The sequence below is a fragment of the Canis lupus genome, chromosome 12, assembly GCF_003254725.2.
Source record: "Canis lupus dingo isolate Sandy chromosome 12, ASM325472v2, whole genome shotgun sequence".
NCBI lineage: Eukaryota > Metazoa > Chordata > Mammalia > Carnivora > Canidae > Canis > Canis lupus.
The window spans coordinates 39,275,787-39,347,875 of NC_064254.1; the positions used below are offsets into that span (position 1 = coordinate 39,275,787).

The window sequence follows — 72,089 nt, forward strand, 5'->3', positions numbered from 1 at the left end:
AAGAGATGTGGAACAAATGTGGAAATTCTGTTTAAATTAGAAAGATAAACCTTGAAAGTAGGATAGTGACAGGAAAGGGAGGCAGAGAGTAAAGTGTAACTTTTTGGGAACTAATTTTTGAGAAGTCTCTTGGTGTCTGCTTATTAACTCTTAATACATTAAAATTATATGTTTTAGTAAGACTTTTTTATTAAAGATTTTATTTATTTATTTATTCATAAGAGACACACAGAGAGAGGCAGAGACATAGGCAGAGGGAGAAGCAGGCTCCATGCAGGGAGCCCAATGTGGGACTCCATCCCGGAACTCCGGGATCACGCCCTGAGCCAAAGGCGGATGCTCAACAGTGGAGCCACCCAGGCATCCCTAGTAAAAGATTTTTCTTTCTTCAAAATAACTGCAGGAGAGGTTCAGATATGATCTAATATTTTAATTTTAATATTCATAAACGTAAAAAATTATGAATGCAAGGGAGCTAAATTTTAGTAGAACTGAATTAATTTTGTATGCTTTATTAATGAAATGACAAAGTGGCATAAAGAAATCTGCATCTAATGGGAAGTATATAATTAAATGTTTAACATCAACTTTCAGGAATAATAGTTATTTTCTTTTTTTTTAAAGAGTTATTTTCTTACTCTTTTTCTCTAACAAGAAAGTAAAGTGATGAATCACTAAATTCTATACCTGAAACTAATATTACACTTTATATGAACTAACTGGAATTTAAATAAAAACGTGAAAAGAAAAAAAAAATGAAAGAACTGAAGATCTAAACAGCATTTTAATGCTGTTTAACAGCATTAAATCTGTTAGATTTAACAGAAAGAGACAATATTATAATAGAAGAAAAATATATAATATGGAGGAAATGAAAAAAAGGCTTGTTGAAAACATCAAATCTTGGGACGCCGGGGTGGCTCAGCAGTTGAGCATCTGCCTTCAGCCCAGGGCGTGATCCTGGGATCGAGTCTTACATCAGACTCCCTGCATGGAGCCTGCTTCTCCCTCTGCCTGTGTCTCTGCCTCTCTCTCTCTGTGTCTCCCATGAATAAATAAATAAAAATCTTAAAAAAAAAAGGAAAAAGAAAACATCAAATCTAGGAAAACAAAAGACAGTGTATACAATGGTTGTGTACCAGTGTCTCATTGTAGTTTTAATTTGCACCTCTTTAATGACTAACAATACTGAGTACTTTTTTATGCTTTTGTCATCCATTTACCTCTTGTGGTGAAGTATCTGTTCAAATCTTTTAATGATGTTTTAGAAATAATTGGATGATTTGTCTTCCTATGCTTGTTTTCTGAGAGTTCTTTATACATTCTAGATAGAAGTCCATGAACAGACATATGACTTGAAAATATTTTCTCCCAGCTAGTAGCTTCTTTTCAGTCTCTTAACAATACCTTCAACAGAGCAAGTTTGTCATTTTATGAAAACATTTCACAACATTTTAAAAAGTTTTACAAATCACACTGTTAGAGATGTATCCAAGAAATCTTTGTTGAATCTAAGGTTAAGATTTTGCCTTGTTTTTCTCTAGAAGTGTTATAGTTTGTTATACATTGGATTTGTGTTCCACTTTGAGTTGATTTTATATGTGGAATGAGGTATAAATTGAGGTTATTGTTTGCACTGGATATTTGATTGCTCTAGTACTCTTTGTTGATAAGACTATTCCTACACCATTAAATTTCAGCTCAATAGCAAAAAAAAAAAAAAAAAATCAATTTAAAATTAGGCAGAGGAATCAAATAGACCTTTTTCCAAAGAAGATATCTAAGTGGCTTTTTTCTCTTAATAAGAGCATTTAATAGGATAAATTTCTCCATAAGCACAGCTTTATCTGTGTCCCAGATATAGTGACACATTGTATTTTCATTTCAATTCAAAATATATTAATTATCTTCTGAGCTTCTCACTTTGATCCATATATTATTTACAATAGTATTATTTAACTTCCAGTAATTTAGGAAGATTTTCTTATTATTCATATCCAGTTTAATCTATTTTGTTAGACAAAGAACACATTTCCTATGATTTTAATTCTCTGAAAGTTCATGTTATGAGTCTATTTTGGTAAATGTCTCATGTGTGTTAGTAAAACGTAGTTATTATGCTGATGCTGGATGATATGTTGTTTAAATGTCTTTTAGATCAAGATTTTCCATTTCTTCCATCAATTACTGAAAAAAGAATGTTAAAGTCTTCAGTTGTAATTGTGGACTTAACTCTTTGTTAATATTTTATCTAAACACAGTAACTAAGAGACAGAGATTGTTAGCTTGGTTAAAAAAGCAAAACCAAACTACTGTCTGCCAGAAATCCACTCAAAATATAATGAAAAATATGAGCTAAAAGGAAAAAGATGGAAAAGTTATACCACAGAAACACTAATCAAAAGGAGAGACAAGTGGATATAATGAGTAAATTTCAGAACAAGAAAATTACCAGAGATTAACTGAAACAGTGTATAATGATAAAAGATACAACTCATCATGAAGACAAAACAGTCCTAAGTGTGTATATATCTAAAAAGAGCTTCAAGATACACAAAGCATTGTTTTGTTTATTGTTTGCTTTTATTTTTGAAGTCTTTTAAAAATTGAAGTTTATATATATATATATATATATATATATATATATATATATATATTTTATGCTGCCACAATCAAGGCATACTATTGGTACCTTACCCTAAAAAGTCTTCTTCTACCCTTTGCAGTTTATCCTACACCTTGCAGCCCATCGCTTTCTCTCTCCTCCCCCTGGTCTGAGGCCATCACTGATTGCTTTTGCTTATGCAATTTTCATAATTTCTACGATTTCATATGAAAGAGATCATTAGAGATAAATGAGATAAGAGAGATAAATGACCTCTTTTATTGGATTTCTTTTACTAATAATGGTTTTTTATATTAGTGAATGTTGTGGTGTCCATTAATATTTTATTCCTATCTCTAAGTAGTATTGCATATCTTGATTGTGCTGGTTTACTGTTCAACAATTGATGGATCTTTGAGTTGCCGCCAGGTTTTAATTAATATGAATGATCCTGGTATAAGTACTTGCAAACCAATCTTTGTGGTGATAAATGTAATTTCTCTTGGAGAAATACCTAGATTGAAATTGCTTGGTTTTATGAAAGTACAGGTTTAACTTAAAATATAGCCATTTTGTTTCCCAAATTTTGAATTTTTAAAAAATGCTTTACCATTTTGCCTTCTCACTTGCAATGCAGGACAGTTCCAGTTGTTATACATCATTGTCAATAACTGGTATTAATAGGCCCCTGAACTTAAATCCAGTGGGTGTGTAATGCTATCTTATTTTTATTTTAATTTGCATTTCTTTGATGTCTGGTCATCAGATACTTATTGGCCATTCTTATGTGTTTATATATTCTTTATGTAATGTGTTCAAATCTTCTGCGCACTTTGGGGGAGTATATTTGCTTGTTTATTATTGAATTGTAAGAGTTCTTTCTATACAAAGGATACAAAGTCTTTGCTAGACATATGCTTTATAGATATTTTTACCAGTCTGTGGCTTGTTCTTTTGTTTAATTCTATTTTTGTCAGAACAAAAGTTTTAATCCCTAATGAAGTTAACTATCATTTTGTTCATATTTTATGCTTTTAGTGTACTATCTAAAACAAAACAAAACAAAACTCTCTAAAAAAAAATAAATCTCTACCTAACCCAATTAAATAGTTATTTTCTCCTCTTTTCTTCCAGAAGTTTAATAGTTCATATCTAACATATTTGTCTATGGTGTAAGATAAGGACAGAAGTCCATTATGTTTTCCTTATAGATCTTCAGTTATTTTATCACCAATTTTGAAAAGCCACATTGAGTTACCTTGACAACTTTGTTGAAAATCAGTTGGCTATATGAGTTTTTTATTTATTTCTGGACAGTTTACTCTGTCCTATTGTCTTATAAATCCTTTTGCCAATAGCATACGGTCTTGATCACTACAGCTTTATAGTAATCTTGAAAACAGGTAGTTTAAACTACAATTTTATTTTTCAAAAGAAGTTTTGGCTTTTTTAGGTCCATTAACTTTGTGTATTTTTTAAAAGTTTTTGAGTATTTTGCTATACACAACCTCTAGGTATACAATACAAACAAACTGGGGGGAAAGTGCATTTGTATAAATGGAGAAAGGGACCACCATATATTTGAAGAAGGGACATTTGACCTCAAGAAGGATAGAAGAAATATGAAAAAAAAAAAAAAAACTGCTGAGAGAATGTCTAGTTCAATTTTGAGAATGACCACCACTGTCAAAATAGAAGAAGAAAGCTCAAGCTGGTCTACATGTGTGCCAGGATAAGAAAACTGGGATAGGTAGACATAAAAACTACTATGCTTTCTAACCTGCCTATTCCCATATGAATATGTGCTCAAGAGAAAATCCTTAAAGATTAATATATTTCTGGGTCCACACGTAAATAGCTTGGAATTTGCTGTTCGACTTTAACTCGGTAAAAAACTGAACAAACTAAAAATATCAACTTTTCTTGGATCTGTATAAGAGAGAGGAGAATACACAGCAAACTGCTTCCACCATTAATGGGAGAGACAGACAGGAGAATATGAGGAGTCACAGCTTATCAGAGCAGAGAATCATGAGAAGAAATTGCTGCAGGAATCTGTGCCTTAGGAAAACCTGAGTTATGACTGATGAATTGCTGGAGGTTCAGTGTGAGAGTTAAAAAGTCCAGAGGAATATAGTCATAAAGGAGTCCCATAATTGTGTGAGATTTTCTTCCAGGAGCTCAACCAAGTTTTCACAGTGACTATCAGAAAATTCCCCTAATGCTGGCAGGAGAGGGGAAAGTAACAACTCTGAATTAAACCAGAGCACTCTGGTCTTAATAAGACATGCTCTCAGGAGAGTTAAAGAGAGCCCAACCTACCAGGTTATTGTTAGAGCGGAATCTGGACAATTCCATGTGAGGGAGGGGAAACACCTAATTCCAGTCAGCAATAGCCCTCCCAATTTCAGAACACATTAACCATCATGTCTTAACTAATGAGAAAGGAATAGAGTTCAGAAACACATGAAGTTCACCATGTAGAGGCATAGAGGCTCAAAAAGGACTGAGACCAAATCATAGAACATGTCTCATCCTCCCAACATCACCACCACATTACTAAAGGCTTATTTACATTAGTTTCCTTTGCCCAGTAGATCATGTCTGGCTATCAAGAAGAAACTACAAGGCACGATAAAAAATAAAAATCACGGGCAGTTTGGGTGACTCGGCCGTTTAGTGCCGCCTTCAGCCCAGGGCGTGACCCTGGAGACCTGGGATTGAGTCCCATGTCGGGCTCCCTGCATGGAGACTGCTTCTCCCTCTGCCTGTGTCTCTGCCTCATTCTCTCTCCGTCTCTCATGAATAAATAAATAAATAAATAAATAAATAAATAACCTTTAAAAAAATAAAATAAATAAATATAAAAATAAATAAAAATCACAATTTGAAGACACAGATGAAGCATCAGAACCAGAGTCAGCTACAGCAGGGATGTTGGATTATCAGACCAGAATTTAAAAGGACTGTGATTAATATGCTTTACTGGACTAAAAAACTTTCATTTTTTATTCATAATTAGTCTAATAAAGAACAATTTGTTTAAAATAACAATAGCAACAATGTATTTAATTATATATGCTTAGTATACACACACGTTAGGGATATTTTAACAATATTTTTTTCTCCCAATCCATGAGCATGGATTAATGGAGTATCTTTCCACTTGTTTGTGCCATCTTCACTTTCTCTCATCAATGTTTTATAGCTTTCAGAGTATGTCTTTCATTTCATTGGTTAAGGTTGTTTCTAGGTATTTTATTATTTCTGGTGCAGTTTTAAATGGGACCGTTTTCTTAATTTATCTTTCTGCTACTTCACTATTAGTGTATAGAAACACAGTGGATTTCTGTATATTCATTTTGTATCCTGAAACTGTACAGAATTCATTTATCAGTTCTCACAGGTTTTTTTGTGGACTCTTTAGGGTTTTCTGTATATACTATTATGGCATCTGCAAATAGTGAAAGTTTCACTTCTTCCTTATCAATTTGGATGTCTTTTATTCCTTTCTCTTGTCTGATTGTGGTGGTTAGGACTTCCCATTATATGCTGAATATAGTGGTGAGAATGGACATCCTTGTTTTGTTCCTGATCTTAGAGGTAGAGCTCTTGGTTTTTCACCATTGATTAAGATGTTAGCTGTGGGTTTTTCATAGATACCCTTTATTGTGAAGAGGTATGTTCCTTCTAAACCTACTTTGTTGAGGGTTTTTCTGATAAATGGATGTTATATTTTGCCAAATGGTTTTTTTTTTCTGCATCTATTGAGATAATCATATGGTTTTTATCTTTTCTTTTGTTAATGTATCACACTGATAAATTAGAGAATATTGAACCACCTCTGCACTCCAGAAATAAACCCTACTTGATTGTGGTAATTTTTTAAATATATTGCTGGATCCTATTTGCTAATATTTTGTTGAGGATTTTTGCATCTATGTTCATCAGAAATACTGACCTATACAGTTCTCTTTTTCTGTCATGTCTTCATCTGGTTTTGGTATCAGAATAATGCTGGCCTCATAGAATGAAATTTTTAAGTTTTCCTTCCTTTTCTATTTTTTGGAGCAGTTTGAGAATAGGTATTAACTCTTCTTTAAATGTTTGGTATAAATTACCTGTAAAGTTGTCTGGTTTTGGACTTTTGTTTGTTGAGAGTTTTTTGATTATTGATTCAATTTCATTGCTGGTATTTCAAACTGTTCAAATTTTCTATTTCTTCCTGATTCAGTTTTGGGAAGTTATGTTTCCAAGAATTTATCCATTTCTTCTAGGTTGACCAATTTGTTGGCATATAATTTTTTTCATAATATTCTCTTATTTTACAATGTTCATACTACCAAAAGCAATCAACAGAATTAATGTAATCTCTATTAAAATACCAACAGCATTTTTTGGGGGCCATATTTAGAGAAAACAATCCTAAATTTCGTACAGAACCCCCCCACACACACACACACAAATCAAATAGCCACAGCAATCTTGAAAAAAAAAACCAACCCCAAGAAATCCCAGATTTCAAAGTATACTATAAAACTGTAGTAATCAAAACAGTATGGTGCTAACACGTAAATAGACACATAGATCTATGGAGCCAGAATAGAGAGCCCAGAAATAAACCCATGATTATATGGTCAATTAATTGTTGACAATGCAGGGAAGAATATGAAATGGGAAAAAGATAGTTTCTTCAACAAATGATGTTGGGAAAACTGGACAGCTACATGCAAAAGAATGAGACTGGACCACTTTCTTATACCACACACCAAAATAAACTCGAAGTGGATTAAGGACCCAAATGTAAGACCTGAAACCATAAAAGTCCTAGAAGAGAGCAGAGGCAATAATTTCTCTGGCATTGACCATAGCAAGATTTTTCTAGATATGTCTCCTGAGACAAGGGAAATAAAAGCAAAAATAAACCATTGAGACTATATCAAAATAAAGTTTCTGCACAGCAAAAGAAACTGTCAACAAAACTAAGAGACAACCTACTGAATGGGACAAGTTATTCACAAATGACATATCCAATAAAGGGTCATTATCCAAAATATATAAAGAACTGATACAACTCAACATCAAAAACCCCCAAATAAGCCAATTAAAAATGGGCAGAAGATATGAACAGCTATTTCTCCAAGACATACAGATGACCAAAAAAACACATGAAAAGCTCTACATCACTCATCATTGTGGAAATGTAAATCAAAACCACAATGAGATATCACCCAACACTTGTCAAAATGACTAAAATCAAAAACTCAAGAAATAACATGTGTTGGCAAGGAGGTGGAGAAAAAAGAATTGTGCGCTGTTGGTGGGAATGCAAACTGGTACAGCCACTGTGGAAAACAGTATGGACAAAGAATTAAAACAAAAAATTAAATATGGAACTACCCTCTGATCTAGCAATCACCCTACTGGATATTTACCCAAAGAATATGAAAACACTAATTCAAAAGGTATGGGCAAAGTTATATTTATAGCAGCATTATTTACAATAGCCAAATTATGGAATCAGTTCAAGTGTCCATTAACAGATGAATGGATAAAGAAGATGTATATAAATATAATGGAATATTACTCAGCCATAAAAAGAATGAAATCTTGCCATTTGCAACAAAATGTATGGATCTAGAGACTATAGTGCTAAGTGAAATAAGTCAGTCAGCAAAAAAAAAAAACAAAACAAATACTATATGATTTCCATATGTGGAACTTAATTTAAAAAAACAAAAGAGGGATCCCTGGGTGGCTCAGCGGTTTGGCGCCTGCCTTTGGCAGGACGCGATCCTGGAGTCCCAGGATCGAGTCCTGCGTTGGGCTCCCGGCATGGAGCCTGCTTCTCCCTCCTCCTGTGTCTCTGCTTCTCTCTCTCTATGTCTATCATCAATCAATCAATCAATCAATCAATCTAAAAAAAAAAAAAAAGAAAATCAGAGAAAAACAGAAAACCAGACTCTTAAATATAGAGAACAAACTGATGGTTACCACATGGAAGGTGGGTAGAAGGATGAGTGAATTAGGTGAAGGGGATTAAGAGTATCATGATGAGCACTGGGTAATGTATAGGATTTGAATCATTTTACTGTATACCTGAAACTAATATAACTCTGTATATTTATTTATACTGGAATTAAAGATATATGCTTATGTATATTGATATGCATATGGAATGAATGACAGCAATGATACAAGGGACAAGGAGAAGTGATAGGATTATTTTGTTATTATAAGGTAGCCACATTACCCAAAGGTGCTACAATTTTATGTGAAAGTAGACTTGGATTAGTTGTATATATATATATTGAAAACTCTAGGGAAAGCACTAAAACAAGGTAAAAAGAAGTATAACTCATAAGATAAAAGTGAAGGAAATTGGAATTATAAAATGTTTAATAAAAACCACAAGAAGCAGAAAAAGAGTGGAAGGCAAAATTTTGAACAAAGAAAAAAATAACAAACAAGAAACATATAAAAAATATGGTCAATTTAATCAAACTACATCAATAATCCCTTTGAACATTAATGGTCTCAATGTACCAATTAAAAGACAGATTGTCACAGTGGGTCAAAGAATAAGACTTAACTATACACACTCTACAAGAAGTCTACTGTAAATATAAAGATGAATACAGATTAAAAATAAGTGGATAGAAAAAACATACCATGCCAATATAGATAAAAAGAAAGCACAAGTGGCTATATTAATTTCAGACAAAACAAATCAAAGCAAGGTAAGTTATCATGGATAAATACAGGTATTATATCAAGACAAAGGGGTCAATTCTCCAGGAAGACATAACAATCCTTAATATGCATACTCCTAACAACAGAGAGTCAAACTGATAGAACTACAAGGAAAAAAATTCTGCTATCATAGTCGGAGGCTTCAACATCCCTCTACCAAAAATGAACAGATTTGGCAGTCAGAAAATTAGTAAAGATATAGTTAAACCAACAACATCATCAATCAATTGGACAAGATGACATTGAAAGACTAATTCCTCCAAAGATAAGATACATGTTCTTCTCAACTTCACATAGAATGTTTACCAAAACAGACCACTTCCTTAGACATTAAACACACCTTAAGAAATCAAAAAGAACAGAAATCAACGTTTGCTGTCAGACCACAATGAAATGAAACTAGTATTGAATAAGAGAAAAGTAAATGGAAAATCTCCCAAAAATAGAAATTAAACAATACACTTCTAAATAACACATGAGTTGAAGAAGAAATCTCAAGGGAAATGTTAGAATTGTCAAGTCAAATGAAAATGAAAAAAAAACAATTTATCACAATTTGTGAACATAGTGAAAGCAGTGCTTAGAGGGAAATTTATAGCATTGAATGCATATCACAAAAGAAGAAAGATATAAAATCAACAATCTAAGTTTCCACTATAGAAATCTAGGGAAAGAAGAGCAAATTAAATCTTATATAAGCCAAAAAATAAATAATAAATAGTAAGAATTAGAGCAGAAATCAATGAAATTGAAAAAAAAGGAAAAATACAATCAGGAAACCAAAAGGTTTTTTTTTTTTTAAAGATCAATAAAGTTGATAGGCCTCTAGCGATGCCTCTAGCAAGGAAAAAAGAGAGAAGATACCGGCTATTAATATCAGAAATGAAAAAGGGCATACCATTACATATCCCATAGATGTTAAAAGGACAATAAAAGAAATTATGAAGAGCTACATGTCCCCAATTTGATCACCTAGATGATGAAGTAGACCAATTCCTTCAAAGATACAATTAGTCAAATTTTACACAAGACAAAAATACATGATATGAATATGCATATATTTATTAAAGAAATTGAATCGATAATGAATAACCTTCCAAAACAGAAAGCACCAATCCCAGATTAATTCAATGGTGAATTCTACCAAATATTTATGGAGTTGCATTAATCCTCTACAATCTCTTTCAGAAAATAGAAGCAGTGTAAATACTTCCTAACTTCTTTTCTGAGGCTAGCATTACCCTAGTACCTAAACTGGACAAAAACATTGCAAGGATATAAAACTATAGACTAATATCTCACATAAACATAGATGCAAAATCCTAAAAAATATTAACACAATATTAGCAAATTAAATCCAATAATTTGTTAAAATATACACCACAACCAAGTGGGCTTTATCTCAGGTATGAAAGACTGGTTTATCATTATAAATCAATTAATGCAATCCATCACAACAACAGACTATAAAAGAAAAATCACATGATCATATCAATAGATGCAGAAAAAGTATTTGATAAAATCCAACAACCATTCATTATTAAAACAAAAACCTCTTGGGGCACCTGGGTGGTACAGTAGATTGAGCTACCAACTAGTGGTTTCAGCTCAGGTCATGATCTCAAGGTTGTGGGATTGAGCCCCACATTGGGCTCTGTACTCAGTGTAGAGTCTGCTGGAGACATTCTTGCCCTCTCCCTCTGCCCATCCCTCTCACACATACTCTCTCTCTCTCCTTCTATGAAATAAACAATTAAATCTTAAAAACAAAGCAAAAACAAACAAACCAAAAAAACCTCTTAGTAAACTAGAAATATGAGCTAACCTCCTCAACTTGATAAAGAATATCAATAAAAATTCTATAGCTAGCATCATACTTAATGTTGAGAAACTCAATGATTTATCACTAAGATCAGCTATAAATCAAAGATGTCTCCTTTCACTATTCCTTTGCAATTAGAAGTACTAGCTAATGAAATAAAATAAGAAAAGGAAATAAAAGTTGTACAGGTCGGGAGGGAAAAAATAAAACCATCTAGAGTCACAAATGACATGATTGCCTATTTGGAAAATTCCAAAGAACTGACAAAAAACCCAAAGTAAACCAATAGACAAAAATCCTCTTGTAACTAATAAATGATCATTACTTAAAAAGTCAATTGCTTTCCTATATACCAGCAATGAAATATTAGAATTTGAAATTAAAATCACAATACCATTAACATTAGCAGCCCCCAAATGAAACAGTTATGTATAAATCTAATAAAATATGTACAAAATCTATAGGAGAAAAACTACAAAATTCTGATGAACAGATCAAAGAACTAAATAAACAGAGAGATATTACTTGTTCATGAATAGCTACTCAATATGGTCATGATATCTGTTCTTTGTAATTTAATCTATATTCATTGCAGTCCCATCAAAATCCTAGGTTTTTCTCCAATATTATATTGTAGTTTCACAGTATTGCATTGTAATTTACGTTTGTGATCTATTTTGAGTTAATGTTTGTATTTGATTATAAAGTATGTGCCTCATGCACAAAAATCTGCCTATAACTTTGATTCCCCCCAAATTTAACTACTAGTAGCCTACTGTTGGCCAGAAACCTTACTGGTAACATAGTCGATTAACATATTTTTTACATTATATGCATTATACACTGTGTTCTTACAATAAAATAGAGAAGAGAAAAGAACATGTTATTAAGAAAATCATAAGGAAGAGAAAATACACTTAGAGTACTGTAGGTATATTTGTTGAAAAAATCAGAACATAGGTGGGTCAGGTGGGTCATAGGCAGCAGCCATGGGAGGCCTGGCCCACAGCCTGATGGCTTCAGGTCAACAGCAGTGAAAGCCGGGTGGGCCCATGGCTGGTGACAGCAGCCTCGAGGCACAGCACAACTGCTCCATCTGCCTGGAAGTACATCACCAGCTGTGAGTATTGGTAGCTGTGGCCACATGTGAGTATGCCTGCTTCCAGAAGGCCATGGGGCCAGGGTACAATCGCAGGGAGGGATCTGTGCTCCTCTGCTTTCTCAGTGCAGCCCTGGAGACCTATATGCAGAGAACTGGAGAGAGAGGGCAGTAGGAAACAGGACTCCCTCTCAGTGCCATCTCTACCCTCTGGACACATTCCTCTACTTCAGCCCAGCCTCCTGCTCACCAGCCCCAGGCTGAGCACTCCAATAGCACACAGAGTGACTGGTAGCCCTGCCAGGTCCTGGGTCATCAGGGGCTGCTGACAGCCTCAGAGTGTCCCTGGGGAGTCAGAGGGCAACAGGCATGACTTTGGCATCGGTCACCTTCCATTCAATCCAGTGGAAACTTGAATGGACAGTTGCAAATAAATGCCTTGTGGCTTTTGCTGTGAAAAAAGAAAAATCTGCATATAAGTGGACCCACACAGTTCAAACCCCTGTTGTTCAAGGGTCAATTATACAGTACTGTAATATATTTTCTCTTCCTTAGGACTTTTTTTTTTTTTTTTTTACATTTTCTTTTCCCCAGCTTACTTCATTGTAAGAATACAGTATATAAAACATAATAACACACATAATATGTGTTGTTTATGTTATCAGTAAGGCTTCTGGTCAACAGGAGGCTATTAGTAAGTTTTTAAAGGCTATTAGTTAAGTTTTGGGAGAGTTGAAAGTTACACACAGGTTTTCAACTGCATAAAGTTTGGTGCCCCAAATATACATTTGTTTATGTATACATTGTTTCAGTGCTAACTGTATATGTATATATGTGTGTACATATATATCTGATGTGGGAAACAAAAGCAGAGGAAATGTAGATAAAATTAAATGTATAACCTGCAACCCATTGAGGCAGGCAGAGTATAATGTTCCTCCAGGAAGCTCACAGCTGTCATAATGTTAATGCTTTGCTAGAGGGAAAAACAACCTGGTTTGACAATAGCCAGGACTTAGGTTTCCCGTGAGTCTTCGTTAGCATATGAAAATCATTTTGAAACTTCCCTCATCTTTACTCCCTCCAACCCCAAAGTATATAATCAGTTCCTCACAGTCCTAGGGCAGAAGCTCTTTCTGCCCACCCTGTGCTTTAATAAAATCACCTTTATGCACCAAATGTGTCTCAAGAATTCTTTCTTGACCATTGGTTCCAGACCCCACTAACTTCACCAGCTTTCCCAAACTGTATCACATCCACATCCACACCACACACTCACGTATATTTGTACATACCACATATCATATTATGTGCTATGCAGTATTTTAAGTGTTATGCCTATATTAACTCATTCAATCCTCATAACAATACTATAGCATACATCACCCTCATTTTATAGATGAAGAATAGGAAAATAGAAAGATTAAATTTATATAGCCAAGAAGCGGCAGAAACCTGATTCACAACCCAGCAATCTGGCTACCAAATACCTGTTCTCAATCACACCCCATTTATTTCCTCTGGGATTATTTACCTTGTGAACTTCTACTCTCTACGCTTATTCCTGAATATATGTTTAGCTGAATATATTATAGGTGATAGTTATTTTCTCTTAGCACTTAGAATATTCTATTACTTTCTGGAATACATCAATGCAAATAAAATAGTACTATACATGCGATCATCCTTTATTTTTAGCTAACCTCTTTTCTCCATGTTAGTCTTTAAGATTGCTTTTGCTTGTCATTTACATCTTACAGTTTCAATATAGAGTATCTAAGATGTGTAGTTTTTATATTCCTATACTGGGTTCTTAATTAGAGAATTCATATATATAGTCTAACTTTGAAAATAGTTCCTCTGCCATTGTTATCTATATATTCTAGTTGACTCTTGAACAACACAATTTTTTTTTTCCAGATTCTATGACAAAGTGAAATTGGTGCTTTTAGCAATCAGATGATAAGTACAGGATGCCTATATTATAAAATATATATCATAACATTATATATGTTATATCACATAAGAAAATATAACATTCAATGCAGAAAAAAGGGAGATGATTCATTCAGAAAGTCGTCCAGAAAAATATGGAACGCTTCACGAATTTGCGTGTCATCCTTGCACAGGGGCCATGCTAATCTTCTCTGTATCGTTCCAATTTTAGTATATGTGCTGCCGAAGTGAGCACGAACAACACAATTTTGAACTGTGCTGGTCCACTTACAAATGTATTTTTTTTTCAATAAATATACCTACACTGTAAATGTATTTTCTTTTCCTTATAATTTTCTTAATAACATCTTCTCTCTAGGTTACTTTGTCGTAAGGATATAGTAAATGATACATAGAACATAGAAAGTATGTATCCATTGACTGTTTATGCTATCAGTAAGATTTCAGGTCAGCAGTAGGCTCTTAGCAGTTAAATTTTTGAGAAGTCCAAAATTATATGTGAATTTTTGACTGCAGGAGTTGAGGGGTTTGGGAGCCCCAAACCCGCATTGTTCAAGAGTCGTGTGTGTGTGTGTGTGTGTGTGTGTGTGTTGTGTGTGAAGAGATTGAGAAATACATACAATTCATATATATGTACATGTATACTATATATGTACATTATTCAATATGTACATATGTGACATATGTACATACTGCATACATAATGTAGTCCATTGATATATATTATATTCACACATATATTTTATCTATCCTAAATGTTTCTTGAACATATTTCTCCTTTATAGGATTTTTAAAAGCTCCTTTTACATCTACCAGCTGTTGTTCCATTTATTCTTATATTAAAGATACGCATCACTTTAGTTTTTGTTTTCATTTTTGTTTTTGGGAAGGAGAGAAGCCTAAATGAAAAAAGTCATTTTCATTGACGTATGGTTTTAATCCTAGAGTGATAGAACATTGTTCACTGTCTTTCTTGTATTTGTTTTCCTGATGTGTTTTGGAATTGTTCTAAGCAGACTGACCTTGAAAGTGGGGTCTTGCATGGGCTCCCCATAACATGTATGAGGCTGAAATACAATAGTGAGTTTAAGTCACTGAGCATATAGTTCAGGGCACATAAGCTTTCAATAAGCCCTAGGACTTTTCATTATACCTACTATCTGTCTAGCTCTTTTTGTTTTCTTTCATCTGGCCCCCAGGAATCTCATTCTAGAACCTCTTGTTAAATTGGAGAGTTGCTATAGGCTCTGGCTGTGGGGCAGTTTGTTAATTCTGTAATTTGATAAAGCTTTATTGGCCTCCTTTTATGGGCAAAGAGGCCCATCTTAGCTCTGGTTTCAGAGTAAGTGCTTTTCATTCCCTGCCCAATGCAGGTCACTTTTAGCCTTTTACTCGACAGTTAAACTCTCCACTCCCTGATGCTACTTCCAGATCCACAGCTCAATGGACCCACAGTTGTTCCGTTTTTTGTTTTTAAGATTAATTTCTTTATTTGAGAGAGAGAGACATTGAATGAGAGAGCAAGCATGGAGAGGGGATGATGAAGGAGACAAGCAGACTTTTTGCTGAGCAGGGGAGCAGGGAGCCTGAGGCAGGGCTGGATCTAAGGACCCTGAGATCAGGACCTGAGCCAAAATAAAAAACTGGAGCTTAACTGAGTGAGCCACCCAGGTACCGCAGGCCCACAGTTTTTCCAGGATTTTCTACTTTGTCTTCCATTTTCACTTTTGGTATACTGAGACATTTACCCCATTCGCTTTCTCCATCTTTGTTATGTGATTAAAACTAGCAGGTCAGGGACACCTCAAGCATAAACTTTCAATACCATATTGATTAAAAATCTTATCAATTTACTTTGTAAGTTTTACTTACAACTTTTAAAATATTGTGTTCTATTCCATTTTACTGAAAATAGTTCCTGATAGCTTGGCACTGAGTCTAAGGCAAATACTTCCAATAAAAACATATACTTTGAATTAATTCACTTTATCTGAATCTGGCCAACACAGTACAATATTTCCTATTTATAAGAATGATAGCTCTATTTGCATTCTTTACTTTACTGAGCTTCTATTTAATAAATGGTTTCTTTGTACTAATTCCAGGGCTATATTGTTGCCATTTTTCAAGCAAGACCACAGAATATCTTCATTTTTCTATCTGAGAAAAATTTGATTTGAATCAATGAATGCCTCCATAATTATTTTCATGACAATGAAATTCTGAACATTAGTTTTATTAAAGTGCAGTACTTCAGAAGGAAACATGTACTAATTATCAAAACAAAGTATTTTATCTTTTTGTATATGTATGTTATTAAGTATGAATTTCTTTTTGGTGGAGGTAAGTGGGGATGGAAGACAACATTTTACTTATTATGTAGCACTCATAAATGTTACATGAACAGCTTTATATGAAAGGTTTTCTAATTAAGATGTTTAGGGGCCTGGAATATTTTTATGATAAAAAATCTGTTTATATTTCAAATGAAACTGCTCTGGTTTAGCTCTGGTTTCAGAGTAAGTGCTTTTCAATATTCAATATGAATATTGCCTCAGTCTCTAAAATCCAGTGTCCACACAGAAGTCCAGATCACTTGCAGGCCCTACAAGGAAGTGGAATGTATAAGTTTTTGTTTGGTATTGTCATCAACTAGGTTTCCATCAGGTATTAGAGATATTTACAGTAGTAAAGTATATGCACGTGTCTTGTGTACTATTCTGCATCTCATGGACCTTAATAAATACATATAACTGGAATGAATACTTGTGATTTTCAATAGTAATAGTTAATAGAGAAAGGGAAAATGTTCTATTTCATTCTTTATCATTGGTATGGACAGAAGGTATTTTGCTGCCAAGCCATAAGTATTTTTTTTTTTCCTGGTGACTCTAGCGAAGCAGCATCCAGTCCAATTAAAAAGCTGTTCTTTCCCTGTTAGTTTAAGAAGTCAGCACCCATGCTTCACTGTGGTGTTCAGCTCTCAGTTATTAACAGCTCTCTTGACATCTTATTAAATTGGAGAGGCTTTCAGACCCAAGATTAACTGGCATGTATGAATCTCTTTATATTATTTGAGATATATATTCTACCCACATAAACTACTGTTTCTATTATCTTAATTTTGTATAGCACAGTAAATTATGTGAATTATTAGTCCTAGGCCCGCAAAGAGGGTCATTTTTCACAAAGGAAGTGGCCACATAATAAAAAGGTCAAAACAAAATCACACAAAAAAAGTCTCTAATCATTAAAAATACTTTCTTTTTTAATTTGGAGGAAGATGAAGCACATCAGACATGAGCTATTTTTTTTTTTTTATTGATTTATGATAGTCATACAGAGAGAGAGAGAGGCAGAGACATAGGCAGAGGGAGAAGAAGCAGGCTCCATGCACCGGGAGCCCGACGTGGGACTCGATCCCGGGTCTCCAGGATCGCGCCCTGGGCCAAAGGCAGGCGCCAAACCGCTACGCCACCCAGGGATCCCCTGACATGAGGTATTTTCTATCATAATAAGCCTTTCTATGTTCTATATATATATATCATTTACTATATCCTTACAACAAAGTAAGCTAGAGAAAAGATGTTATTAAGAAAATTAGAAGGAAAAGAAAATACATTTACATTACTGTAGGTATATTTATTGAAAAAAATACATTTGTAAGTGGACTGGCACAGTTCAAAATTGTGTTGTTCAAGAGTCAACTAGAATACATGTTGGAATAAATCACAAATCTCAATTCTACATGATAGATACCCTCTTCCCAGCAGTACAAGTATGCTTGTATTACCCATAATTAGAAAGAGAATTCTTCTCTTTTAAAATTTTACTTTATCAAGGTATAATTTACATACAATATAATGCACATACTTTAATTATAGAGTTTGATGAGTTTTCATAAATTCATACATGCATACATATACACACACTGATGTGACAATAGTATATAGAATATTTTTATCACCTGTCAATATTCCTTCATGTCAACTAGAGTGAACCCCCAATCTTTATCTTTGGCTTCAGGCAATTGCTAATATACTTACTCTCTATCACTAAAGATTAGAATGTTTCCTAGACTTTTACACAAGTGGGTCTATATAGTATATATCCTTTGTTTTGTTTTTTTTTAAAGATTTTTTTATTTATTCATGAGAGACACACAGAGAGAGAGAGAGAGGCAGAGACACAGGCAGAGGGAGAAGCAGGCTCCATGCAGGGAGTCCGACGTGGGACTTGATCCCGGGTCCCCAGGATCACACCCGGGTCACCCAGGATCAGTGGTACAGCTAAACTGCTGCACCACTGGGGCTGCCCAGTATATATCCTTTGTATCTGGCTTATTTCAGTAAAGGTATTTTTTAAAATAAACTTTTCATTATAGGATAATTTCAGATTCACAGGAGAATTGCAAAGATGGTACCTCACACCCCGTTTCCCCTATTAAAATCTTACATTAATTAAAATGTAATTAATGTAATTAATATGGTACATTTGTCACAACTAATGAACTTATATTGGTACATTCATATTAATTAAAGCCATATTTTATGTAAATTTCCTTCTTCTTTAACCTAATGTCTTTTTTTCAGTTATAGGAGCATGTCCAGAATATTGTATTACATTTAGTTATAGCATTTAGTTGTCATGTCTCTTGGCTGTGTCACTTTTTCAGATTTTTCTTGTCTTTGATGACTTTGACATATTTGAAAAGTAATACTCAGATATTTTGAAGAATATTCCTTAACTGGGATTTGACTGATGTCCTCACGCTTACAACATAGTTAGGAGTTTGGAGTGGAAGACCACAGAAGTAAAGTGCCACTCACATCACATCCTATCAACATGATTTCCACTGTTGAAATTAACTTTAATCACCTAACTGAGGTAGTGTTTCTCCAATGTAAAGTAATTCTCTCCACCCTGCCTGCCACCTGTCACTTCCCTGCCGTATTTTTTGGGAGGAAGTCACTAACTTCAAGCCACACTTACAAATGGGAATCATGCCCATATCCTTCAGCATGGAGAGTGAACATAAATTATTTAGAATTCTGCATAGATTTATTATTTTCTATATAGTTCTTTAATAAGTCACTTATCAGTATGGACTCATGCACATTTAGTTTAAACTGAGTTATATAACTCTGCTATTAATTTTGTTCCAGTTTTGGCCACTTGGAGCTCTTTCAACTGGCTCTTTTTCCTTTTGATATACTCCTATCATTGTGGATTTTTGTTTTTATTTTTGTTCAGTTGGGTTTTTGCTTTTGAACACTACCATAATTTCTGTCACACAAGATTCTCCAGCCTTAGATATTCTCTGCTGTAACCCCAAATCTGCCATTTTACCTATACATGCATATTGAGAGCATGTACCCTTAATAGAATGGTATAAGAATGATACTTTACCTCTGTGGTTTTCTCCCAAAACCTATAACCACAATTGAAACATGAGAAAAATTGGAGGATGCTATTAAATATGAAGAGCTAGATATCCTCATTTACTGGGTTATATCATTACTTCAGGGCTTTCTCTGTGGATATACATGTTATCAACTCATATATATTTTATATCTATCTATCTGTATCTATATTGAACTCTATGTAAATTTGTATAATGTCTCCACTCTAATCCATTACTATATGGATAACTTTAGCCATTTCCCTTTGCTTATTAGTAAACTCCCACTCCAGTGATGAGAAACTTGATTTAACTGATCAATTCCAGTATACATATATACATAGAAGTTTCAGAATTGTTATTCTATACTCCTGGAGAAACAACTTTATTGATTAAATTGCTGTATATAGTTCCTTTAGTCTTTGGTTTTAAAGTCTCCACTGAATTCCAAAGTTACTTAGTTCATCACTTTTTCCCCTTTACCCCTTTCTTTTTTTTTTTTTTTAAGATTTTATTTATTTATTCATAAGAAATACAGAGAGGAGAGAGAGAGGCAGAGACACAGGCAGAAGGAGAAGCAGGCTCCATGCAGTGAGCCTGACATGGGACTCGATCCCTGGTCTCCAGGATCACACGCTGGGCTGAAGGCAGCACTGCAGTGCCGAGCCACCCAGGTTGCCCTTCTCTTTAACTTATAATAGCAAATTTGGCCTGGGACTCAACAGACTATTTCAATTAATACTGTTTTCATTCTGACATTATTCTGTTTTCAGTTAAATTCAGAGCAGCTGGTGTATTCAGAAACTGAAGGGAAAGCTGTATGTGAGTTTTTTGGCCAAAAAGGATTTTTGTTTCCTCTGTAGTGTTGTGAACATGCTCATTCTTCACCTGCAAAACAAAACAACGCTGTGCCTCTGTCATTTTATAGCCCAAATCATGAGAAATGTTTCTTTTGGTTCAAGGGCAGAGTTAAACTGTATGAGAAGAGAAAACAACCTTGATAAAATGTAGCTTCGTGAAGGAATAGTACTATAAAGAATTGAAGTCTTTGAGTTGGAGCTTAATCTGATCAATTATAGGTGTAACTTTGAGCATGGTGCATAGTAGCAGCTCAATAAATACTTGTTGAATAATTATTAAGTGCAACCAAAAAGTAATAGGGCAGGTCTTGTAGGTTGTCATGTTATTTTACAGTCATGGTTTTCATATTTTGTTATAGTTGGTATAACAAGGATCTTCTACAAAAACAAATGATGTTCTTCTTGTCTGATTTTTAATGCCATTGATTTTTGCAGTGTAAAAATCACGAATTTAGGAGAGAGACGGTCTCTGCTCTTCTTTAAGTCTATGTCCTTGGGCAAATAACCTAATTTCTATATGCCTCAGTATCTTCTTTTGTAAAATGGGAAAAAAATGAAACCTAGATAAAAAAACTCCTGGGATTTTAATGAGGATTAAATGAAATTATGTGAGCAGAGCAATACCTGAGATACATTAAGTGCTCAAAAGATAGGAGCGATTGTTATTTTTGAAATGAATTTGTTCTATGATGTTGAGAGCTATTATCTTAAGCAACATAAAGTGTAGTGGGTAAGAGTTTGAGGTTGAAGTCAGACAGTCCTGGTTCCAACTCCTTGCTCCATCTCTTACTAGTTTTGTGACCAAGTCAAATTACTAAGCTTCCTTAAAGCTCCATTTCTATACCTGTAAAATGATGATAAAAAGAATTTACTTCACCAAATTGTTCTAGAAACTCAATTAAAGAATCCCTATAGATGTATAGTAGAGGAGATAAGATTTACTAAGTGTTCAATAAATATTAGTTATTGAAGCTTTTATTGGCAAGACTCTGCTGATGGTAACACCCGGTCCTGCCTCTGACTCCTAAATAGACTGTCTAAAACTCTTGTTCAGCCAGTATCTCTTCTGTGAGCATCTGAGGGAGGGCTATCTTCAACCATCTACTATGTTATTCATAACTGGAATTCAGCAGAGTTAATCAATTCTTTCTTTCTTTCTTTCTTTCTTTCTTTCTTTCTTTCTTTCTTTCTTTCTTCCTTTCTTTTTCTTTCTTTCTTTCTTTCTTCTTTCTTTCTTCTTTCTTCTTTCTTTCTTCTTTCTTTCTTTCTTTCTTTCTTTCTTTCTTTCTTTCTTCTTTCTTTCTTCCTTTCTTTCTTTCTTTCTTTCTTGCTTTCTTGCTTTCTTGCTTTCTTGCTTTCTTGCTTTCTTGCTTTCTAGCTTTCTTTCAGGATTTTATTTATTTATTTGAGAGAGAGGGACAGAATGAGAGAGAGCATGCAAGAGTTGGGTGAGGAGCAGAGGGAGAGGGAGAAGCAGACTTCCCACTGAGCAGGGAGCCCCATGCAGGGCTTGACCCCAGGACCCCATGATCATGACCTGAGCCAAAGGCAGACACCACCCAGGTTACCACTCTTCACCTGTTTCTAATGTTCTCGGTCAGTTCCTCTGCTATTTATATCCCATAAACATTTATTCAGTCCTATTTTAACATATGGATCCCACTCCCTATTTTCTACTGACATTGAAACCCTTAGTCTCTTTGTATAATCAGAACCTATTGTTACTGACAGAATCCAAGTCATCCATAATGAAGCACTCACTAAAGACTAGGCAATATATGTACATGATCTCTGACCCTCACAAAGTCCTGAAAAGCAAATATCTCCAGTCTTACTTTACAGATATACAAACTGAAACTTGGAAGAAAGAGAAAAGATGAAGTATAAAATCAGGTCATGATCAATGTACCAGAATATCACTAAAAAAAAATCTAAATAATCAATCAGGACTCTTAAAAGTTGTACCATATATTCATGACTCAGCCAGATCTCCAGTCTATTTCTCCTATATCTGTCCTCAGACTTATCTATAAAATGTTAGCACATGCTGATTCCTGTCATGATACCAGGCCCAATAATAATTGTGTACCATGTTAAAAGAGCCTAAAACTTTGAAGTAAGCAAAGGATACAATTAAAGGAGTTTTATTTTCACTAGAAGATGATGCTTGTCTTCACAGAAGATTTATAATGGGGACATTCTCAAATAATGCAACTCATTGCAGCAAGTTTGAGGACAGTGTATGGTCGCATTACATTAAGTCACATCTCTGATTTCTTTAGTAAGAGTTTTATAGTTATCTGGATATAGATCCTGGACGTATCATCTTAGATTTTTACCTAATTATTTCATTTTTTGGTGCTAATGTAAATGGTATTGTTTTTAATTTCAAATTCTACTTGTTCACTGCTGGCAGATAGGAAAGCAATTGAGTTTATATAAACAAATTTAGTATTCTGTGACTTTTAATAATGGATTGTTAGTTCCAGGAAGGTTTTTGCATGTGTGTGTGTGTGTTGATTCTTTCTGATTGTCTACATAAATAATCATGTCATTTGTGAGAAAAGATAGTTTTATTTCTTCCTTTCCAATCTGTATGCCTTTTATTTCCTTGTTTTGTCTTATTGTACTAGCTTAGATTCCTAGCTAGATGTTTAAAAGGCATGGTGAAATGGAGCATTCTTGCCTTATTTGTGATTGGGAGGGGATAGTATCCAGTTCCTCATCATTAGGTATGATGTTAGCTATAGATATTTTGTCAATATTCTTTATGAACTTGAGGAAGATCCCTCCTATTCCTAGTGTGCTGAAAGATTTTATCTTAAATGTATGCCAGATTTTGCCAAGTGCATTTTCTGTCAGCTAATGTGATCATTGATTTTTCTTCTTTATTCTTTGATGTGGTGGACTTTATTGAGTTTTGAATGCTGAATCAGACTTGCCTAGCTGGAATAAATCTCAGTTGGTTGTAGTGTATAACTCTTTTTATTTTATTTTTTGTACTCAATTTTGCTAAATTTTGTTAAGAACTTTTATAACTATACTCATCAGAGATATTGGTCTGTAGTTTTCCTTTCTCGTTATTTATTTATTTACCTAGTTTTGATATTAGGGTAATGCTAGCCTCATATAATGAGTTAGCAAGTGCTCCCTGTCTGTATTTTCTGGGAAAGATTCTGGGAAAGATTTAAAAAACTGGTATTGTTTCTTTCATAAATGTTTGGCAGAATTAACCATTTAGACGATATGATCTTGCTGCATTCTACCTAAGAAGCCTTTTAATTATTGGTTTAATTTCTTTAATCAATATCGACATATTCAGATTATCTCTTCCTCCTCGTGAGTTTTTTCAGTTTTTAAAAAATTATTATTATTAAAGTATAATTGATATACAATATTATATTAGTTTCAAGTATACAATATATTGATTTGACAATCCTATATAATGCTCACTGCAATAAGTGTAGTCATTGTCACCATACAAAGTTATTAAGATATTATTGAACATATTTTCTTTTCTTTTTTAAAAAAGATTTCATTTATTTATTCATGAAAGACACACAGAGAGAGGCAGAGACATAGGCAGAGGGAGAAGCAGGCTCCCTGTGGGGAGCCTGATTTGGGACTTGATCCCAGGACCTTGGGATCATGACCTGAGCCAAAGGTAGAATGGTCAACCACTGAGCCACCCAGGTGCCCTCAAGTTTCTCTGCTGTACTTTTCATCTCCATATCTTATTCATTCATATTCAAAATATGTTTATACCTCTTAAACTCCTTTATCCATTTTGCCCATGGCCCCACTGATGTCCTCTTTGGCAACCACCAGTTTGTTCTATTTTAAGAGTCTAGGGGCTGGGGGATGCTTTTCGTGTTTGTTCATTTGTTTTGTTGTTAGATTCCACATATAAGTAATATAGTGTGATATTTGTTTTTCTCTATTTGAATTACTCCATTTAGCATAAATAGAACAGAACTAGAACAAACAATCCTAAGTTTTGTATGGAACCACCAAAGACCTCAAATAGCCAAAGTTATCTTGAGAAGAACGAAGCTGGAAGTATCACAGTCCCAGATTTCAAGATACACTACAAAGCTGTAGTAATCAATACAGCATGGTGCTGGCACAAAAACAGACAATTTGATCAAGAGAACAAGCACAGAGTCCAGAAATAAACCCACGCTTATGTGGTCATTGTCTCTTTATATATATACACATAACCACATTTATATGGTCTTATCTTGAAAGAGATAGATAGATAGATATAAGTGTGGATATCTATATATCTATATCTATATCTATATCTATATCTATATCTATATCTATCTATATCTATATCTATATCTATTTCTTATTCTTTCCTTAGTTGTATTAAGTACTGATGAGCCCAATAAGGCATTTTTGCCTCTGTGTTCCTATATCTAGAATTTCTTTTTTATTCTTTCTTTGAATTTCTTTCTCTCAGCCTTTTGCATGAACCCAGCTGTTCTTGCATGTTATCTACTTTTTCCATTAATATATTTCCATTCTTAACATATTAATCATAATTACTTTAAATTCCCTAACTGATAATTCCAAATTTGTGTCATATAGGAGTCTGTTTCTGATGTTTGCTTTGTCTATTCACACTATGTTTTTTTCATTTCATTTTAGGATATGAATTAGTCATAGTTCTCCAAAATAAACAGAATCAATAGGATGTTCTTTCTTTCTTTCTTCTTTCTCTTTCTTTTTTTCACCTGTCATCTCTCCTTTTATTTATTATAAGGAATTATAAGGATTTGACTCAGATGATTCTGGAGACTGACCATTTTCAAAACTGCAGTCAGCAAGCTGGAGACATGGAAAGGCTGATGATATAATTCTAGTTCCAGTCCAAAAGCCTGCGAACCAACAGCTGATGGTGTACAGTCCAAAAGCCAGTAATCTCAACACCTAGGAAGAGGTTGAGTCTAAAAGCAGGAAGAGACTGATATCCTAGCTCTGAGGCAGTCAAGCAGAAGGAATTCTCCCTTACTTGACTCAGCCTTTTTGTTCTAGTCAGGCCTTCAGTTGATAGATTGAATCCTGTTCACCATAGGGAAGGCAATCTGCCTTACACAGCTTATTGATTCAAATGTTAATTTCATCCAAAATGCCCTTACCAACATACCAGGAATAATGATTTGCTAAATATCTGACTACCCCCTGGCCCAGTCTAATTGATACATAAAACTAAGCATCACAGCACACTTTGTAATTTTTTTGCTAAAGCTGGAAATCATGTATTAAATAATAGGAATTGAAATAAACAGGATTGTAGTATCAGATTTTAATTTTACTAAGAGTTGCATTATGTTTAATGTTTATTGTAGCTACAACTGATGTGCAGAACAAAGACAAAAGAAAATGTTGAAAAAATTAAATTTCCTTACAACTTGCAGCCCATTGACAAATACTTAAGCTGATTATGACATTCCTCCAGGAACTCCCAACTGTCTTAATGATAACATTTTGCTAAAGGCAAAAAGCAACCTTAGCTTAACAATAGCCAGACTTTCAGGCTCCTGTAAATCTTCTTTAACATGAAAATCCTTTTGGAAACTTGTTTTATCTCTGCTTCCCCCAATTTAAATTATATAATCAATAAGCTCTTTCTATGCAAGCCTCCTGTCCGTGTGCTTAAATAAAACCACCATAAACATCTCATGAATTTTTTCTGGACCATTCGCTCTCAGACCCCAACATCAAATCCCATCATTCTGGTGCTCAGTGTGGGGACTGAGTATTCTCATCTGGACTCTGAGCCTTGATGTAAACTTCCTCTTCCTTTAGTTTTATTTCAGAGACTTTTCAAGAGTATCGTCTGATTGAAACACTTCCATGTGCTCAGGCTGCAATACTCCAGTCCATGACTACTCTATGGGAGAGAATAAAAAGCCTGCCTTTTGCCTGAAAGCTATTACCATGGCTAGAATGGTAGTAAGACCCAGAAACTTGATGCTCTCTCTTTTTTCCTACTCTTATACAAAGTTATCTTTCTTGGGCACAGGACAGCCACTAAGTCACTAGAACAGCTCTCAATCTTGATTCTTGTGTAGGATTTCCTCCTCATTGGTCTAATGTGATCTCTTTCACATCTCTGGTCTAGCCACTTCTGGCCATGAGACCCCCACTTGGAGCTGGCTGAAATCATACCAGTATGAATTAAAACTACTGGGAACCAGTTTCCTAGGGAAATTGACTGTAAGGATTACATGTGTTGGAATATGCCTTAGATTATGATGGATTTCTATCTTTACTGCTTTCCATCAAAGTCCCCTACTAACTACCTAAATTACAAAATTGGGTAATTTCCCCTTGCAAAACTTTTATTGTCTTTTCCATGGGTTAAAAACTGTGGATTCTTCAAGGCACAGCATAGCAAGGTACTTTGGTCCATTCACCAACACCTATTTGAAGTCTAGAACACAATGGGAAAGCAGTTTGGTAGGAAGCATGCTGGCTTCCCTCTTACAGGGTAGGGTGGTGATCATAGCAATTTCATTCAAGGGATGCCTCTGGCTGTTTTGACATTGGGAACCTCTGACATATCCTGCATAGGATGCCACCAGGGAGTCTGGGCGATTTTCTTGGTAATGGACCTTCTAGGCTTCTTCCTCAGTTCTCAGGGACTCTCCCTTAGGATGCCTGTTAACCCACTGGAAACAATTTGGGTTTTAAAGATTAAAAACAAAACAAAACAAAACAAAAGGAAAATTGATCTTTTTCTATAACACTGCATAGGCTCAGTACTCCTTAGGAGATAAGGAAAAATGATCTATAAATAGGACATCAAGCTTATATATGATTTATCAGTTAGATCTCTTCTGTAGGAAACAGGGCAAATGGACAGAGATACCCTAGGTCCAGGCCTTCATGGCTCTAAATGAGGACCCTAACCTACACGCCTCTTGCAGAATGTGTTTGGCCACTAATCAGGCTAGTAACTCCCCTCCTGATATATTGGATGAATATCTAAATAGGCTTCCTCCTAGCTAATCCAGGTTGCTGGAGGAAACACAGACCATCCCTAAGGAAGGGGATACTGACTCTCTCACTGTTCTTCCTAATAGATCCAGGTTACTCTTGTAATGTGGAGATCTCCCACTTATTCATTTCCTATGATAATTGAAACTAATTAATTGTCTCTCGTTAGTCTTGGAAAGGGGATTTTAAGGAATATTCCCAAGCAGCTGACAAAACTCCTTTTGTTTCAGTTAAGTTCCCTATCTTCTCTAACCTGACATGGACTGCCTTTTTCCACTTGATAGAAGAAACATGGGTCTGCTCATCTATCCTAGCTGACAAGTTTTAGGACTAGGACTCCTCTTTCTCTGCCCTCTGGTTTTATATCTGCCTTTTAGTCTTGTCAGCACCTCCCCTCTTCTGCCTTCCCCACCCCCTCCTGTTTCTGTACCACCTTGGGTAGGACCTACATAACTAGCTCTTACTCCATCATGGGTGCCTCCATCACCATTGGTTCCTCCTCGCTATCAAGGAGTAAAGAGCTAACCGTTGGACTTACAATGCTCACTTCAGGTTTCCCCACCAGTGCCCCAGGTAAAAATTGACAGTGGGAAATAAATTGATTGATTTTTAGGTGGACCCAACTGGAACATATTCGGTATTTTAACTAATTTAAGTCTGTTGGTTTAATTGAACAGGTCTTTGTAGTTATCAGCATTTTATATAATACTTTTATTCCACCACGGTTTACTAAAGGTCAAATAAACTTGATTTTCTGTTGCAGTTTGTCAGCAAAAAAATGTCTTAAAATGATGGTTAACTTTATCTGTCTCAGAGTTTTCATGGGTAATTGTTAAGATAATTTCAAAGCCTTTAGTAAACTGAAACTTTAAAGTTTTGCTTGGATGAAATTGAGTTCATTGGACATCTAAGTCTTTTCCAAATGAGATAAAATACTAAAGCATTGATTACTAAATATAAGCTTTATCAGCTTTTGACTTCTTATTGCAGAGAAACTAAGGATATTTGAGTCTGTTGGAAAACATGCTTTATGCTTAATTGATTCATAAATTTGCCATTTAAAGAATTCTGATGTAACAATTCACAGTTGGTTACTACTTAGTTTTCACTGGAGTCTCAAGTTTCTAAGAGTTAAAATTCTGCTAAATATAAATAAGACTGATGAAAATAGGGAAATCTTTGAAAAGAAATTTTATATGCCTTGAGGTTGGACTAAACTTGAAATGAATGGATTTTAAAAATACACTGGTACAAGATTGAAATTCTGCTTTGTCTCTATTAAAATCAAAGTTTTCTTGGACCTTGATGTGCTCTTGATAAGAAAATGTAAACAAGGGTTTTTTATCCTGTCTTTTCTTTATCTGCCCAGAAAAACTAGTTTCTATGTTTTGTCTTTATCAGGTCCTTGATTATCTGTAATCTTATTTAAGCATGTGTTTTACAACTTTGAGGATTTTAACAAACTTTCCTGAAATTTGAATTGTAAATGAAGTCTCTAATTAGGCCTTTTTATTTGGTATGTTAAGTTACTCCACAAGCACTGTTAAACAAATGATAAGCCTTGGGTTATGCTGTTTGAGTAAATTCTAAAACTATTCTAGAAGTTATATGCAATTTCTGAAAGTTTTAATATGTTTAGGTAAAGGCCATCACTTAATATTGTGATTATTGAAGTGTTATGTATCACAGAAAAAACTGAATTTCCTTGTCAGCTATACTATAATGAATTCTCATCAGATCTTTAACAATGTTCATTTTTGAGTCTTTTGTCATTTGTAGTTATTATTCTTATTCTCTTGTGAAATGTGTTTCATCTTCAAGGCGATTTATAAAAAGAGCATTTGACAAATACAGGAATTGATATCTTCAAGATCATAAAACTAAAATGTGTAAGAATTTCTAGAAGTAAAAAGGCTGCATTGAAACTGAGTAAGAATTGGTAACATGGGACTAAATAAATTGCAGAATATTTTTATAGTTTTTATGACTCTTGTTTGAAATATTGCTAGTTCTCTAATATTTGCTTTTCCCGATTAAAGGAACTTTCTCTTAAAATAACTATGATTTACAGAAATGAGATAAAGTATTTGTGAACAAATTGAAGCATTTAACTTTTGTCTCTAACCTGAACTCCCTGAAATTCAGGAAAGTCTTAATGAGTATGCTTTCTATCATGGTAATTACAATTATTTGCGTAAGTTCAATAAGAATTTGTTCCCCTTGTAACAGGATATCATTGGAAACATTGATTATTTTACCAAGGCTTTGACTGGAATGTCGTACATGAGAGACATGCATGAACTCAGATATGATCAGACAGCTTTAAGGAACTAAGGTTGACTTTATGGAGCCAATAGAGCCCCTTAGAAATGTTGGCCTGGTACTTTGCTTACAGAGTTCCCAGCAGCCTTACCAGGTGAGTAAAGAATGCCATCCTGGCAGGTGCAGGAACCTTGAGATATTTTGGTGACTTTGAGAAGAGGAATTCACCCAAGTCTATAGGTATTACAGTCATGTCTGATAGCAAGTGTTTGCCTTTGGCTTCTGGCCTAGAGAGGCTACTAAAAGTTCAATCTAGAGATTCCTTATAAAAATTTCCAGCAAAGCAGATTTTACAAGGTCTATATAATCAATCACTGGTTTTACTGAGCTTATTTAAATAACTAGGTCAAGTTTATTAAAACTGGACTTGTTTTACACATGAATTAGTCTTGGGACACCTGGGTGGCTCAGTGGTTGAGTGTCTGCCTTCTGCTCTGGGCATGATCTGGGAATCTGGGATCCAGTCCCATATTAGGCTCCTTGCAGGAAACCTGCATCTCCCTCTGCCTGTGTCTCTCATGAATAAGTAAATAAAATCTTTAAAAAACAAACGAATTAGTCTTGGTTTGGCTATCTTTGAATAAAAATGAGGGTGATTATAGAGAGAAAATGTTTCAATAACATCTTGGTATTAAATTTTAACATGATTTCCTGAATTCTTCTGGTTTCCATAACTTATCTAGCTGTCACTCTTGAAACTAAGGTTTCCAATCTTCTTCCATTCTCTTGACTTAAAGTCATTGCAAACTAAAACTACCCTTATGCCAGGACCTGTCCATCATACTTATATAGAACTGTTCAGAATTTATTGATGTTGTTTCTTCTAAATGCAGATCAGACTTAAAAGATTTTCCTCTTGATAATGATGATGACAGTTGGGTTTTCCCCATTTGCCAGTGATTCCTCAAAATTGAGATATTGTTAAGGCTAGACATCAAACACGGAGGGCTTCTTGATGTTTCATCCCTTAGCCACATTTGTTCCAGGAGCTGCCTCTATTGATGTAAAATTGCAAATTAGGGGCTTTAGCCAAGCATACAATGGCCACCTTTAACCAAGACCAATATGCAGTCACCCACAAATTCAAAAGATGGCCCTCCAAAACTAAATGGCCCTTGATACCCTGGCTGTGGCTCAAGGAAGAAACTGTGCTTTATTTAAAAAGTATTATGTATATATGTATATACTCCAGATTACCACAAAATATGACAGGGTTACTAGAAGACATGAATACTCAAATAGGCACTTTAAATGATCCCTCTGTCTCCTTTACTGATCGGTTAAACTCCTGGATTGGAAGGAGTTAACTACCAAAGGACTCTTTTGGTCTTCTCTTTCTTCTTGTTATTCTAATTTATATTATATTAATTATATATATTAGAGTAATATATTTATAAAATAATATATTTATTTTATATTAGATATATTTCTAACGATCAATGTTGATCCATAGGTAGGGACTTCTCTACATTCTTATTCAACAGGAAGAAGTTACAAAAGATAAGACCTTACACTGTCAATCTTAAAGATTTAAAAGTCAAAAATGTGGAGAATAAAGGTAAAAGGAAATGTTGATAAAATTAAATTTCCTTACACCTTGCAGCCCATTGACAAATACTTGAAAGCAGCAGAGTAGAACATTCCTCTTAGGAACTCCCAACTGTCTTAATGTTAATGTTTTGCTAAAGGCAAGAAGCAACCTTAGCTTGATAATAGCCACATCTCCAGGATCCTGTAAGTCTTCTTCAACATGAAAATCCTTTTGGAAACTTCCTTTATCTCTGCCCATCTATTCTCCCACCCTAACTTAAATGTATACAATGGATAGGTCCTCACAATACCAGTGCAGCTCTTTCTGCCCACAGGTCCTATCCCCATACTTTAATAAAACCGCCTTTTTTGGGTAGCCTGGAAGGCTCAGCGGTTTTAGTGCCACCTTCAGCCTAGGGCGTAGGCTCCCTGCATGGACCTGCATGGAGCCTGCTTCTCCCTCTGCCTGTGTTTCTGCCCCTCTCTCTCTCTCTCTCTCTCATGAATAAATAAATAAAATCTTAAACAAACAAACAAAACCCAAAACAAATAAAGGCCCACCTGTTTTTTGCACCAAGAATGTCTCAAGAATTCTTTCTTGACTGTTTGCTCCTAGACCCTGACATCAAATCACATCATAAGCACCATAGGTTCCACTGAGCAACAGTGTCCTTATTTTTTTCTACCTTTCTGTCTTTGGGTGTCTCCAAGAACCCCTTAAATTGAATCTGTCTTTTAAAGCTCTTTTAGCTATAATCCACTGTTATTCTGAAGTCCTGTTGATATGGTGGTAAGACATTAGGTAAAGGAAGGGGAAGTGTTCTATAATCTTCTGAATTAAATCTAAGTCTTTTAGTGGGCCTATGTTCCTGGGATGTGACTTTCATATATATTTCTTATTTTTTCTCTCTCTCTTTCTTTAGAGAAGACAGGAAGGTCAAAGCTGGATTTAGCTAGTTGCCTTTTCCCCAGGTAGATATGGTTCTGGTAAAGTTGCTTCCCTTGGGAAGAAGTTCTTTTTCATGCTCTGAATATATTTCAGAATGCTTACCTTTCCCCTACTCCTGCCAGAAACATGAGGGGATTTGTCCCTGATCTTCACCATGAGAACCTAGCTGGATTCCTGGAGGTAAAACCCATAAAAGTGTGCAGGTCTCTTTATGATTGTAGCCCCCAGGAGTTTCCCACTCTTATGCTACTTAGTCCAGACTAAGCCTTCAACAGTTTGTCCAAATTATTTAAGTACTCCAATTGTTTTATGGCTATAATATCTTCTGCTCTAGGTAAGCAGATCTTAGTTGAGATTCTCTATATTAACCTTTCTCTCTGGATTTCAGGGCTTACTCTGGACTGCCTAATTCTCCAATCTGTCCAAGAAAAGTGGTTTATTTTCAGTTTTTCATGGGAGTAATGACTTTCAAGCTCTTTATACATTGAAGTTGAAAGTGAACTTCACAGCTTCTCTACCACTGATTGTTTGGATTACATTTAAAAGGAAACCTATAGCTTCCATGTTTTCTTCTAAATTCTCTCTATCCTGTGCCATAAGATTAATGATGAATTTGTTTTCAATATCTTTAATTCTTTGCATTTTATTAGTCTCTCCTTTGGTGGTGGTGGTGTATCCTGCAATTGTACATTTCAAAATATAATCAAACCATTTTTTACAAGCAGAAGTTACAGTTAAATATAAGCATTAAAGTATAGTTCATCATGTTTTGAAATTTAAGAACAGAAGTTTTTTTTTTTTAAAGATTTTATTTATTTATTCATGAGAGACAGGGTGGGGGTGGGCAGAGACATACACAGGCAGAGGGAGAAGCAGGCTCCTCGCAGGAAGCACAATGTAGGACTTGATCCCAGGACCCTGGGATCATGCCCTGAGCCAAAAGCAGATGCTCAACTGCTGAGCCACCCAGTCATCCCAAGAACAGAAATTAAAACATGAGGAATAAAACAAAATTCAGGCTGTCCTTACTTCTCATTCTATTACTCATCTAAATTTTATGGACTATTTAGCAGATAAATACTATTGACTGGTGACACAAGAAGCAATAAGCACTCATAGAAATAGATTAATAAATACTGATTTTTAAAAGCAATTCATCTATATAAACTCTTTATTGGTAGCAAATGATAAGGCTAAAGACTGTGTTGTTTTTATGCTATGGATCATTATGCAGATAATAAAATTCTAATTCTAAATTGTAAAAGAATGGGAATATGCAACTTTTATTTCTTCTCAGAGAGGTAATATTTTAATTTTTTATTTATCATTGTCCTTCTGAGTAATATATCCATATTCACTTCAGCAATGGAATTTTATAACTAACTTTTGTACAGGTATTACATTCATACAATTCAAAAATTATTAACATAGGGCATAAAATGTCTTCTCATCTTTATTTCTATTCTTTTGGCTTCTGTTCCTATGTATTCACTCTAATTAGTACAAATAAAAAATCCAATATTTGCTCACAGATTTGCTTAGATTTTGGCCAAAGAATTAAAAGATTCCATTCCCATTAACTAAAATGGGGAAGTAGTGCAGATTTGTGCAAAATGTTCAGAAATTCTACGTTGGATATTTATGTTTCAGATTTCTATATGATATCCAAGAAAACAGATTGCATAGGCAACTGGGCATGTTTATGGAGTCCGCTGTAGAAAATCAGGTTAGAGACATATTTTTGAGAGTTATCCTCAGTAATTAGATGGTAGTTAAAGTCATGAGACTAGATGAGATCACAGAGAGTGTCTTTGACAAAGAGAACCAAGCATTGAGCACAGGCACTATGACATTAAGCATGAGGATGTGGGGCAAGCTGTAGAGACTGAGATGGGAACAAGTACTAGGGAGAACATTAGGAGAGTGTGATTTCCTGGAAGCCAAGGGAAGAAATAACTTAAGGAGAAAGGAATGATCAGCTGGATGATTATTTGACTCAGCAATATTAAAGTCATTAGTGATCCTGACAAGAGATATTTCAGTGGAGAGAGGGAGGGAAAAGTCATGTTGGAGTAGGATCAAGAAAGAATGGAAGAAATAGAAACAGAGATATCAAATATGATAATTTTTGTTAAGATATTATTTTTATCTTCTAATCTTCAATCTATCAGTTCATTCTAGGTGATCCTCTAGCTTAATTAAAGTGATGAGTGAGCTGATGATGGCTACATAATCTTTACCTAGAATACTCTCTCTAGAAAAATTTCTGTACCTACAAGGTACTTTCATAACTAGCTTTCTGCCCAGGCTGTTTCCTCTCCTGGACTGTGTCCTTATGTCTTTTATGCAGCCCCTGTGTATCTTATGTCTCTTCTGCTGCCTCAGGAGACAGTATTTTCCAAGCTCTTAGCAATTGCCTCTCTTTGCTTTCAGGGATTACAGTATTACTTTCCCCACAGGAGATAATGTTTGTCCTCAATGGCTTATTTTTAGTCGTATCTGCATCATATCTAGAAATTCTTTGACATTGGTGGCATAATAATTCATTTCTTACATAATGTCTAAGACTGATGTAATTTCTCCACTAATTTTAATCATTTTTTTGTCTTTGTTGTTTAATTTGTAGGAGGAAGGCAAAGACATAATGATCATCTATGTTCATGCCATATTTCCTGTAAATTTGGTTCTATAAAATCATATTTCCATTACTAGATAACTGATCTTGGGCAAGTTAATAAACTTTTCTAGAACTCTGTTTCCTTATCCATAAAGTGAGTGATGACACAGACAGGGTTACTGTGAAAATTTAAATGCTTGGTACAAGTTAAACTCTCATTAAGTTTCTGACACTTTGAAAACACACAAGGATATTCAAGATATATGAGCATCACTGTTTGTTATTGGCAGTCCTAAGGGCATCTTTAAACACAGCGAGAAGACAGGTTGATTGAACATACATGCAAAGAAACATTTTTTTTCCTTATTTCAGAGAAGCATTGGGAGGAGGTACAAAGAGGTACATTTTATTGCCAAGATTTAAAAAAAAATAGTTCTGGAAAAATTTGCAGAATTTTTGGTATAAATAGGACACATTACATAATCATGTTATGAAGATTAAAAACATGATAGCAGAGGACCAGGAGGCATACTGCTCTTGGATTCTGTGATTAAAGGAAACATTTTTGTGTAGTCCTAAAATTAATTTAGAGTACTTTCAATGCCTTTAGGCATATGACAGAATAATGTAAGGTCACAAGCTTTAAAGATAGCAATCATCACTGAATCCAATTTCTTCACGCTGGCTACAATTTAGTTGTTTTTCCTTGAAGAACTGTTCTAATTCAGGGAATTAATAAGCAAAGCATAGTATTTAAATCTTCCTGCCTTACAAATTATATTGCAACTCTCCAGTGAATGTAGAATACTAGCAAGATTTATCTTTAATTAGAGAATCTTAGAAAAATAAAAACATAGTACATCTTGTTTTTAAATTTTAAACATTAAATGACCCCAAAAGCTCTGATTTCTGTTTTATTCAACATATTAATTCATTTTCTAACATCTTTAGGAAGACAATTTTGTTTTTAATGTCAACAATATGAAACAATTTTGAAACTGAAAGTAAAAATGTTTGTATTGCTGTATTTATAAATATTACTATATCATGGTTATGAGAATCTGATTTTTTTTCAAAATAATTTTACTTTTAAAAACAAAACAAAAAAACAAAATAATTTTACTTTTAAAGTTTCAAAATATTTACAAGTGAAAAAGTTAGGAAAAGGAAAAGTGGAGAAAAATGGAGATTCATTCTTTAATCTATTTAGCAAATATTTATGGAATGGCTATTCTCTGCAAGTTCCTAAACTATGGAAAAGGACTTACCATTTTATGGAAGAGCCAGTAAATGAACAGACAATAAAACAATTTTTAAAATGGCTGTCTCAGAGGTAGTTTTGGAAATAAGAAGTCTGAGACCCAGACAAGGGAAAGCAAATTAAATGTGGGTGCATAGTGATGGCTTTCCAGATCCTGTGCTGCATGTTAGATGTGAAGGATGTGGGAAGGGCATCATTACAGAGAGGAACAGCATTTGCAGAAACTCAAGATGTGAAGAAATTGGTGTAGTTGGAATAAAGAGTAAAAGGCAGGGAATGGCAAATTTAAAGCTATATAAGTAGAACCCTGATCAAGAAAAATGTCTTTTGAACAAATGCCATATGATTTTAATGCATATGTGGATTTAAGAAACAAAACAAACAAGCAAAGGAAGAAAAGAGAGAGAGAGAGAGAGAGACAAACAAGAAACAGACTCTGAACTGATAGAGAACAAACTGATGGTTACCAGAGGAGAGATGGGGGAGGGGGAGGATGGGTGAAATAGATCATGGGGATTAAGAAGAGCACTTGTCCTGATGAACACTGGGTGACATATGGAATTATTGACTCATCAGTATATTGTATCCCCAAAATTAATGTAACACTTAATATTATGTGCACTGGAATTAAAAACTTTAAAAGTAAAGAAAAATGTTTTTTATTGCAAGGAGTCTTGATTGAATCCTTGACAGGTAAAAGTTAACTTGTCAGTGTCTGATTACTGAAAGAGCTGCTTCTCTGACAGATAATGGCCATCCTAGAGCAAAACAGCCTGATAATGGCTGATAGGTCAAGATAAGAACCAGAGGTGATCATATAATTCAGCAACATAATGTCATTAATAACCTTGACAAGATTTAGAACAGATCCCATTAACCAAGTCAGAGAAGTAGACCAATGAACCTAGAAGAATCTCTAGGTTGTATTAAAGGCCTACCTATGGTTGATAACCATGAAAATAAAAACTATATAAAGATACACACTGTAGATGGAGATTTAAAAAATCATTGAGGATAATAATCTAAGTTCTTACTATTTTTTTAAAAAAGATTTTATTTGTTAGAGAGAGCCTGATCAGAGGGAGAGGCAGAGGGAGAGAGAGAAGCTGCTGAGCGGGGAGCCGTACATATGCTGCTGGGGCTCCATCTCAGGAGTCTAGGATCATGACCTGAGCCAAAGGTAGACACTTAGCCAACTGAGCCACCCAGGTGCCCCTCTGTTTTTTCACTATTACTTTTCTTTTTTTTTTTTTTAATTTTTTTTTTTTTTTTAATGATAGTCACAGAGAGAGAGAGAGGCAGAGACACAAGTAGAGGAAGAAGCAGGCTCCGTGCACCGGAAGCCCGATGTGGGATTCGATCCCGGGTCTCCAGGATCGCGCCCTGGGCCAAAGGCAGGCGCCAAACCGCTGCGCCACCCAGGGATCCCTCACTATTACTTTTCTTACTATTAAAAACTCTTTCCCAAAGGGGTTTAACTAGGGATTTCTGTAGACAAGGTCTAAACTGCATAGGCAGCTTCATCCTTAGAATTCAAGAGTAAGGTCACTTGTATGATACTGAAAGTAAACATCATCTTCAAAAAACATGTGTTTATCCATCTTCAAGGGTAAGTCACAGGAAGAATAGTTTGTGGAGGCTTTGTTGGTAACAGTGATGTGGTCATACTTGCTAGCTAGTGAATAATCTGTCTCTCAAAACTCAGCAAGTACATAATATAACTTAGGGAGTAATGAGTTGTAACATGTCTAAAAGGTTGGTGACAGAACACTAAGATGTCAGCTCAAATATATAAAATGTAGAGGTGAATGTACATTAAGTAGAAGTCTTCAAAGTAGTATTCATGCATGTTACAGGGTTTACAAAATGGTCAACAGATCCGTGAGAAGGTTAAACAAAGTGTTCTAAAATACACTTCTAAAAATACACATATGAGTTTGTATGCATACATATACACCTATACACATGTGAATATATATATATGTATACACACATATTTATTTTTATCTGGAAAAATATTAGCCTTTACTACCATTTAATGCAGAAATTTACACTGACTTCTTAATTGGTGCATGGACAAATGGCTGCCACCCTCTAGGAGAAGGCTGATATACCAATATATGAAGGTGCTGGCATAGGCATCCTTATCTCCTTCTCTTTCATCATATTGCACAGATTTTTCTTTACAAATAGAGTCATTCTAAGCAGACAGAGGACAAACAACTATTCAAAGATTAGGAAATACAAATGAGCAAATCTATTCAGGAAGGTATGAACTATCTAATGCTATAGGAATGTAGGGAAAATGCATATGAGTGAGGAGATGCAGTGGAGGTACAATTATAAATGTTGTGGTATTGATATTAAGGCATAATTTTTCCACCATTATATGTCTCTCCATTCAAGAAGCTAGTGGGCTCTGTGCTTAGTGTTTTGGGGGTGGGATATGGAAGAGAAGAAAACAGGACAAGCCCAGTAAGTCCTTTTAATTTTTAATTTCCAGGACTTATATGCATCAATTAGGGACAGGATTCCTTGTATAAACAATATATATTGAAGGAAGCCAAGGGGAGCAAGTAGGCTCCTATCTATGACCCCGTAAATAAAAAGATATCCCTTGAACTGTAGAGAGAACAGACAGCAGAGATACATAGAGGATGGAGAGGGAGGAAGGGGAAAAGTGAGACAAACATGAAGACAGAAAGAGAGAGGTATTAGTGCATCTTGTGAACAGGACAGCCTTTTGGCAGATCACACAGGATCTAGCAAGTCACCACAGAGAGGTGAGTGGTGTGTCTAGGAAGATGGAGCCCTGGACAATATCTCCAAATTACTGTGTTCCATCTGGCACAGAGTAGTTCATGTCACTGGACCTGGAATAGCCCAACTAACTGGGTGATATGTATTTCATTGTCAAACTATTGCAGCAAAGCCAAGGAGTACATTGTCCTTCCCTCAAGTCTTGCCTTGACACTGCATAAAACTCTAGTACTGTAACAAATCCCTGGGAGGTGAGTATGGGGAGTGGTGATGACCCTCAAAGGAACTGAGATGTTTCATCTACAATAATAAAATAGATATAGAAATTAAGTTGAATTATGGAAAATTAAGTTGATTTTGAGATTAGATATTTAATAGTAATTGCATTATTCTAATCGAGGAAGTAACTGATAACCATTATAGGAGTTTAAGTGCAGGAATTTAGTATCATGGTTCTTTTCTTTTTTTTTTCTTTCTTTCTTCCTTTTTCTTTTTCTCTTTCTTTCTTTCTTTCTTTCTTCTTTTTTTTTTTTTGTCTTACAACAGTGTATTAGAAAGAATGTAGACAGTTAAAAAAAAAAATCCCCACTGTCATGAACATAAATTGAGGCTTTTGGCCTGGGACAAGCTGAAACCAAAAAAGAAATTTAAAAAATCCAATAGTGTATCAACATTATTTTCACTTTTCTGCTATACTGACAGTGCAAATACAAATTTGGTCTAAATGTATAGACTCTTAAGCCTTTCTTCATCCTCCATCCTCAGAGATGTAAAAGTTTAAGGGTTAAACAGTACCAAACGTACAGGCTTCAAAATCATCCATGTTAGGGCATTTGCTAATTATGGCTAAGATACATCTGCAACACTGACAAATGATTACTTACAATAACATGAAGTAAATTTTTTGAGAAATAAAACATTAGTAGAGTAATCCTGGAGGATATACCAGAGGAACAAGTTACCAGTTAAGGTATCAAACAATTTGTTTGTGTCCATGTTCTAAAATCCAAAATTTAGTTATCTTTCTTCTAAGCCAAGAGCTTCCTATCATGTCAGTATCTATGTTATGAAGTAATGGAAACTGAGATGAAATGTTTTTATTTATCATAACTTCTGTATTATTTGCCTAGTACCTGAACAGCATCATGGAAGTCTGGGAAAAGTTCATGCATAAGGTTATTGCCTTAGCTGACTTAAAATTGCCCCCATTCAATGGTACTATCAACCTTTAGTGAAGCCCTTAAAAAAACAAACAGGTTGAAAAAGATTAGGAGAGGCAAATATAGCATCTGTCTTTAGAGCTATCAACTCAGGAATTCTCTCAATTATGAAATCTTGCAGAGAAGTTATTTTTCTTTTCCAAATTATGGTGATGACAATATTCCTTACTCCAGAGCTGGCATTTTTACATCATCTCTGTCTTGTGAACCATCATCTGCTCCATCTACTTCTGATAAATCTGCATCCTCATCACCACTCCTGTTGTTCATCATCTCAGAGGAATGATCAAAATTAGTATGTCTTCAACTGAATCATCTTCCCAGTCGTTCCAATTATTATTTTTTTAATTTTTATTTATTTATGATAGTCACAGAGAGAGAGAGAGAGAGAGGCAGAGACATAGGCAGAGGGAGAAGCAGGCTCCATGCACCGGGAGCCCGACGTGGGATTCAATCCCGGGTCTCCAGGATCGCGCCCTGGGCCAAAGGCAGGCGCTAAACAGTTGCGCCACCCAGGGGATCCCAGTCGTTCCAATTACTGAAGTCCACACTAAGTCAATAAAAGTTTTGCCCTTTCTTTTGTTAACCTTGATCATGACTGGCCAGATTAACCTTTTTGTAAACAACATAAAATCGATCTGTCTTAGGATGCCTGGATGGCTCAGCAGTTGAGCATTTGCCTTTAGCCCAGGGTGTGACCCTGGGATCCAGGATCGAGTTCCACATCGGGCCCATGGCAGGGAGCCTGCTTCTTCTGCCTGTGACTCTGCCTCTCTCTATCTGTGTCTCTCACGGATAAATAAATAAAATCTTTTAAAAAAACTGATCTGTCCTTTAATGCTTGGAATAATTCGGATCAATCCAGCGAAAAGGATCAATTTAATGTAAATGTTTAAAGTTATTACTTCCTCGAAAATAACTGAATATAAGTTTGGATTTTTCAAAATTTACATTAACATCCTACTGTCTTCAACACAAAATTTAATGAAGACGAAGTCCCTTCAATCATACCACTTTGAAGAAGCATGCTGCATGGTAAACCCAGCAGGGGTACAGGTGAATGGGTGGGGTAGGGTATCTCTGACTCCTCTGGCTTCCCTTAGGTGATAGCATCAACAGGCTTCCTGTGGGTCCCCAGGATGCGTTGTGGGGAGAGCACCAACTCTGGTCTTGGGAGAGGAGAAACATCTCAGCATCACAGTTCTCTATAGAAGATTATCATGGAGGAGATATGAGAAGTTAAAAATGGCAAAACATGCTTGTGGCAAAACATGCTTTTCACGGTGAGTGAAAAGATATATTCTTTATTGTACATTAACAAAATTGGGCCTTTACTCTAAAAATCATTTTCTCTTTGAGGTTGTATATAGTGTTCTAGGACTTGAGGCCAATAGCGTGAGAGTGAAGTGAATCAGCTGGCTGTGTATTTTTCTCCAAATGAAGCACTGGAGGGGCTGATTATACTGATTTGGGAAGGAAAAGGGGGAAAAATGAGTTGAGAATACTGGCAAGGATGTATTTTAATGATAAGCCATAGTACTTACTCAGTAAGAGGGAATTGTCAAAGAAAACTTGCACCACAGTTAAGCAAACAAGAATATCCTTAAAGACTTGCTACAGGAGAGAGATACTGAACTCTACTCCCCTGAACAAAAAGGTAGGAGGGAGGGGTGCCTCGGTGGCTCAGTCAGTTGAGTGTCTGCCTTTGTCTCAGGTCATGATCCCAGGGTCCTGGGATTGAGGAGCACCTTGGGCTCCCTTACTCAGGGAGGAGTCTGCTTCTCCCTCTCCCTTTGGCCCTCCTCCTCCCCCCTGCTCCCACATGCTTGCTGGCTTTCTCTCTCTCTCTCTCAAATGAATAAAAAAACTAAAAAAAAAAAAAAAAGGTAAGAGGCATTTAAGTGCTGAAGTGAGCTAGTGAAAAAGTACTGGAGACTAGGGTTGGTCAGTGGAATGTGTCCAGTACACTGAATCATTCCTGAGTTTGAAAAATGTTTTTCTTTGTGATTAAGCCACCTGTGTTTGCTAATAGGTACTTATCAAGTTAGGCTTCTATCCTCCATTGAGAGATAGGGGTGCTATCTTTCTTGATGATTACATTTCAAAAAGATGACTCCTAGGTCCTTGAGAAAGACATTTCTGGGTTGTAAAACTGGATAGAGGCTGGGAGAGGATTTATCTACATTTCAAAAGGGGAGAGAAAGAATTCAAAATTCCAAGTATTTAAAATAAATGCTCTAAGAAAAGGGAAGTTAAGGGCCTATAGTCAGAAAGAGACCTGTCTAAAGTTTAGTTAAACTAAGGGGAATGTTAAAGCCATCTTGCTCGGAGGTAGTAAAAAAGGTCATGAGACACCTAGAAATCACATTAGGATAAATGGATTATAGCTCCCTATTTGGTCAAATAATTTTAGGTGGTAGCCACTGTCGGGAGTTAGGAAGTATAGGTCGTAGAGAGTAGTGACTTTTTTTTTTTTTTTTTTAAATCCTGTGACAGTAAGCTTTTCTGCTCCAGGAAGAAAAAAAAGTTAGTATATTAGAAACAAAACTGGGTTGCATGTAGGGCAATCTGACATTTGTTTTCGGAATTCTTATTGGTCCTTTTTATACTTGAGTAAATCCTCTGATACAAGTAAATTAACTTTGTAAATTGTACCATAATCAATAAACCTCAAGAAGAAAGGAAAGAAAATAATCATTTAGGGTACAGACACCAAGTATCGATAGATATTCAATATTTTCTCATGGATTACCACATTTAGTCTTCACAACTCTTAGAATTAAGTGAGAATTAACCCATATTTATGGATGAAGAAACTAAATCTAATGCAGTTTTAAAAGTTGTTTGACATATTAATCCTGCTCAGTGTTCTTTGATATTAATGAAGACCTCTTCATTGTCATTGTCACTATAGAATATGGAACTATAATTGTGAGACAGAATGCTCCCTATAGAAACAGCAGATCAAAGTTAGTTACTGTCAACTCTCTTCTCTCTGATGTGATCACTTCCACAGTATACTTTTCCAAATATATATTTTCTTAATAAGTATTTTATTCAAAGACAACCATTGTGTAGATTATTTTTACTCCAGGAAGGGTCACTGCCAACATCTTGTACAGATATTTTTTTAATACTAGCATAAGGAAAATGATTTCCAGCTGTTAACCAAAGAATATACGAGTAAGAACCTAACTAGTAAGTTCGCTAAATAAGTTTGCTAAAGTACTTTTTTACTTGAAGCTTCACATTTTAGCAAAATTATTTACTTTGGTATGCAGTTTACATCCTGTTAAGGAATTTTTCCATCCATCTCTAAACTTGATAATATACAGTTTACTTTCATTTTAATAACATTCTAGAGTGGTCATCAGGCTAGTATCTTGCGGGCTTCACCTCAACATGGATATTGCAAACATTTCATCCTCACCTCACTTAGTTTTTGTTATTGTTGTTGTTCAATTTAGAAAAGCAGAAGAGCAATGCTCTGGCAAATTGCCACTACTCTATGGGGATTTCATAAGAATTTGAAATGATATTTGCCAAGTGCAAAGCACTAGATGAATAAACAAAGCAATGCACAAAATTAAAAAGAGGAGACTCAAAGGGGATTTTACAACTTTACAGCTTTGTACTTACTGACTTTGATTTTAATATCATTTCCAAAAGTAACTATTTTGCTTATGACTTTATTTTGAAATAACACATTATAAGTAGGAAATATAGGTACCACATAGCATAGATAAAAGTGAAATTGTGTATGCTCCAAAAATCCTAATGGGAATGTTCTATTACGTCAGCTAGGCTAATCTGGAACTATATTTCTCAGAATCATCTTCCCTGTATAGTCCACCTTGGCATTGGCCACAAGAGAAATTTGCATAGCTTTTGGACCAGTAATCAGCAGCCATCAATTCCCGAAAGCCATCAAACTCATCACAGTAAGAGTCAGAGAAAGATAGTTGTGGAGGGGCTGGTGGGTCTCAGTTTACCCTCACTCTGAATTTTGCTCTTCTTTCTGACTATTGGCCCTGCTGAACCATAGCCTCCCAGGCGACAGCAGCCTTGGCTGTGAATTCAGAGAGGCAGTGACTATGAATAGTCAACGGCTTTCTTGATACCAGAACCCATTGTAGCTTACTACAGCAACTGGATGTTCCTTGTTTCCAGATTTCCTGTAAGCTTTAACATGGCCCCCTGTGCCCAATGGTTCAGGAGAATTGCTTAGTGACTTATAATGACTTAAAATCGTTCAGCTCCCTCTGTGGCCACTTATGTCCTCAATTCCCCCTTTGATTGTGTAATGTCTAATTCTGATAATAAATTTTTGATTGCATAATACTTATAGTGTTTCTGTTTCCTCCATTAAAGTCTGACTAATCTATTGAGAATATTTTCATTAGTGTTCACTTATACATTTCTTTTCTAGTGTTTTTATCAATTAATTCCGTCAATGTTTGACAGCCATTTTTTAAATTCTTTATCCCTTCTTCCTTTCTCTTTTTCCTTGCTTCTTTTCCTGTTTGTCTTTATCATAAAGGAAGCAGTATGAGAGCAGAGACTTATGTCTTGTTTCTCCAACATGCCTCCTTCACCTGTAACATATCACCATTGTTTCTTGTACAATAAATTATTGTTAAGTGACTTGAATAAATAGTATTAAAATGATGTGATTTAATAACCAAATTCTTCTGTCTTCCTAATGAACATTCTGATTAATTATTTGAATCTGAGTTCCAACCACCTTCATCAGTCTCCCCATAGTTAAATGCAACCCAGTGTTATGTAAACATAATACAATTTGCCTCCATTTACAGGAATGTTCATTGCCTTCTAAAAATAATTATGTGATTTTCTAAATTATTGTAAGTCTTTTTAAAAATAATTGTAAATCTAAATATCATTTATAAAGACCAAATTTAGATTAAGAAGTGACTATTATTACAAATTACATTTGCTTTGTTTTCTTTGTAAAATACTTGGCTTGCTTTAAATCCTTATGCTTAAAATCCTTATGCTTTAGGTAATATAGTGGCTAGAAATAGTATTTTAGCTCACTTAAAAAACTTTAAGTCAGGAAAAGCATTTAATCTGGATATTGCAGTTATTAAATGAAGAAGTTTGAGACACTGATTTTTTTAAAAAATTTCTTTATTCATGAGAGACAGAGAGAGAGGCAGAGACATAGTGAAAAGGAGAAGCAGGCTTCATGCAGGGAGCCCAATGCAGAACTCAATCCTAGGACCCCAGGATCACAACCTGTGCCAAAGGCAGATGCTCTACCACTGAGTCACCTAGGCATCCCAAGACATTGATTCTCTATGTTTATCTAAAATGTAATTCTGTGTATGACCAAATGGTTTTGTTTTTAAAATAGGAACATGTCATTTTTCAGAGGAGTTAAGTCTCGTTTCAAAAAAACATATCTGCAGTAGTGTTACCTTTTTATTCCAGGCCAGGAACATTGACAGAGAATTAGTAAAAACACTAATGGAAATGGGCACAATGAAAAGAATCCTAAAATTCTCAAGACACAGTTTATCTTTGTTGATGGTTATTATGGCTAATCAGAGACTTCTAATCAAGATATTTTAAGAAATAATGTTAGGGGGATCCCTGGGTGGCGCAGCGGTTTGGCGCCTGCCTTTGGCCCAGGGCGCGATCCTGGAGACCCGGGATCGAATCCCATGTCGGGCTCCCGGTGCATGGAGCCTGCTTCTCCCTCTGCCTATGTCTCTGCGTCTCTCTCTCTCTCTCTCTCTCTCTCTCTGACTATCATAAATAAATAAAAAAATTTAAAAAAAATTAAAAAAAAAGAAATAATGTTAGGACTTGGATACAATTCCTAATTTACATGAGCAAAGTAGTTACATGACATTGGCTTGCTTGTTGGAAATCTCTTGAAGCTTGTTTTCTGATACATTAATAATCCACAATAATAATCACATCTACATTTATTAAGAAATTACAAATATAAAAGATGCTATAAGAAGTAACAATATGAATGTTAATATAATTATTACTAAGAATTATTGGTCCTGTTGGCCCTGGAAGTTTTTATTCCCAGGTGTCACCCTAATTCTGCTATTTACCTTTGATAACTCTGTCATATGTGGATCAGCTTCAAATTATCTCTTGTTATTGCCCACATCTTTTGTTCAAATGAGAAATTTGTAAGAATTATCTAGCTGAATTAGTCATAAAATCAGCATGGACTCATGACTTTAGGTACTAGCACTCACTGATCTATTTTACTGGGACCCCCAAAATTACCTTCCTTTTCTAGAAGGACAACATTGCAAATGTGAGCATGTTTAAACTCTGCATTATAATTAATCTCTAAATACAGACCCTTTCCACCTAAAAGAAAATCTTTCCTTTCATCTTTTACTTATTTTTATGCCAAGAGCATTCTGTACTACTGAATTAAACTTGTACAAAATGAAGCATTTTTGTCCATGTATTTTCTTTACTACTCTTAATTTTGCTCTTTTCTTTGTAGGCCTTCCATTATTAAAACTACAAGGTTAAAGTGTTTTGCTCCAGTGGAAATAATGCACAAAATATTTCAGTATTTGTTTTAAATTCTCAGCTCTGAGCTCTAAAATATACTCTTAATCTTTTCAACATAAACAATATCCTTGAAAATATTTTGAGAGTGATAAGGATTTATGTAATCGAAAGTGTCAAGGAATGGAGAACCTGCAGCATGAAGTTTATGCTATGAATTCCAGAGTAAGATAAATGCAAGGCATATTAGTGTGACTAATACCAGCTGCTGGAAAGAGTAGATCCAATACGTATTAAGGCCTAAACATAGTAGGATATATTTCTAGTTCACTTAACTATCCAATGCAGGTGTTTTAGTTAATAGGAGCTCTTTTCCATGTGGGGATCCAGGGACTCAAGCTCCCTCCATCTGGTGGCTCATGCATCCCCTCACACCTCCTCTATATCTGAAACACAGTCCAATCAGCTGAAGGAGAAATTAAGTGGGAGAAGAAAATCACCTGCTCCTAAAAAGCTTTGTTCCCACATCATTTACACTCATTCCATTTATAAGAACATTCACATCAGGAAACTAAACTATGGTGTTAATCTAATCCGGTTCTTGACTGTATAATGTTTTTCTATGTTAGTAAATGAAAGCATTAAATTATCACATGTTAAGAGTTATTTTTCAATGTCTTATTGGCTCTTGGAGGAGATTCCTATATCACCAGCTAGAATGCCTCCAAATGGAGCAATTAAAAGGAATAAAGACTTGCCTCCAAGGTAAGATACTTGATAGTGGTGAGGCGACCTGTCTCTTAGAGAAAAGTATTTTAATATCTTTTGTCAGTAAGCATTTGGTTCTGGTCAATCCTTAAAGATTTTGGTATGTGCTTGCTCTTTCCATTTGAACATAGCTCATGTTTATTATCTTTGGTGCACTAGATATATAAGCTTTTGAGAATAAATGACTTAAAAAAATTGTGTCTGACCTTTGCTCCCCATCTAGTATTCATATGTGATATGGAAATGTGGCTGCTTAAGAGTCTGAACTTTTCAAATGTTCTGTCCTTTGGCTCTATTCAGGAAAATAGGCTTTTATTTCTGTGTTTCTTGAATTATTATTAAATCCGTACTGAGTAATCTGATCCTTGAAAGCTAGAAATTGAAAATCAAGAATAAAAGTATACTTCAGTTGAGACCCTAAACCCTGATTTAGGAATAATTCTAAAAATGTTCTCCAAAGATTCCTGTCTCTGGTTATTCAATCAAATGCTGATCTGATTATTTCTGTGAAGGGATTTGCAGATTAAATTCAGATGATCAACCAACTAGCTTTAAGAAAGGGAGTTTATCCTGGTAGTATAATCACATGCACTCTTAAAATTAGAAGAGGAAAATATCAAAATATGTGGTGGAAGACAGCAGAGGAGCAATGAGGCCAAACAGAATGTCAGAGACAGTCAAAGCATGAGAAGAACATAATCCACAATTGCTGTCTTTGAAGATGGAGGAAGGGGGCTCCCACCCAAGAAATGCAGGCAACTGCTAGAAGACATGGCGGACTCCCATTCAGTAGCTAGCAAAAAAACAGACACCCTAGTATGACAGCCACAGAAAGCTGAAATCTGCAGCCTCCTGAACTAGCTTGGAAGTAAATTCAAATCTAAAGCCTCTAGAAAGACATGCAGTCCTGGCAAGAATTTTAGCTTTTTGAAATCAGAAGTAGAGAACAAGATGAGCAATGTGCCTGCACTTCTGATTTACAGAACTATGACATAATAAGCAGCTCCTGTTTTAAGCTGCTGAATCTGTGGTAACTTGTTACATCAGCAACAGAAGAATAATATCTGCCTTTATGGGCCAAGAAAACCAGTATTTTTACATTAGGTAGCACAAACTAGTGGAGTGGAAATGACCCACTGGTGCTTCCTGAAATTTTAAAAATCACTTCACCAAATGAGGTTTTTAAAATGGTCACTAGAAAACATGTAGTGATTATCAGAGCCCAGTAATACAGTTCCACAAGTATCTAGGTCTTAGGGGATATCAGGGCAAATATATAACATTGTTTGAATTTTAACCTTATGTTCAGTACCTATAGAAACCTCATTACATTACAGCGATAATCTAGCTGATTCCCAATTTCCCTGGATTTTATTGCAGATGTATATTTTAAGGCTTTGTAGACTAATGACTTTGGTACCTATTTTTACCCATTCAAATTTCAATTCTTTATTTGCTCCATGAAATCTTCACATCCCTTACATTGAATTACATTGACAAAACTGCCTCCAGTTCTCAGTGATGATCCATTTGGAGGCAACACTGCACTAATATTTGAAAACACTTTCTGAAGAGACATCTGATATATAAAAGTGCTTTAAAAATCAATGAACTTTTAGAAATGGTGACAAAATGATAAAGCAGCAAACTTCAAAATCTCAGTGAAGGTTTTCCTTTGTATCAACAAACGTTTATTAGGAATCTACTGTGTGTCTAGGACTTAAAAAACTTCTAGTATATAACAGAGAAACAAAATCAGGTTGGAGCCAGAAGATCTAGGTTTGAACGAAATATTCAACCTCTTACTATATGTAACTTTAGGTAAGTCACTGAATGTCTGGAACTTCAGAACTCATCTGTCAAATCAGAACAGCAATAATTTCTTCACAAACTAACCATGCAGAGTGAGTAAAACCATGCAGAGGAACATGTCTAGTTGGTATTTATAACAGGCTGAATAATGGCCCTGAAAGATATAAGGTAATTTCTGGAAACTGTAAATGTTACCTTTAAGGAAAAAGGCTCTTTACAGACCAAGTTAACATTCTTGAGATGGAAAAATTATTCTGGGTCATCTGCATGGGCCCAAAATGCAACCACCAGCAGCCTTAAAGAAAAAAAAAAAAAAGCAGGGGATGATCTGACACAGAAGAAGAGAAGGTAGTGTGACCATGGAGGCAGATGAGAGGGAGGTGTCCCATAAACCAAGAATGTCAGCTGCCGCCAGAAACTGGAAGAAGCAAGGAATGCATTCTCCCCAGGAGCCTCCAAAAGGGAGTGCAGCCCTGTTGATACCTTGATACCATCCCAGTGAAATGGACTTTGGATTTCCAGTGTCTAGAACTGTGAAAGAATATATTTATGTTTTGTTTCTAGTTACCAAATTTGTTGTAATTTGTTATGGAAGCCACAGGAAACTAACATAGTGCTCAATGAAAGTTTGCTTTCCCATCTTCTGACAAGTTTTTGTCTGTGTCCATACTACTTTATTGGGACTTTCATTCTATTTTCATCATGGGAAATGAGATATCCATTGTAATATAACTGTGGTATAACTCTATCATCTAGTTGTCATTTTGCTCAATACACTCATTTGGTTAAAATTATTCCTACACATATTTATTAACAACCAATTATCTGCTAACCATTCACTGTATTAGGGAACATAGAAGATGACAAGATAGACAAAGTCCCTCTCCTGAAAGAATCTGTAATGTGTTTTAGTAGTTACACTGGTGTAAGACAATTTGCACTAAATAGGTTAAAAATTTCCAGAAAATCAAAGGAGGGAAAGATCAATTCCTACTAGAGAATTAGGAGAGGCTTCATGGAAGAATTCACTTTTGATCTGTGTTCAAGACAGCTATACTTTATGCAGGTACAGAGATGGTGTGGGAAAGAACAATAAACAATGGATGAACTAAGATCAAGCTTAATCAATAGGACCATCAAATATGTCCAGAAAAATGTGGGAGGAAAGGCTATTTAACCAGAGAAGTAGATACATTCATGGCAAACAGTCTCTGGATATTGTCTAATCACTTCATATATTTTAAAATCAAGTCCAGTCCCTTATTTTTGTAAATCTCATGATGTTTAATTTCTGAACACTTGACACTCTATGAGCTACAAAAGGCTTTTGGAGACTGATATGGGGGACTAGCAGAAATGTCCTCATGAAATTAGCTATATCATGTGAGAGAATAAAAGCTCACAATTAGTTTTCTGGATATTTCAAATTTTTCTTTTTTAACTGTCAAATTCCTATGTGAATTTGATACTGAATGAAAGCAGAGAATACCAAAGTATTCCAGTTTGCCTGCATAGTTTCTCCCCATTGTGTTTTAATATAAAGCCCCTATAATTTAAAAATGTTTACATTTCTCTCCTTTTCAGGAAAATATGTGGAGCCCAAAGCAGTAATGCCATTATATGATTTTAATTTAAAAGTCTGTGAAAGAGGACAGCATTCAGGACGCCTGGGTGGCTCAATGGTTGAGTGTCTTCCTTCAGCTCAGGGCATGATCCCAGGGTCCTGGGGTCGAGTCCCGCATCAGGCTCCCACAGGGAACCTGCTTTTCCCTCTGCCTATATCTCTGCCTCTCTGTGTGTCTATCATGGATAAATAAATAAAATCTTAAAAAAAAGCATTCAAACAGCTGAAGGCATGGTTTCAGCAAAATGCATCTTGCTGGGTTTTTTTTAGTGTGACTTTTAGGTTTTCTCACACCTGAATGTTCTTTAAATTGATCCACTGCTGTGGATGTTTGGGACTAAATTGGAAGATCAATATTCATTATCTTCTGTGTAGACTATCTCTTGTTTTACCCTGATGTAGACTAAGTCAGAAGAGTAAAGGAAGAAAGCAAAACCATCTAGGCAGGTGCGGGGGAGAGAGCCATGGAAGCAAGGAAGGGACATTAGACAGTTTGTTCAGGAGCTCATGCAAATCAACAGTGGAAGAAAAAAAAAATGTGAAAGTGAGAAGATGGAGGGAGAAATCTAGCTACACTTAAAAAGTAGTTTCACTATGAAGTTGGTGGACAAATAAGTTTCTTCTCCTTGATAAGAAAGGAAAATGAGGGATGACTGGATGGCTCAGTGGTTGAGTATCTGCCTTTTGCTCAGGGCATGATCCTGGGGTCCTGGGATCGAGTCCTGCATCAGGCTCCCTGAGGGGAGCCTGTTTCTCCCTCTGCCTATATCTCTGCCTTTCTTTCTGTGTCCCTCATGAATAAATAAATAAAATCTTAAAAAAAAAAAAGAAAGGAAAATGAACTCTCATATATTCAAGAATGACTGGATGTTCTGATACATATTTCTAACATGTTTCTTTGGCCCGTGGTTGTAGAGTGCCAGCTGCAGAATATGGTTGTGCAGCCTTAACTATTTTGAAGATAACTGATTAAATGAGTAGAGAGCAGGCTTTCACAGCTGTATAGGATGTTATAGTTTACATTCAGTAAATATAATCACACTTGATTTTCACAGTAATGTAAGCATAGCAGGCATTAGGTCCACTTTATAGGCCAGGAAACCATAGATGGTGGCTTGCTGAGGGCACCTAACCTCTAATTTGTAAATCTAGGACTTCAGCTTAGATCCAGGGTGTTTCCCAAACTGATAACTGATTGCTATCTCCAAAAACTGACGCAGCAATTGTTTGATGAAAAGCATTGGTAAGCATCAAATAGTGTCTAATAATAACAGTTAATATTTTAAGTGTACTTTTTATGTGCTTTATCCCCACAACCACCCTACTGATGGACAAATTGAGACAGGACGAGGTTACAGGGTACCTAAGGTCATATAGGTAACGTGAAGCCAGGATTTGAGTCCAGTGAGTTAAGCTTCAGAGCTCATGTTCCTAACTACTAGGCATATTGCTTCAAATTCAGATACCTAAGAAACAAAATTACTTTAAGTCTAGTTTCTATTCATAAACTAATAAACAGTCACTCCTAAAATGCTATGCTTGATTTAATTTGGAAATGTTTACATTTTGCTCCGTATCAATGCATGGCCAGAAATATTCAGGCATATTAGGATAGAAAGGTGATTTGAGCTACTGCAGATACCCAATTTAGATAATTAAGACTTCCCTATTTCATTTTGCTTTGGATATGCAAGAACTAGCCTGTGTAGAATATATAGGTTACTTTGAAAAAGCTTAGGAAATATTTCTTATAATCAAAAGCTAAAGTTAATGAGGAGAGATAAAAAATTTCATCTGTCTTGTTAATATTTTCCTTATCATTTCTGGCATCTTATCTGTCTGGATTTCTCATGTAACAAGTGGGTTCTATGGATAAATTTCAACTTTCTACTTCACTTACTTAAGATACATTTCCCAATGCCAATCATTTACATTTCAATAGTAGAGAAGAGTGCTATAATATACAGTTATCATTTATCTGTTAAGATTAAAAAAGCTGGATTGGGACACTTGGGTGTCTCAGTGATTAAGCATCTGTCTTTGGCTCAGGTCATGATCCCAGGGTCCTGGGATTGAGTCCTGCATCAGGGTCCCACAGGGAGCATACTTCTCCCTCTCCCTGTGTCTCTATGTGTGTCTCTCATGAATAAATAAAATCTTAAAAAAAAAAAATAAGGATTAAAAAAGCTGGCTCCCTGATGTTGAGTGGGGCCATGTGGCTTGCCTGGCCGATGAAGTATGTTTTCATCTTAAAGTGGTCAAGCAGGTCCCCTTGGGGAGACATAAATAAAGGGAAGCACAAAATGGGTGACTGGGCCTGGCATTGCTCCATGTTAATGGAAAAGTAAAAATGGGTTGTAGAGAGAGGCTGGGTCCAAGATCATGATGTAGGAAGTCCCTGAACTCGCTTCTTCCATGGATACACCAGATCTACACCTACATATAGGGCAGTTCTTTATATATAGAGAATATTTCCTCCTGAAGAAGAGCTGAGGGCTAACTGAACAATTTCTGTACAACAAAGAACAGAGGGACTACATAGAGAAGGGCAGGTAAGATAGAGATATAGTAACCACAGGAACTGCAGCTCTGGTGTTGTGAACAATGCAATGGGGAGGGATAGTACTGAAGGGATGGGTGCAGAGTTGTCCACCCTGAGGCACAGAAAAAAAAAAAAAGCCAAGGTTCAAGAGGGCATTTAGAATTTAAAATGAACCACACCTTGAATGCCTGCCAAAAGGTGGGGACTTAAATGTTCTCCATCATTAGAGGGGCTGGTGAGTGTCATTGTTAAGCTTCTCTTAAGAGCACAGATGGAAGCAGCATTCAGTCAGTCTAGCCAGCCTGACACCAGCTCCAGCTGCCCTGGTGCGCAGAAAAAAAGCCATGATTAAAAAAAAACAAAAACAAAAACTAGAATATAAAAGAAACATCCCTAGAAGAACTATAGGAGTGCTCTCCAGGGTTGAAAGGGCACCAGGACACCCTTGGATAGTACCCAAGATCGTGATGTAGGAAGTCCCTGAACTCACTTCTTCCATGGATACACCAGATCTACACCTACATATAGGGCAGTTCTCTCCAACGCCAGCCAACTCTACAAAGCACTGTAGGACATACTAGGCCCAGACCCACTTCAGCTCCAGATGACTCATCAGAGCACCTCCTCTTTGAAACACCCCAGGACTTTCCAACCTGTACCTGCTTCAACTCCAGCTGTCCTGCTAGGACACTGCCTGCATAGACTGCCCTGGAACCACCAAGTGTATGCCTGGCTTCAGCTCTTGCCATCCTGCCAGGAAGCCCCCTGCATTGAGTACACCAAGACAACCCTGCCTGTGCCCACCTCAGCTCCAACAGTCCCACCAACATGCCCTATGTGCAGAATGTCCTGAGACCTCCCAGCTTGCACTTGCTTCAGCTCTAGCTGTCCTGCGAGAGTGCCCCCCCCCCATGAGGAATGCCCTAAAACCCCATGGCCTGAGCCCACTTATGCTCCAGTTCTCTCACCAAAGTGCCTTGAGTGTGGAGCACTCTGAAAAGCCCTGGCCCATGCCCACATCAGCACTAGCCATTCTACAATAGAGGCTCTGATGCAGAAAGTCCTGGTACTCTTAGCCAGCCAAAGCTGCCAGATATATGTAATCTATATAGGGGATAGAAGATCAATCCTTTAAGACTAGGAAAACTAGCTGATCTATCTAATTCAGAGAAACAAACACAGAAAGTCAGACAAAATGAGAACACAGAGAAATATGCTTCAAACAAAAGAACAAAACTCCAGAAAAAGAATGAAATGAAACAGAGATAAGCAATCTACTTAATAAAAAGTTCAAAGTAATGGTCGTAAAGATGGGCTGGAAAGAAGACAGATGAATTCAGTGAGAACTTCAACAAAGAGAAAATTTAAAAATAACCAATCAGAGTTGAAGAACACAATAGCTGAATAAAAAACACATTAGAGAGAATCAACAGAAGATTAGAGGATGCAGAACAGTTCAGTACCTGAATTGGTACCCTGAATAGGGTACCTGAATTGGTTAAAACACACACACATACACAAACAAAAACAAGAGCCATCTATAGCCTGCTAACAAGACTCACTTCACAACTAAAGACACATGCAGACTGAAATTAAAGGAGACAATTACTCCACACAAATGGAAGCAAAATGACAACAACCAAACAGAAGAACCCAAAAAGCCTAGGTCGCAATACTTATACCTAAGTATAAAAAGTGAATATTAACAGACATAAAGGGAGAAACTGATAGATACAATCATAGTAGAGGACTTTAACACTCCACTCACATCAATGGATAGATAATTCATACAGAAAACCAATAGGGAAACAATGTCTTTGAATGACACATTAAACCAGATGAAAATAACAGATATACACCTCAAGTAAAAAGAACTCCAAACAAATAATCTAAACTTATACTTAAAAGAACTAGAAAAAGGAGAACAAAGCTCAACTTTAGAAGAAAAGTAATAAAAAAGAGTGAGAACAAATGAAATAGAGAATAAAAAATAGAAAACATCAATGAAACTAAGAGGTGATTCTTTGAAAAATAAATAAAATTTATAAACCTTTAGCCAGACTCATCAAGAATAAAAGAGAAAGTTTTACTTCTTCCTTGCTGATTTGAGTGACTTTTATTTCTTTTTGTGTCTGACTGCTGTGGCTGACTTCCATTATGATGTTGAATAAAAGTGATGAGAGCAGACGTCTCTGTCTTATTCTTGACACACAGAGGAAAAGCTCTAAGTTTTTACCCATTGAGGATGATAATACCTGTGGGTTTTTTCATATATGGTCTCTATTATATTCAGATATGTTCCTCTAAACCTACGTTGTTGAGAGTTTTTATCAATAATGGATGTTGTACTGTCAAATACTTTTTCTGCATTGATTGAAATGATCATATAGTTCTTATCCTTTCCTTTATTAATGTGTTGTATCATGTTGATAGGTTTACCAATATTGAACCACCCTTGCAACCCAGAAACAAACCCCACTTGATCATGGTGATGATTTTATAAATCTATGATTTGGTTTGCTAGTATTTTATTATGTTTGCATCTGTGTTCATCAGGGATATGGGCCTGTAGCTCTCTTTCTTAGTGGTATCCTTATCTGATTTTGGTATCAGAGTAATGGGGGCCCTGTAGAATGAATTTGGAAATTTTCCTTCCTTTTCTATTTTTTTTTTTTTTTGAATAGTTTGAAAGGAATAGGTATTTACCTGTGAATCCATCTGGTCCTGAACTTTTGTTTGTTGGGAGTTTTTTGATTACTAATTTTTTTTTCTGGTTATTGATCTGTTCAGGTTTTCTATTTCTTCCTGTTTCAGTTTTGGTAGTTTATATGTTTGTAGGAATGTATCCATTTCTTCCAAGTTGTCCAATTTGTTGGCATTTTTTGTTTGGTTTTTCATAATGTTCTCTTACAAATGTTTGTAATTATACTTGATTCCTGTGTTCCTGTGTTCCTGTGGTGTTGGTTGTTATTTCTCCTCTCTTATTTGTGATTTTATTTATTGGAGTTCTTTTTCTTTTCTTTTTGATAAGTCTAGCTAGAAGTTTAAAAAGCTCATTAATTTTTTTCAAAGAATCACCTCTGGTTTCATTGACCTGTTTTAGTGTGTTTTTTTGTTGTTGTTATTGGTTTTTTTTTGTTTTGTTTTGTTTGTTTTTTTTTTTTTTTTAGTTTCTATGTCTTTTCTTTCTGCTCCAATCTTCATTATTTCCTTCCTTCTGCTGGCTTTAGGCTTCAGTTTTTTTCTTTTGCTAGCTCCCTTAGGTGTGAGGTCAGGTTATTTATTTGAGTTTTTTCTTGCTTCTTGAGATAAGTCTATATTGCTATATACATTCCTCTTAGGATTGCTTTTGCTGATCCCAAAGTTTTTGGACCATTGTGTTTTCATTTTCATTTGTTTCCATGTACTTTTTGGTTTCTTCTCTGATTTCCTGGTTGACTCATTCATTCTTTAATAGCTTGTTGTTTCACTTCTATGTTTTTGTGGTCTTTCCAGATTTTTTTCTTATGGTTGACTTTTAGTTTCTTAGGCAAGAATATACAATGAAGAAAAGTCTTTTCAATTAATGATGTTGGGAAAATTGGATAGCTACTTAGAAAAGAGCAAAACAGGACCACTTTATTACACCATACATATATTTAAAAACTTAAAATAGATAAGACCTAAATGTGAGACCTGAAATGATAAAACTCCTAAAAGAAAAGATAATGCAGTAATCTCCTGATGGATACATGTCATTATATATTTGTCCAAACTCACAGAATGTACAACACGGAGAGTGAACCTTAAGATAAACTATATTAGATGGGTGTGCCTGGGTGATTCATTTGGTTAAGTGTCTGTCTTTGGTCAAGTCATGATCCCAGGATCCTGGGATTGAGCCAGGGAGTCAGCTTCTCCCTCTCCCTTCCCACACTCTCTCCCACTCATGCTCTCTCTCTCTCAAATAAATAAATAAAATCTTAAAAAAAAAAACAACAACTATGTTGGGTGATTATGATGTGTCAGTGAAGGTTCATCAACTATAACAACTATACTAACTCTGGTGAGGGATATTGACAATGGGAAGGTAATGCATGTGTAGGGGCAGATGATATATAAGAAACCTCATTACTTTCAATTTTTCTGTGAACCTAAGACTGTTATAAAAACAAATAATGTTTTTTAAAGAAGTACACATTTTTTAAAGATTTTTTAAAAATAAATTTATTTTTTATTGGTGTTCAATTTGTCAACATACAGAATAACACCCAGTGCTCATCCCGTCAAGTGATGCCCTCAGTGCCCACCACCCAGTCACCCCCACCCCCTGCCCACCTCCCTTTCCACCACCCCTAGTTAATTTCCCAGAGTTAGGAATCTCTCATGTTCTGACTCCCTTTCTGATATTTCCCACTTATTTTTTCTCCTTTCCCCTTTATTCCCTTTCACTATTTTTTATATTCCCCAAATGAATGAGACCATATAATGTTGTCCTTCTCTGATTGACTTTTTTCACTCAGCATAATACCCTCCAGTTCCATCCACGTCGAAGCAAATGGTGGGTATTTGTCATTTCTAATGGCTAATATTCCATTGTATACATAACCCACATCAAGAAGTACACAATTAAATTGCTGTCTATCTCTCTATCATTCTTCCCTTGTCCACATTAGCCTTACCTCTGTTTCTAGATCCTTTCTTTTGTTTCTAAATCACATCTCAGATAAAAGTTCTTAAATATGCATCTAAATTATTCCTTTCCCCCTCAGACTGGTCATTCATATTTCATTAACTCTCTATATTTTTGTACTTATTGCTATCTGAAATTATCTTATTCATTTCCTGCTCATCTGTCACCCCCCATACCCTCTAATTCCACAGTAATTATCAATGAACTTTAGATTTTATTGTATCCATAGCTATATCCTGGGACCCAGAATAATGCTTGCTAATTAGTTAGTGTCTAAAAATGTTGGTTAAACCAGTATATTTGGCAACATTCCATTCTTGAAAAGCAGGAATATGGTATTAGTCACTCTTGGATGGAAGATAAGTAGAGTGGATCACAAATGTCCAAACTTTCTCACTGAATATGGAGAAATATTTGAGGTATCATTGAATATAATAATTTCTGTGCCTCATGTTAAATTAAATACAGGTCTTTGAAGTCTGTGGGTTTATTTTGCTAATAATTAAGCAATCTTTTTTATTACTGTGTAGAATGGACAGCCAGGGCAAAGACAATATTGAGGTAGGTAAACTATGTATTATTTGCCTTTAATTCCTCTTTTTGCATCATGTTCTTATCTTTCTATAGCCAGTTATCTTTTAACTCAGGTCTCCTACTGATTATTGTAACTGCTCTTTTTATCAGTGGAAAACTTCTCTGATAAATCCGTATGACTATTCTTGACTATAGAACATTCATTACTCCCTGTAGGAGAAAGGGAAATTGATCCCCTTGGAGCATTATATGTTATTATAAGATGAGCAAACTCTGCTCTCAATTTTGCCTGAGCAATAAGTCCTTGAAAAAGTTATGGAAGGCACTCTAGATATGAAGTTATGTGAACTAGCTTCTTATCTTACTGATGCCACAAACTATTAAGATAGTTTTTGCTTATTCTTGGGGGACTTGGTTTACTCATAAATAAGATAGGAAGATTAGATTATCATTAAGTTCATTTCAACTCTAAAGTAAACTCTAATACAATTTTTTAATATAACATTCATATTCCCTCACTAATCTTACTTGCAGGGACTATTAAATTTAAAGGTATTAGGAAGTGGTAAATATTTGCAACTACATTGAATATAACAAATTATCTAGTATGTTATTAGAGAAACCCAAAATTGTTTCTGATAATTTTTCAGCATGAATAATTATTCTTCATTTAAAGAAGAGATTTTTATCTGTGCATTCATCCTCTAATTTCATTATTGTCATTTTAATAAATTAGATTTAGAGCATTGCAATTGCTATTTTGAGGCACTCAATTAGGGAAGCAACATGTTGAGAATACATCACAAATCTGTGATTAAAAAACACTTTACTATGCTCTCTAAAAAATCAGTTTCTAGTTATGTTCTATGAAAAAGAATTCTAAGAAGTTCAAAATATACTGTGTATGAATTGGAGTGGGAGTAGAAGCAAAACTAAAATGCTACACTAGATTTGAGAACTAGTTCACCCAAGGTGTCTGGTGTTGCCTATGAGCTTTTGGCAAGTAACATCAACTTCATTATCTCTGCTTTGATATGGGCTTGGCGTCAACCTTCAGATACTGAAAATACTCTTCAGATCTATGACAATAAAATACAGTCTAGAAAAAGTGACTGTATTTTAGAATAAATAAAATATATTTTATATTCTTGGATCCTCATAAGGGAATACTGTAAAATGGTTTCCTACATGACCGAATAGTAGGCTTCTGATCTGAGCTAGTCTGTTCCCTGAAATTAGATGAAAGAATTGTCAGTTAGTTTTGTTTTTATTTTTTAATCTAAGGGGGAAAAAATCTCATTTAATTCATAACTACTCTCTTGTTTTGTTACCAGCATATTTAATACATATGTGTTTATTTATGTATATACAGTCTATTAAAATATAAGGCATGAAACTCTATTTTAGAAGCAGGATTTGTTAGAGAGAAAGAGAAATCACAAGAAATGTTTCATTGTATTAATGCACATTAACAAATGATCGACCACCTTTCCACAACAAAGCTATTTATATGAGTCTTTCTGGTTATCCGAGTGTGTAGTTAATACTCTATTTTCATGGCAATTATGATAGCTTTCATTTTTTTCTTAAAGATTTATTCACTTATTTTAGAGACAAAAGGGGGTGGAAAGGGGCAGAGGAAAAGAGAGATTCCAAGCAGACTCTAAGCCAGGAGCAGAGCCTGATGCAGACAGAGCTCGATCTCATGACCTTGAGATCACCACCCTGAGATCATGATCTGAACCCAAACCAACAGTTAGATACTTAACCAACTGCACCAACCAGGTGTCCCCAAAGTCTTAGTTTTTTTTTAACTTCACCTATCCATATTTTTTATAGTCTTGGCTGCCTCCAGACACCAAACTGGGGCTTGTCATGTTTCTAGGACATAAATGGTCAAAAGATATTTAGAAAGCATTGGGAGAGAAAAAGTAGAAGCAGTACCTCCTTGCCTTGAACAGAGTAGTGTCTTAGAAAACAGTGACAAGCTGGATAGCTTAAATAACATTAGTGCATTTAAGTGCAGCTTGTTTTATTTTCAGTAGGGTGCTGGGTGAGACCAAGTGCAATGAGAGCCTGACACTGCAGGACTGGCCATTTCATGATGGTATGGCATCTTACATCCCTTGTGAATGCAAAGTACCCCAAAGAGTCCATTGGTTCACATTTTGCTTCAAGGCAACAATAGTTCCCAACCTAGGACTAATCAAAGACAGAGTGATAACCTATTATTTCTTTGTATGGAAAGAAGTTTTTGACATGAAAGGGAAGCATTTCAAAGAAAATTGAAAGTTACCTGAAAATGGTAATGTCAAAGAAAGAGGAAATTAAAAAGTAAAACCAACACCAAAATGTTTTTTGAAATTCTTAGTATGCTTCTGAACTATCATAGAAAGATAAGGCTAGTACAGTGAAATAGAAGTTGAACAATGAAAATAATTAGAAGAAAAAATGAGTTCATTAAAGAATAAGGTGGTATGGTATCAGTGAGATCATAATTTGAGATATCAAAACATATGTGGAAAAGATACACAGATATTTGATGTATATGAATTAAGATTAAATTTAGCATGAAAAGAGGATATTTTTTGGTTTCTGTGTATTGCAAAAGTCTCCTAAAATGATATTTAGGATTAAAGGTCAAATAAAACGCCTGAATAACCTGTAGTAAGGGATAGCATATACACTATTGCATTACTCATGACCCATGGAAATCAATTATAATGTCTTATTCTAGAAGCAAGACATTAATCTCATGTAAAGATGATATTGATGATAGTGTAGAGACAAGTTTTTCTTTAGATATTCTACTATTTCCAAGAGTCCTCTAAAATTCTATATATATTCTTATATTCTGGATTATATATATATATATTCTGTATAAAGGGCTAAATCCTTTAATAAAATCTCCATTGAACCTTTAAGATGATTGGTTCTCTCTGTTGATAAAATGAGAAATCTTTAAACTCCTTCTCTATAAAGTCTTCCAGAAAGCTCTAGCTAGTGAGTTTGCTACCCCTCAGGTTAGAGAGCTTAAAGTCTTCAATTAATCATGCACTCTCAGGAGTAAATCCAAGTTTTGTTGGGCCTGAAGCCTACGTATTTGGGGAGGGAGATTTTTAAGAGAAAGAATACAAAATTAAAAATTTAACTACACTATAACTGGTATGGCAGATATTATATGAGTTTTGGTATCTCAAGTAAACTAAAATTTTTGATACCTGAAAATGAAACTTTGCAGTGTCTCCAAAGTGACCAGAAAGAGACATCAAACATGAGAAAAGGTGATCTGACCTTTTTTGCGCGTTTGAAGGTCATATCGAAGAAAGATAAAGATCTTTATCTATCCTCTTTGTTCTTATCCTTCAGTAAGGGAGTTACAGTTACTTAGGAGTCATGTATTTTTAAGTTATCTTACAATGAGTTGGTAAACTCCTTGGAGAGAATTGTTTATGCTTGCTTATATTTGTACATTTGATATAATGCTTTCAGTATTGCGTCTTCTCCATAAATACTAGTTGATGACTTCTCTTGTACTCTGTTTACTGTCAGATGGCCAGTAGGGGATGAGGGGTAGTGTTCAGAGAACTGACTTAGCAGAGACACACAGCTAATTTCCTGCATCTTGTGTCATTTTGCTGAAATAAAAATGCTTTCACAATTCTGGAAAGGCGGCATTTTCTCTATTCCTTTTAGGCATTTTGAATGTATAGCAGTGAGGGGTTGTTACCGACAATCTAACCATTGCTGAATAATGAAATCCATATGGACTCTCCATAGGAACAGGAAAACTCACATTTTCACTGAACTGTCCCATAATCTGATTCCTAGACCTAGACACTGAATTGCTGGTGATAATGCAATTATGTCCCAGCTTTGAAATGTCAGCTATCAATTCTTCTTTAGCACCTTTTGAAATGTGACAGTTTCTCTCATTTGAACCAATTCCTCAGCTTTTTCATTTAAATGACTTCCTTTGATGACAGTTCAGTATTGTTTTGAAACATTTGGTACAGTTTTAACTAAGGAAAATTTCATGGTCTTTATAAAACCATTAAACTAAAATCATAAGAATTCCTGAGCACATCAAAAGAAGGAGCTCAAATAGGATCTTTAAAAGAAGAACCCAGGACATATTTAGTGAAGCCAAAGGGTTCATCTCTCCCTGGCCATTTTTACCTAAATCTCTATTACAAACACTGCTGTTTTCAACATTACCCACATTTTACACATCTTTTAGAACGCTAATATATTGTACTTTTCATCAAAGCTATACAACCAACATTTGGAATGGAATATTAGAATCTTTAATAAACAGGGGCGCCTGGGTAGCTCAGTCAGTTAAGCCTCTTGACTTTGGCTCAGATAATGATCTTAGGGTCCTGGGATGGAGCAGCATGTTGCACTCCCAGCTCAGTGGGGTATCTGCTTCTCCCTCTCCCTCTGAGGCTCCTCCCTCCTGTTCATGCATACTCTCTCTTTCAAATAAATAAATGAATAAATCTTAAAAAAAAATCCACAATTATCACCTAAAGTCTCACATAACTTTTGACATTGGACACTGATGTCTCCATGGAGGCTGACTAAATCAGTGATCAGACAAACATGAACTGTCAAGAGAAAGCTCACTTGAGGCCTTTCTACAATGGGATTGTTTTCACTTAAATAACTAATTTTTGATATCCAAAATTTGAAGAAATCATAATTTCTTAAAACTGAAGTTTGTAATAATCTAAAAAAAATGTTTGTAGGCCACTTCTTTCTATACTTGAGCCTCATTATATTCTTCCCATTGAACTTTTCACAGTTGGCTGTGTTCTGCACAATAGAATTGAGTCCTACTGGGCTCTTAGATACTTGGGTTCTTCTGTGAGATGTGTACTCCAGGTATAATCCTGGCCTCACTAGACATATCACTTGAGAAGTATATTTTCTTTCATATGTAAAGGAGTTTGCTTTCTGGTCAGTTATTGATACTGTCATCTTATTTGGTGAACAAACTGGGAAAGATTTCTCCAGAATCAGATTATCACTAAAACTAGACACTTAATGCTTGAAGTTTGTTCCTGCTCAATCAGCAAATCATACCAGCTAGCCACATGGTTTCTACTCTTCTGTTGTTGAAAACCCATGGAGCCCAATCTAGCTGGATGTAACAGATCTGCCATTATACAAACAGCCTTTGGTATATGTGTTGCCAAAGCAAGCACTACACAAATAGCCTTTGACATTTCCATGGCATTCTTTATACTTCCCCTCTTTCTCAATGAGAGAACCAATCTCCTTAGATATGGAAGTCTAAGGTTCCAGTACACAGATAATATCTTTATAGGTCCTCAGAGAACTCACCCCCTTATATCCCTCACAGGAGGCTGGAGTTTCCCTCTCCATATCTTTCCTGCCAGTCCAATCTCATCATTGAATGAAATCTCTGAATAACAATTTTGTTTCTCCTGATGTTTAACCTTGGCCACTGCTCCAAAGTCCTGAGCACTGACAATCACACTCTCCCAGAGCAGATTCTCTGTGTGGGCAGATCCTCAGAATATCCCCTGCTCCTCAGTGCTCTTCCTTCAGAAATGGCCTCTCTTCACTTCCAAAATTCAGCATAGTCATCCATTTTCACTTTTCTATATGAAATATTTTATGTTAAAATCATGTACTATCATCTATATAGTAGATGATAGTACATGACTGTGTAATTTGATTATTAGTTGTGACACAATTAATATAAATGTAAAGATAGTAAAATCTGCCTCTTACTGAACCAAGTCCCAAAGGATCACAAGGTAATTCCTTCCTACCTTTTCCCCATGAACTCACTCACACAAAGAAGGGAAGAGCATTATCTCAACACCATTTGAGATCTTATAGGCCAACCAAAAATATTGCATTTTATTACCCTTTCAATGACTCCACATTTTACATAATTTAAAACCTAACATAATAAAAATGAACTGAAATATTTCAAGATTGTTTTGAAGAGTCTTTAAAGCATGAGAGATTGATTTTAAAAGTATAGCTTGCCTCCATGATGGATATGAAACCACTAGAGAATATTTACATCAACAAAGAAGATGCCTTCCAACCACCAGATTCCTATTCAATATCATATATATAGTCACTTTTTATGCTCAATATTGTATCAGAGGTACCATTGAAATTATCATGAAATTAAGTTCAACTCAATTATACTTGAAAAATTATGCATGAACTTGTGTTTTAAGGAAGAAATAATAAGCAATACACCAGTAATTGCCTGAAACACTTTCAATAATAACACATTAATTCTCATAATAATTCCAAGAGATCAAGACTATTATTATCTCCATTTTACAGTTGAGGAAATTGAGGCATTAACAGGAGATAGAGTCACAATTTGAAACCAGGCTTGAATCTGGTTTCAGTGTCCACATGCTTAACCATGAAAATAAATAAACTTGGCCCATTATAAAATACTTTTAGGCATGAATTAAAAAAAAACAATATAAAATGGGTCAATGCTTTGAAAAAATTTATAGGTAGTATGACACATCTCTAAGTATATAACACTTACTAGATTTAAAAAGAATAGAAGGGAATCCCTGGGTGGCTCAGTGGTTTAGCGCCTGCCTTTGGCCCAGGGTGCGATCCTGGAGTCCCGGGATCGAGTCCCACGTCGGGCTCTCAGCATGGAGCCTGCTTCTCCCTCCTCCTGTGTCTCTGCCTCTCTTTCTCTCTCTATGTCTATCATAAAAAAAAAAAAAAAAAAAAAAAAAAATAAATAAATAAATAAATCTTAAAAAAAATAAAAAGAATAGAAATGCCAATCACCTTGAACTGACTAGAATAATCACATGGAAAAGCTCTTTCCAAAGTGAAGGAAGAATGAATTCAGATGAATACATCTGAATGTAATTCAGATAAAGTTTCACTATCTCCACTTTACATATAAGATCTTACAGACACTAAGAAGTAAAGATCTGTTCTATCATTTGCAGAATAATTCTGAGTATAATTATATTGATTACTGTGTATGTTTTCAAACCAGGTCTATTCTTTATAGAAGAGAGGGGTAGAATTTACTGCCCATTAAATTCTGGGATGCCAAATATATATTCAAAAATGTTTAGCTCTTATTTGTTCATTTGTAGCTGCTCTGACAAAGTCTATGACATAAATAATAATAAATGTAACAAATGTTATTGTATCAGACTGCATATTTACATTAAGTTTAAAAATTGTGGAAATCTAGGATGCCTGGTTGGCTCAGTGGTTGAGTACCTGCCTTCAGCCCAGGGCGTGATCCTGGAGTCCCAGTATCGAGTCCCACACTGGGCTCCCTGCATGGAGCCTGCTTCTCTCTCTGCCTGTGTCTCTGTGTCTCTCATGAATAAATAAATAAATAAATCTTTTTAAAAAATTGTGGAAATTTGGAAACATTTAATAACAAGATTAATTTTTACCTAGAAATATTAATCAAGATAATCTGAATGTCAAAGCCAATAAATGATAAATTGATTAATTCGATCTAAAATGTAAACACACATTCTTACTAAAACAAAACACTCAAAAAATAATGTTTACAGAAAAAAAGGTCCTGATCCCTAACATTAACACTGACTTTGTAAAACACTTTTTTTTAACTTCAGTTTTCCAATATGAGAAGGGGAATGAAACAATTCTCTCAGTAGCAAATGCAGGAAATTGCAGAATATTGCATTTAATGTACTGAAAAAGCTGTTTTATAGAAGAATGAATGCACGCTCTGTACTTTAGGGTTATCCATGTTCAATGTCCTCTGCTTACCCACCTGATTTGACTTTTGCTCTTTCTAGTTAAAGAAAAATGGTGATATTCCAATTACCATAAATATGCATACAGGCATTGTTAAAATACATACAAAATGCTTGAGTTAGCTCTTCAGACTGTAAAAATGAGGTTGAATAGATAATTGAATAGAAAAATAAATTTAGAAATTATTGAACTATTGCTAATTATTGAACATGATAATTCAAAGGTAAATGATACTTTAATTCCCTTCATGCAACAGAGAAGAAAGAGAAAAATTTTTGTTATATCAGTTATTGTACTTTTCTTCTCCAGAATATCTACATTTGATCCTATTTTTATAATTTCTATCTTTTAATTAATTCTCTATAATAACAATAATAATAATTCTCTATCTTGTGACATTGTCATCATACCCTCCTTTTCCTTCTTTCATCATATTTAGGTTTTACTTATTTTATTTATTTATGTACATATGTATGTATGTATATATTTATTTATTTTAGAGAGAGAGAGAGAGTGTGTGAGTGAGAGGAGGGGAGGAGAGGGAAAGGGAGAGGGAGAAAGAGAGTCTTAAGTAGGCTCCAGGCCCACCATGAAGCCCCATGCAGGGCTCAATCTCATAACCCTGAGATCATGACCTGAGCTGAAACCAAGAGTCTGGTGCTTAACCGACTGAACCATCCAGGTGCCCCATCATCATATTTTGTTTTTAAAACATTTATAATATCTACTTTCATGTTTTAAAAACATTTATAATACCTACTACAATACTTACTTTGAACACCTATAATACCTACTCAGATGTCAAGTATTGTCATTTGCAGAGCCTTCTCAAAGTCAATTTCTATTGCTTGCTTTTCTCCTCTGTGTGTGGGTTACATTTTCCTGTTTATTTGCATGTCTCTTTTTTTTTTTTTTTTTTTTTTTTTTTTTTAATGGGAAGCCTATTTCCTTTGCCCTGCCCAGCGTCTGATGTTGCTTCTCAAGTTCACAACACCCTGTCAGGCAGTACTTGGAGGATTTTCTTTGTCTCTTTCCCTGATCTCTGCTAAACTGTCTGCCTCTGTAGGTACCACATGCAGTTGTCAGCCTCTGAGATTCGCTGGTTGATTTTCCTATTGTTTTTAACAATGCTCTAGGACATAAACTGCTTTCTAGTCTCAAACAATTAAATTTGGGTCCTGTTGCAGGAGGCCAGTCTTTGAGGTCTGTTCTTAATCCAGGAGGGTTATTTTAGCCATCTTTTCCCTGATTCTCTCTGGTGAACTTGTAGCTGGTTTATAGTTTACATGTTACTCTCATGGAGCTGCCAGCTTCCTCTTAAATACTTATTACCAAAATTTCATTGTTTTCGAGGGTGTCCTTAGGCTTGGCCTTCCCAAAAGTCAGAAATAAATTCCCTCCAGGAGAGCTTCAGATCTGTTTTTATGGCCTGACTCTGTCCCTGTGCCACTTTTTAGGCACCGGAGGCAGGCAAAAGCCCACTTTTCTCAGAGTGATACTTCCACCTTAGGACAGTGCTGGGTAGAGGCCAGAGCTTCTGGTCCTCTCTTGTGCCTCACTGGCTGGAATCTCTGACCTACAAGAGAGTTGGGCTAAGAGTAAGAGGGGCCCAGTATTTGGTTCCTACACCTGGGTTAAGGTTTCTACTCTATTAGTGGAGATTGGGCAGACAACGAGAACCCCAGACTAGACCTGTCAGGTGCTGTTGTCTGGAACAGATCTTCTCCAACATGAAGCTTGTTGATGGGATAGCAGATGGGAAGTGTTGGTGGCCTTCCCATTCTGGGCAGGTACTACAGTCCTTGACTGGGCACAAAGGAGAGAGGGAGCCCATCTCCTTGGATGCCACCAATTGTGAATGGAGCTTCCATCTCACTGAGCTGGGCTGTGGCTAAAATGCCACAGATTCTCACTGTCTTTGGTGAGATTTAGATTTTTTTTTATTAAATATATCTTCATTTGATGTCCCTAAGGACAATTTACAGGTATCTAGATCAATATTTTTACCAGAAATAATTCAACTGATGCAAGAGTCCCATGGAGCTCCTTACCCTGTTGGTTTGGAGTTACCTTATATTTTAATGTTTACCCTGTTGGTGGTTTAAAGTACTAATGGAGTCAATTTTATTTTCAAGAGCAGTGTGCACAATTAGTTAAGCATTTAATAAATATAAATCATGATTGGAGAAGTGAGTGAGATATAGCATTCTTGAGCTGTTGGAGAATTATTGCTTAATAGACTATAAAAGTTCTTTATAATGATAAGATAATTTGATGAGTATCAGGTATTTGTTCACTAATTTATAATAAAATAATTCATAACCAAAATGGACCAAATACTTTATTTTTGTTTTAAAAAGTTTAAGAACTGAAAGAGTGAACTGCATTTTATGGCAACTCTTTACTTACCTCTGAGAAAAATATGTCCAACCAAAAATGAAACCTAACCTGTCCAACTGCCCTGGGAGCAGGTCAGTCAGTACTAGCATTTCAGGAGGGGCCATTCATAACCAAGCACGGGTTGAACTAGTTGAAGAGCAAAATAAAACATCTATACATTTTGCCAGGGCAGACCTAGGAAAATACAAAAATAAAACTCCCTTTTTACAGTAATATATTAAAGTCTGCTGTGTCAATATGTTCCAGAGAGGCCCAGGTACAGACAAGTTGCCAAAAACTAAACATGTCTTCTAAGAAAATTAAAAGTAAATACATAATATCTGAGATTTTTAAATAAAAGGCTCTCTGGTACAACATACTGTGGTAAATTGTGAGTGCTTTCCATGGTTTGCTTTTCAAGTTTTACATTTTCAAGCTGTACTAAGTTTTTAAGCCCTAGTTGATGGCCATTTGAGGGACTGGCACAGATACAGGCAAAAACGCATACACACTAGTGTGTGTACACACACACACACACACACACACACACACACACACACACCTGAAACAGAGACAGGGATTGCCTAATATATTTGGTTGGCTTCTCTAAGATTTTTTTTAACTTTAAAAAAAATTTAAATTCAAGAAGTTGCTGTGACCAAGTTCAAAAAGGGTGTTGCCTGTATTCTTCTCTCGGATTTTGATGGCTTCTTGTCTCACATTTAGATCCTTCATCAATTTTGAGTTTATCTTTGTGTATAGTGGAAGAGAATGGTCCATTTTCATTCTTCTGCATGTGGCTGTCCAATTTTCCTAGCACCATTTACTGAAGAGACTGTCCTTTTTCCAGTGGATAGTCTTTCCTGCTTTGTCAAATATTAGTTGACCAGAGTTGAGGGCCCATTTCTGGGTTGTCTATTCTGTTCCATTGATCTATGTGTCTGTTTTTGTGCCAGGTACCACACTGTCTTGATGATCACATTTTTGTAGTACAACTTGAAATCCGGTATTGGGATGCCCCTGGCCTTTGTTTTCTTTTTCAATATTCCCCTGGCTATATGAAGTCTTTTTTGATTCCATACAAATCTTATTTGTTCCAACTCTCTGAAGAAAGTCCATGGTATTTTGATAGGGATTGCATTAATGTGTAAATTTCCCTGGGTAGCATCGACATTTTCACACTATTAATTCTTCCAGTCCATGAACATGGAATATTTTTCCATCTCTTTGTGTCTTCCTCAATTTCTTTCAGAAGTGTTCTGTAGTTTTTAGGGTATAGATCCTTTACTTCTTTGGTTAGGTTTATTCCTAGGTATCTTATGCTTTTGGGTGCAATTGTAAATGGGATTGATTCCTTAATTTCTCTTTCTTCAGGTTCATTGTTAGTGTATAGAAATGCCACTGATTTCTGTGCATTGATTTTGAATTTCAATTTCTGTAAGATTTTCTGTGTGTATGTATGTTTTGTGTTTTCACTACACCATAATCTGTATGTCTCATTGGAAGTTTCTCTATTCATCATGTTTCAAATTATGTGTGTATCTTCATTTTGAATGTAAAAGCATTAAATATGGAAAATTCTTACTCATTGCCTCTTCCCTCTTCATTTTAATTTCTCCTTCTTCGGCTGAACATTTTGATTCCATTATCTGTATGACTTGTTTCTGTATCTTTTATCCTTGTTTCCACTCCATGTTGCATTTCAGTAATCTCAGGTCTATACTCTGGTTCATTTATATCTTTTCATCTGAGACTAATTTGCTCTTTAATCCACCATTGAGCTTTGAAGAATTTTATTTTTCATTTCCAGACATATTTATCTATTTTTTGAATGTGCCTTTTTTTTCCCATCTATCCTACTTATGATTGTTATTCATGTTTTTCTCTTTAATCACATTATATCGAGTTATTGGAGTATTACTTCTCCTATTACTTGTTATTGCATCTCTTGTTTCTAAAATTCATCAGATTGCTGTTTAACTCTAGAATATTGGAGCTTGTACTTGTGTTTACCAAGACTGTAAAGGCAAATATTTCAATCATTAAGAATTTAAAAACAAAATAAAACAATACCCCTTTGTCTATTAAGGAACTGCCTAGCAGAAAGGATAGTCTTTCCCTAAAGTCTAAGTCATAAGTGGGTCTAATATACTGGATCTTAATTCTGAAAGCCTTTGAAAATGTGGTGAAAGCAATAGCTCCTTCCTGTGCAGATATACTATTAAATAAAAAGACAAGATTTTAGAGATTCTAGGAACTCCCAGGGACTCTATGACTATGGATGAGAAACATTCTAGTGCATTTTGCCTAATGTACCTCAATATCTATGGTTAAGGAAGGTTGCTTCAAGAGAAGAATTAAGCTATTTATGACATAAATGTTTCATAATACACTCACTCAAAAAGAGAGATAATTTTCAAAAGATTTATAACTTGCTAAGAGATAAAACTAAGGTATAGAATTTATTTATTTATTTATTTATTTATTTATTTATTTATTTTCCTAAGGCATAGAGTTTAAAGATTATCTCAAATATCAAAAGCCAGAAGCAGAGATGCATCAAAATATTTTTAAATCTCAAATCTGGCTCAAGTTATAAAATTTATCCTCAGTTTGTATTAATGAAATGACCTTGGAGTTTTCATGGTAAAAATAATAAAACCAGTAAAATGTAGAGACATTTTCAAATTTTATCCTCTGTCATTTCATAATTCTTCATCCACTCAAATACAAATATTTTTGAGCTCTCCTGCATAGTCATTAATAACAAGTCAGATAGATTCTCTGCAAAGATTGAGTAGAAGACATTGAAAGAGGTAAGAGATAATGTTAAATATTAAAATAATAAAACAGTAAACATTTGCTGATTTCTAAGTTCTGTATTGTTATTTGTATGCATTACATCAGTAAATCTATAAAATGACCCTAAGAAATGCCCTCCCATATGTTACAGATAAGAAATCTGAGGACAGAGAGGGTATCTTGCCTATGGACAATAAATGGTAGACTTTGGATTAAGCCCAGACAAGGCGACTTAGGAGGTGGGTTTATGGGAGGTTTTCCAGAGGAAGTAACATCATAACTAAAACTTGAAGAAGTAATATTATAACTAAAACTTGAAGCATTATAGTACAAAAAATGAGATGGGGGAAGGATATTCTAAAAATAAAGAAGCATGTGAACAAGCCATGAGGTCAAGAAAAAACATGGCATATTTGAAAATTTTAAAGTGGTTAGGTCTAGCCTGTCAAGATGTGCCAGGCTAGAGAGAGTACGGGGAAGATGCTCAGGAGCTAAAAGGGCATTATA

At 35.3% G+C, this 72,089-nt stretch overlaps 1 non-coding gene and 1 pseudogene across 1 annotated transcript; both read right to left on the reverse strand.

Annotated features, from left to right (window-relative positions):
• Positions 1 to 14,363: 14,363 nt before the first annotated feature.
• LOC112658754 (U6 spliceosomal RNA) lies at positions 14,364 to 14,470 on the reverse strand. Its single transcript, XR_003135933.1, has one exon. It is a non-coding gene; the product is annotated as a U6 spliceosomal RNA (small nuclear RNA).
• Positions 14,471 to 40,328: 25,858 nt separating this feature from the next.
• On the reverse strand, positions 40,329 to 41,375 carry LOC112658334 (prostaglandin E synthase 3-like; annotated as a pseudogene).
• Between the last annotated feature and the right edge of the window lie 30,714 nt (positions 41,376 to 72,089).